This window comes from Triticum urartu, chromosome 7, assembly GCF_003073215.2.
Source record: "Triticum urartu cultivar G1812 chromosome 7, Tu2.1, whole genome shotgun sequence".
NCBI lineage: Eukaryota > Viridiplantae > Streptophyta > Magnoliopsida > Poales > Poaceae > Triticum > Triticum urartu.
In genome coordinates, this window is record NC_053028.1 from 87,185,583 (window position 1) to 87,257,671 (window position 72,089).

A 72,089-nucleotide genomic window follows, 5' to 3' on the forward strand; every position below is an offset into this window, starting at 1 on the left:
GGTGGTGGTCCGCTGGTCTTCAATAGTGTCCATGCTCGGCAGCTGCGGTGGGTGTTTGGGTCTTGGCCGGAGACAGTGGCGATGTATGAGTTTCCTTTAGGGGTGAGCTCGCCACGACTGTTGTCCTATCCTCGGCAACTGGTTGGCCTGTCCATTCGTGCTCGAGGGTGAGTTGCTCTGCCTGCCGACAGGACGGCGTCCTTCGATCCAGGACGAGAGTGCAGGGGTGCCCTCTTCGGAGGCAGCGACGGGACAACAAGTTTGACCTTGGGAGGAAGAGTGTGGCTTTCGTCCGGCGGTGAATAGCTCCCTTGTCGGAGCCGTTGATGACATGATCTGAGTCCGTCGTTGTTTCGTGAAGTTGTGTATCTCGTTGATTCATTTTCCGTTTCTTGTTGTATGGCTGGTTGTAATTTGTAGTTTTCTTTATATATAAAGCAAGGAGAAAGTCTTTCTCGGTATAGCACACACAGTCAACTATAACTTTATATATGCATACTAATATACTCCCCCCGTCTCAAAATAAGTGTCTTAAAATTAGCATAAAGTTGAGACACTTATTTTAAGACGGAGGGAGTATTATTAAATAGAGCTGCTATAACATATAAAGTAGTGATTTAAACGCTTTTATATTTCTTTACAGAAGCAATGAGATTTACGTACAACGATTAATGTCAAATATAGATTGATTCCCTGATTTGGGTCATATTTTTCGAGCTGATTTGGGTCCAACATTAGCCAATCGTACAAAGACCGTCCAATATTTCCCGCTTGATAACAAATTTTATGTACGTGGCCACGTCCTCCCATGTCTCACCCCCTTTTCCCTCTGATGAAACCTCCCACGCAGCTCCTTCTCTTTCCGCCATCCCCGCCAGTCTGCCACCACGCGCCAATCCCGTCGTCGCCCGTCGATTCGGCACGCAGTTCCACCCTCGTCTCTCTCCCTGGTCCAGCAACGTCACCCAGCCCCTTAGCTTTTCCTCCCGGCGCGAAAATGTCCTTTTGACTCCCGTCTCCGTCTTGTTGGCCCGCAGATCTGGCAGCCCTCGGCCACGACGCTGCGAGCTCTGGCCGGCTTGACCTCGTCGCCCCCATCCAATAGGTGCTCGACACCGCTCCTCGGGACCGCGGCGGTCTTCTTCATGGTCTCTCTCTCCCTTCACCTCCTACGCCATGTATCAGCCCCTTCCTGAAGCTCCTCCTCATCCGTGTGCCCCCCTGATGTCGCCGAGTGGACCACGCCCACTCCCGCCTCCGCCCGCCTGTACCAGGTCCGGTCGCCTCTTCCTTTGGGCTTTGCGCAATTCGTCGAGCAGGTCATATATGTGGCGTGTGTACGTGTGCTTTTGTAATGGATGGTGGGATTGTGTTCTGGTGGTTGGGGTGCAGGATTTGCTCCTGTTGTTCAAGTTGAATACCGGGGAGATGGAGGAGATGGTGCCATGAAGGGCTAGTGTGGTGGTGAGGTTCAAGTTCTATAACGAGGCCATGGTTGTTTGCATGTCTGTTTAGTTTTTTTTTCTTTTGTATGGTTGTTGAAAAACAAAGCCGAGCCTATTAGTTTGGAAAATAAAGTCAAGCCTATGTGTTGAAAAATAGTTTGATTAACTAGCAAGTGGCCATTTGCGCCGGTGAGTTGAGCTGGCTAGCTTGTGTTGATGCATGCATGTTTGGTCAAGGCTAGCTAGTTGCAGCAGTTGGGAATAGTACATAAGAGAAGAGACCCTATATCAGCGTGTGTAATCAGGACTGGCATGTATACTTGATACTACTGTATAGCTTAACTAGCAGTCCCTGTAAGCAAACCAACTAACATTGAAGAGGTCCTCCATTCATGTCATAGTACGTACATTCCTAGTTCTTTTTCCTTCAGTTTTGGTTCGTAGATGTAATTGTAAGTTTTGTAATCTCGCTTTTGCTTTTCTTATCAGTATTTTGTAGTTCTGTAACATTTAACTTGTATGCCTAAGGCTGAAGCAGTCACTGACATGTTAACATCATGTCCCGTGTGTTCTTTCTCAAAGATGTAGAGCAGGGGTTCTTACAGTTTGATAAATATAGGCCACATCAGATTCTGAAGGCGGCTTTGAAAGGGGTGAGATGATGCTCGTCAAGACTAACTGAAAAGGTTAGTCCATCATGTCTTACCCATTTAGTTATGCGCCAATTTAGTTCTGGACAACATGAGCATGCTGCGGATAACTTGCTTTGAGACATGCTCTTTTTATTTGAGCCTGATTTCTTAGATTACCTCATTGCCTACGTGGTACTGTTGTATTGTATATGATGTATGCACCTGCTTATGCCCTATTTTCCCAGATGTGGCTCATAACTGAGATATCTATCTATTAAATCCATCTTAATTAAGGTGCGATGGCACAATTTGGTTGAACTCATATAGGAAAAGATGTTGCTATAATCAATTACAGTAAAATCATTTGCACAGAGAAAAATATTTCAACATTAGACAATATGATCTGGCATGTTTGACCCTCATCAGGCGTCCTCCTTTCTAGCTTTTGTTTTTCCCTGTACTAGCTTTGCCTCTTTTGGTCCTCAGCTTTCCAGACCTTGATGCTTTTGAGAATGTCCAGCAAACTTGGTTTCATTTTAGTAATGGAACCAGGGGGCCGCCTCTCTGTTTATCTAAAAAAGTGGACAGTATTGAATTTTTTTGGAAGTGCATACAGAAATAATGGTAGCTTAACATGAAGAATGATTGTGACCTGTCATACGAAACATTAGAAGTTGCTTAATTTGCTATGCGCAATATAACCTAAACTATTGTTGGTGGAGATTAGTGTGCTACTGCTATTTAATTTGTTTGAATGAAAAATTATATTTATATCTTTCTTTACATGACATTCTTAATCTGTTTTTTGTATTTATTGTATGCCCAAACTAGCCAATAGTGTTATGCTAGTCTACTGCTTCTGTTGTGTCATCAGACTGCAAAATATAAGCGCTAGTATATATACTTCAGTGGGGTTGCAGATGTCTGTTGTACATTTGTACTTGGTTATCATTTTACAACTTCAACAAGCCAATGAATCGATTATCGATACGACATATGTGTCTTTCAGATAAGGTTTTTTTTACCTGTATCACCTGGCCATCTTGGTGTAACCATAGTACATGCGGGTTCTGGACATAGGATTGTTATAGTTAATTAAAAAATGTCATGTGCTTCGAATTATATTAATGTTACAAGTAATTTGAAAAGCATGATGTGTTCTGAACCGTTGCAAACTTATAATGAAATTGACATTAGTGCAGTTTATTGGTATATTCCTTTTGTACACAGAGCAACGTGTAGTACTCAGTCTATTACTTGGAGTTGCGTTCCTGCTGATTCATGTAAACCTGAAAATTGCATGTGAAGGACCAAAAGGTGAGTACGTAGTCATACTGTTAGATATCTAACCAGTCAATTAGAACATCTAAGTTCCTTTTTTGTATCATCAATTAAATTTCAACTACAGTATGTCATTTTCATCTCCCTTACATCTAGTCTAATCATTTCTTAGGAATGGGAGACAATACTGAAGAATCATGATCTATGGCAAGGGTGATGATGTCTATGGCGATGAGTGTTATGATCTATTTGGCGACGAGCATTATGATCCATATGGTGATGAAGGGTGACGAGTCTGGTGATCTTTCTTCAAGACGTTCAACAAAGTGAAATCATGGGGTTTTGGTCAATCTAGCTTATGAATAATGCTTGGACCATTATATCTTAGTTTTTTTTGCATTTTAAACTTTCTAGATTGTTCATCATGATCAATGTAATTCTGATGCAACTCTTCTGATATTTTGAAAGTTGTGCTATATACAATATATGTTACTTGGTCATGTGTGGGCTGTGCAATTCTGTATATATCTGAAATGAAAAGCAATCCTCTAAGGGTGACTATATATATAGGGTGTTCGTAGGCCTCTCAACTATAGGAATAAATGAAGGGGTGTATGCACAACCAGCGATTATACTAGCTGACAGTTTGGTTCTCCTCTTAGTTATAATGAACCCCAAGGGGCCAAATATGCCGTCACCTATTGCAAAAGCCGAGGGGAATTGATAACTGTCAGGAAATAAATTCCCGACGGGAAACCGTCAGATATGAGCATCGTCAAGTTTTGGGGAGCTGGCTCGCGACCAAAATATGACCGACGGCTCACCGTCAGCCAAATACCGTGGAAAAATGTATTACCCTACGGTCCCGTCGGCTATTATTGTAATGGCCGACCAAGCATAGCCGACGGGAGATTGCCGACGGTGTACCGTCGGTTATAAAGAAAGATGACGGTGAAGGAAAATATCCGACGGTAATTTGACCCTCGGTTATAATGAGAAATCTAGTAGTGTAAGTAATTTTTATTTGCTGTTCTTAGTTATTTTCTATCTTTAGTTATGGGTAGGAAACGCAAAATACCAAAAAAATTAGTTGTACCTACTGAACCAATGGTTGAAGAACCAATCAAAATCTATTACTCTGTTGAAGCTTATTACTTGGATCATCTTCGATCCCTTTGTGCTCGTGCTGAAACCCACTAGCTTAGTTGAGGGCAAATCCTTAGATGAGCATGATTGTTATGTGCGGCACCGTATATCTGAAAAAGGGAAACTATTATGGGGTCAAATTCAACGTTTGCAATGCTATGCTTGGAATTTATGCGAAATATATGATTTTACTTGTTGTACTGAAAACCCTAAGGAACACCTTCCCTACCAATGTGAGTTTATTGATAATGGAATCTTATCTTCTTATGCTAAATGTGTTTACAGTTACTATGATGTTCAACAAATTGAAGAATTTGTTGCTTTTGAGGGTGCTTATGAAATTGCTTCTTTGATTGAAAAGTATGATGCTACTTTTCACAAATCTGAAAATTTTGCTATACTTAAATATTGCTATGATAATTATGCTTCTAATACCTATGTTAAACAATATATTGAGGAATACTCCGCTGTCCAAGAAGAGACTAATATTTTGCAGGAGTCTATGGAAGAAGAAATTGATGACACTATGAGCTCATTGGATGAAAAAGATGAGGAGAGCGAAGAACAAAAGGAGTAAGAGCGGATTGATCACCCGTGCCCACCTTCTAATGAGAGTAACTCTTCAACTCATACATTGTTTAATTCCCCTTCGTGCTTACCGAAGGATGATTGCTATGATGACTGTTATGATCCCATTGATTCTCTTGAAATATCCCTTTTTGATGATGCTTGCTATGCTTGTGGCCAAGATGCCAATATGAATTATGCTTATGGAGATGAACTTGCTATAGTCCTTATATTAAACATGAAATTGTTGCTATTACACCCACGCATGATAGTCCTATTATCTTTTTGAATTCTCTTGATTATACTATATCGGAGAAGTTTGCACTTATTAAGGATTATATTGATGGGTTGCATTTTACCGTTGCACATGATGATTTTGATAAATATAATATGCATGTGCTTGCTGCTCCTACTTGCAATTATTATGAGAGAGGAACTATATCTCCACCTCTCTATTTTTCCAACATGATAAAATTGTAAGAAACTGTTTATACTATGTGTTGGCCTTTACTAGGTGTGCATGAATTGTTCTTTTACGACATGCCGATGCATAGGAAGAGAGTTAGACTTCGTCATTGATTGATATATGTTGCTTTGTGCTCACTACTAAATTACAAATCATTGTTAATTAAAATTGGCTTTGATATACCTTGGGATCCGGGTGGATTCACTACTTGGGCACTATATGCCTAGCTTAATGGCTTTAAAGAAAGCGTTGCCAGGGAGACAACCCGGAAGTTTTAGAGAGTCATTTATTTCTATTAAGTGCTTTCATATAGTTTAAAAACAACAAAAATAAAGAGGGGAACCCAAAACTTTTCAAAAAGGAAAGTGAAAGTGAGAAAGACAAGCACTGTTGAAGTGGGAGAGCTCCTTGAACTTTGTTCATGCTCACGACAACTTTGTGAATCTTGATTACAGAAAATTTTCAACAAAAATAATTATCCCCTTGTACAATTCCATTGTATTATAAAAATAATGTGCCAAGGCTTGCCTTTAGGATGTTTACATTTGCTTGATGGTTTGTACGGTGCAGCACAGAAACTTTGGCTGTAGTGCGTGATTTTACATTTTTAGCTGAAACATCAAATGGTTATGATTCTTTTTGCACTGTCTTCCTATACAAATTGTTTATTTTTCATAATTTTGGTAGAATTTATCAAATATCAGAAGTATCGTGAATGTTCAGATTGCTACAGACTGTTCTGTTTTAGACAGGTTCTGTTTTTGATGCATAGTTTGCTTGTTTTGATGAAACTATCAATTTATACTAGTGGATTAAGCCATGAAAAAGTTATGCTACAGTAGACACAATGCAAAAACAAAATATGAATTGGTTTGCAACAGTACTTATAGTGGTGATTTGCTTTATTATACTAACGGATCTTACCGAGTTTTCTGTTGAAGTTTTGTGTGGATGAAGTGTTCGATGATCGAGAAGGTCTCGATGTGAGAAGAAGGAAGAGAGGCAAGAGCTCAAGCTTGGGGATGCCTGAGGCACCCCAAGTAAATATTCAAGGAGACTCAAGCGTCTAAGCTTGGGGATGCTGGGGAGGCATCCCCTCTTTCTTCAACAAGTATCGGTATGTTTTCGGATTCGTTTCGTTCATGCGATATGTGCAATCTTGGAGCGTCTTTTGCATTTAGTTTTCATTTTTCTTTTATGAACCATGCTGGTATGAGATAGTCCTCGGTTGATTTATAGAATGCTCTATGCATTTCACTTATATCTTCTGAGTATGGCTTTATAGAATGCTTCATGTGCTTCACTCATATCATTTGAAGTTTGGATTGCCTGTTTCTCTTTACATAGAAAACCGCAATTTGTATAATGCTCTTTTTGCTTCACTTAGATTTGTTAGAGCACGGGCATATCTTTTGTAGAAAGAATTAAAATCTCTTGCTTCACTTATATCTATTTGGAGAGATGACAGGAACTGGTCATTCACATGGTTAGTCATAAAATCCTACATAAAACTTGTAGATCACTGAATATGATATGTTTGATTCCTTGCAATAGTTTTGCGATATAAAGATGGTGATATTAGAGTCATGCTAGTGGGTAGTTGTGGATTGTAGAAATACTTGTGTTGAGGTTTGTGATTCCCGTAGCATGCACGTATGGTGAACCGTTATGTAACGAAGTCGGAGCATGATTTATTTATTGATTGTCTTCCTTATGAGTGGCGGTCGGGGACGAGCGATGGTCTTTTCCTACCAATCTATCCCCCTAGGAGCATGCGCGTAGTACTTTGTTTCGATGACTAATAGATTTTTGCAATAATTATGTGAGTTCTTTATGATTAATGTTGAGTCCATGGATTATACACACTCTCACCCTTCCACCATTGCTAGCCTCTCTAGTACCGCGCAACTTTTGCCGGTACCATAAACCCACCATATACCTTCCTCAAAACAGCCACCATACCTACCTATCATGGCATTTCCATAGCCATTCCGAGATATATTGCCATGCAACTTCCATCATCATCATATACATGACTTGAGCATTCATTGTCATATTGCTTTGCATGATCGTAAGATAGCTAGCATGATGTTTTCATGGCTTGTCCGTTTTTTGATGTCATTGCTACGCTAGATCATTGCACATCTCGGTGCACCGCCGGAGGCATTCATATAGAGTCATATCTTTGTTCTAGTATCGAGTTGTAGTATTGAGTTGTAAGTAAATAAAAGTGTGATGATCATCATTATTAGAGCATTGCCCCAGTGAGGAAAGGATGATGGAGACTATAATTCCCCCATAAGTCGGGATGAAACTCCGGACTGTACAAAAAAATAAAAGAGGCCAAAGAAGGCCAAATAAAAAAAGAGGCCAAAGAAGCCCACAAAAAAAATAAAAATAAAAAAATAAAAAAAATGAGAGAAAAAGAGAGAAGGGGCAGTGCTACTATCCTTTTCCCACACTTGTGCTTCAAAGTAGCACCATGTTCTTCATATAGAGAGTCTCTTGAGTTATCACTTTCATATACTAGTGGGAATATTCATTATAGAACTTGGCTTGTATATTCCGATAATGGGCTTCCACAAAATGCCCGAGGTCTTCATGAGCAAGCAAGTTGGATGCACACCCACTTAGTTTCAGTTGGAGCTTTCATACACTTATAGCTCTAGTGCATCCGTTGCATGGCAATCCCTACTCACTCACATTGATATCTATTGATGGGCATCTCCATAGCCCGTTGATACGCCGAGTTGATGTGAGACTATCTTCTCCTTTTTGTCTTCTCCGCCATAATATTCTATTCCACCTATAGTGCTACGTCCATGCCTCACGCTCATATATTGCGTGAAAGTTGAAAAGATTTGAGAACGTCAAAAGTATGAAACAATTGCTTGGCTTGTCATCGGGGTTGTACATGATTTGAATATTTTGTGTGGTGAAGATGGAGCATAGCCAGACTATATGATTTTGTAGGGATAACTTTCTTTGCCCATGTTATTTTGAAAATACATGATTGCTTTATTAGTATGCTTGAAGTATTATTGTCTTAATGTCAAAGGATAGACTATTGCTTTGAATCACTCGTATCTTAATATTCATGCCATGATTAGACATATGATCAAGATTATGCTAGGTAGCATTCCACATCAAAAATTATCTTTTTTATTATTTACCTACTCGAGGACGAGCAGGAATTAAGCTTGGGGATGCTGATACGTCTCCGTCGTATCTATAATTTTTGATTGTTCCATGCCAATATTATTCAACTTTCATATACTTTTGGCAACTTTTTATACTATTTTTGGGACTAACATATTGATCCGGTGCCCAGTGCCAGTTCCTGTTTGTTGCATGTTTTTTGTTTCGCAGAATATCCATATCAAACGGAGTCCAAACGGAATAAAAACTGACAGAGATTTTTTTTGGAATATATATGATTTTTGGGAAGAAGAATCCACGCGAGACGATGCTCGAGGGGCCCACGAGATAGGGGGGCGCGCCCCAGGGTGTCAGGCGTGCCCTGACCCTCGTGGCCACCCCGTAAGGCGGTTGGAGCCCTTCTTTCGCCGCAAGAAATCTAATATCCGGATAGAGATCGTGTTAAAATTTCAGCCCAATCAAAGTTACGGATCTCCGGAAATATAAGAAACGGTGAAAGGGAAGAATTTGAGAACGCAGAAACAGAGAGAGACAGAGAGACAGATCCAATCTCGAAGGGCTCTCGTCCCTCCCTTGCCATGGAGGCCATGGACCAGAGGGGAAACCCTTCTCCCATCTAGGGAGGAGGTCAAGGAAGAAGAAGGAGGAGGAGGGCTCTCTCCCCCTCACTTCCGGTGGCACCAGAGTGCCACCGGGGGCCATCATCATCACCGCGATCTACACCAACACCTCCGCCATCTTCACCAACATCTCCATCTCCTTCCCCCCTCTATATACAGCGGTCCACTCTCCCGCAACATGCTGTACCCTCTACTTGAACATGGTGCTTTATGCTTCATATTATTATCCAATGATGTGTTGCCATCCTATGATGTCTGAGTAGATTTTTGTTGTCCTATCAGTGGTTGATGAATTGCTATGATTGATTTAATTTGCTTGTGGTTATGTTGTTGTACTTTGGTGCCCATCATATGAGCACGCATGTGGATCACACCATATGGTTAGTTGTATGTCGATAAGACTATGTATTGGAGGGCAAGAGTGACAGAAGCTTCAACCTAGCATAGAAATTGATGCATACGGGATTGAAGGGGGACCAATATATCTTAATGCTATGGTTGGGTTTTACCTTAATGAACATTAGTAGTTGCGGATGCTTGCTAATAGTTCCAATCATAAGTGCATAGAATTCCAAGTAAGGGATGACATGCTAGCAGTGGCCTCTCCCACATAATACCTGCTATCGGTCTAGTAAAGTAGTTAATTACTTAAGGGACAATTTCGCAACTCCTACCACCACTTTTCCACACTCGCTATATTTATTTTAGTTGCTTCTTTACCTTAACAGCCCCTAGTTTTATTTTCGTGCTCTTTACTTTATTGCAAACCTATCCAACAACACCTACAAAGTATGTAACACCCTCGATGTGACTATATCTCCCACGTGTCGAGGCATGACTTAGAGGCATAATCGCATTGAAGGCATATGTCGCAAGTTAGGCAATCTTCACAACATCCCATGTAATATAGATAATAAAAGGGGAGATAATATAGTTGGCTTACACTCGCCACGTCAATCAAGGTACATAATTAACATTACATCATTCAAACACTCATGGGCCGACTACGACGCCAAAATAAAAGATAACCCAACATGCGACACGGTCCCGATCACCCCCAACTGGGCACCACTACTGATCATCAGGAAAGGAAACATAGTATCGTTGAGAGTCCTCGTCGAACTCCCACTTGAGCTCGAGCGCGTCACCTGGAGCGGAATCATCAGGCCCTGCATCTGGTGTAATAGTAATCTGTGAGCCACAGGGACTCAGCAATCTCGCACCCTCGCGATCAAGACTATTTAAGCTTAATAGGTATGGCAAGGTAAATATGTGGAGCTGCAGCAAGCGACTAGCATATATGGTGGCTATCCTGTTCGCAAAAGAGAGCGAGAAGAGGAGGCAAGGCGCGAACGAATAACTAGAGAGCAACCTGCGCAAACATTACTCCAACACCGTGTTCACTTCCCGGACTCCACCGAGAAGAGACCATCACGGTAACTCACACTGTTGATTCATTTTAATTAAGTTAAGGTTCAAGTTACCTACAACCGGACATTAACAAATTCCCATATGCCCATAACCGTGGGCACGGCTTTCGAAAGTTCAAATCCCTGCAGGGGAGTCCCAACTTAGCCCATGGCAAGCTCTCACGGTCAACGAAGGAATAGACCTCCTCCCGAGACGTTCCGATCAGACTCGGTATCTCGGTTCTTCAAGACACTTCGACAGGTTAAAACAAATCCAGCAACACCGCCCGAATGTGCCGACAAATCCCGATAGGAGCTGCACATATCTCGTTCTCAGGGCACAATCGAATAAGCAATCCGTACAACTAAAACCAGCCCTCGAGTTTCCCCGAGGTGGCGCTGCAAGGGGCTCTAGGTTGGACCAACACTCAGAGGAGCACTGGCCCGGCGGGGTTTAAATAAGATGACCCTCGGGCTCCGGAAACCCAAGGGAAAAAGAGGCTAGGTGGCAAATGGTAAAACCAAGGTTGGGCATTGCTGGAAAAGATTTAATCAAGGCGAACTATCAAGGGGTTCCCATTATAACCCAACCGCGTAAGGAACGCAAAATCCGGGAACATAACACCGATATGACGGAAACTACGGCGGCAAGAGTGGAACAAAACACTAGGCGAGAGGCCGAGCCTTCCACCCTTTACCAAGTATATAGATGCATTAAGATAACAAGGCAATATAATGATATCCCAACAAGTAAATAATGTTCCAACAAGGAACGGATCTCCAATCTTCACCTACAACTAGCAACGCTATAAGAGGGGTTGAGCAAAGCGGTAACATAGCCAATCAACGGTTTGCTAGGATATGGTGGGTTAGAGGTTTGACATGACAATTTGGGAGGCTTGAAAGCAAGTGGTAGGCATCGTAGCATTGGCATAGCAAAAGAGCGAGCATCTAGCATAGCAAAGATAGTAGTGATTTCGAGGGTATGATCATCTTGCCTGCAAAGTTGTCAGAGTTGACTGGATCCTCGAAAGCAAACTCAACAGGCTCCTCGTTAGCGAACTCGTCTCCCGGCTCTACCCAAACAAGACAAACAAGCAACAAGGACACAATCAACCACGTGCAAGGATCAAACAATATGATGCAAACATGGTATGCTATGCGGGATGCGATGCGGGATGCATATGCAAGCTTGACAAGGGATGCATGAATCTGGCCTCAACTTGGAAATCCAAGTGTACCACTGGAAAGATGAGATGAAATCGCTTGAAAACGATATAAAGAACGCCGGAATCGGAGTTACGGTTTGGAAATGGCAAGCAATTCAAATATGACCACGTTCTGCGATTTACAGCAAGTAGCCATCTAAATGCAACAAGATGAACATGCTACAGCACTCAAACATGGCATACAAATACATGGCAGGGATGCATTCAAGATGTTTAACAAAAGTCTAGCACTGAGTTACGGCCAAATCATCCATTAACAGGTTCAAACAAGCATGGCAAAAATGCATATGTTAAACAGATCTCAGACTTAGTGAAATTAGCACTTGTCTGGAATTTCAGATCAGATAGCACTCTTCGGAGCAACAAAACTATATGCTACAGGACCTGAACATGGAAAACTAAAGCATGGCATGGAGCTACTCAAAGAGCTTAACAAAAGTCCCTTAGTGACCTTGAGCCAAAAGGGATCAGAAAATACAATTGCAAGCATGTGAACATGGCAAAAACATAATCAGTTCTCAGACTTAGTGAAAACTGGAGCATGCTGAAAACAGATATCAAGTAGGCATGTTTATGAGCTCGGTGCACTCACTACAGAGCAAGTCATGATAATCTAAGCATACACCCATCAAGAATACACAAAATGCAAGCTAGACATGGCAAGAACAATAACATAGCATGCACGGATCAACTACAACATCCTCGGCAAAATCGCTAACAAGTAGACAATCTGCCCAGATTCACGAAATAGAAAAAGTAGAGCTCGATTGACTCAAGCTAGGCTGCTCCATAATTGCAAACAAAGACATGGATGGATAGAGCACTACAAGATTAACAAAACATCCTTACTGATCATCCTCAAAAGAGGCACGGATCACTAGGAAACAACATGAACATATGGCAAGATGAGATAAACAGGTCAAGGACTTAGTGGAAATGCTAAGTCCCTGAAATCAGCATTACCAAGTGCCTCACTTTGCAAGCTTGTGCTAGTCACCACACACATCACAAAAATACATGGGTTGCACCTCTGGAAATATGGCAAAACCCTTAACAAAACATATGTAGAGCTCATGGGCATATCATGCACACAATAATCATGGCAAAAATGACAAATATCTAAATGGAGCAGCAGATCTGACAAATATCTCAAGTAGCACTCTTCTAACAGCATTTCGAGCATCAAGATGAACTCAAATGAAAATGATGCAATGGAATGAAATGATGTACCCTCTGAGTCGAACATTTTGATATGCTATATGCGCGAAACGGAGCTACGGATGCAAAGTTATAGCACGATGAACATGAGCATATGAACTAGGGTTTCGGAAGAAAGTCAACTGAGATTTCGGATCTCAGATCTGCACGCTTCCCGAGGTCGCCGGAACAGTGCACCGGAGCTTCGCCGGAGAGGGGCTTGGGGGCGCCGGAGGAGGAGGAAGGCGGCCGGGCTTGGCGGACCGGCCGGGGCTCTCGCCGGCGTCGACGGGAGCAGCTGCCGGAGTTGAGGAGGTGCCGGGCGGCGCCGAGGTGGCGGGGTCGTCTCCGGCGACGAGGCAGCGGGGCGGCGCCGGCACGGTGGAGGCGGAGGAAGGCGGTCGGCGACGAGGGAGGCCGGGCGGCGCGGCAAAGAAGACGACCCGGGCGGCGGCGCGCGAAGACCCGGGCCGCAGGGGCTCTCCTCGGGCCCGGCGGGCCGCGGGCGTCGATGGGATGCGGGAGGCCACGTGGCACGCAGCCACTGGTCGGGCGCGGCGGCGCGAAACGTCCGGTGGCGGCGGAGCGATTTTAGGGTTTCGGGGGAGAAGGGGATCCGGATTTCGGAGGGGGTCTTTATATAGGCATAGGAGGAGCTAGGAGAGTCCAAATGAGGTGCGGTTTTCGGCCACACGATCGTGATCGAACGCTCTAGATGATGGAGATGGTTTTGGTGGGTTTTGGGCCAAAAAGGATGGGTGTTGAGCTGCAACACACACGAGGCCTTTTCGGTCCCTCGGTTAACCGTTGGAGTATCAAACGAAGTCCAAATGGTACGAAACTTGACAGGCGGTCTACCGGTAGTAAACCAAGGCCGCTTGGCAAGTCTCGGTCCAATCCGGAAATGTTTAATCCCCACACACGAAAGAAAGGTAGAAATGACCACCAGAGGAGAACGAAGCGCCGGAATGCAAAACGGACAACGGGGAAAATGCTCGACTGCATGAGATGAACACGTATGGAAATGCAATGCACATGATGACATGATATGAGATGCATGACAACAACAACAACACACGGAGACAAAAACCCAAACCCGAGAAAATAAAATAACTTAAGGCCGGAAACGGCAAGAGTTGGAATACATATTGGGAAAGTCATATCTGGGGTGTTACAAAGTACTTCTAGTTTCATACTTGTTCTAGGTAAAGCGAATGTCAAGCGTGCTTAGAGTTGTATCGGTGGTCGATAGAACTTGAGGGAATATTTGTTCTACCTTTAGCTCCTCGTTGGGTTCGACACTCTTACTTATCGAAAACTATTGCGATCCCTATACTTGTGGGTTATCAACATGCCATGCAATTATTTGTGCAATGTCCGATTGCTAGTCGATTCCTAGCCGAGCGCGGGTGAAGCAAGGGAAATAAATGTGAAAGGATGGAATATCTCATCACTCGGCGTCCACCGTTGAGAGTCGATGTGAAGCTTATGGGCTCGGTCCAAGCCTGTATATTGTCGGTCGACGCCACCAACCAAAGGCAATATATATAGGGGGGGGGTGCTCGGAGATCCTTGTATATAGTAGTTATACGATTTGGTGTAGGTTAGTTGTTGTCCTTGTGCGTTCTTTATTTTTATGTTGTATCGGAGACCCGCTAGCAAGTAGCATCCGATGGTTGCCTTCCATCTCTTATGATTGTTCTCCTTGGAGGATGACAGCCACCGACGACGGATCCAAGAGAGATCTCCAAATAAGCCCGAGAGGCGGGTGGATCTGGTGAATATGGAGGATGCTCCCTCCCTAGTAGTTTTGTCGTGGTGGTGGGGGGAAGAGAGGCAACCATTGAGTCTATTCCCAGCTCATTTAGATTGACCTCGGGCCAGAGGCGGGTCTCCGGCATTGGAACCGGAGCAAGTGCAGCTCCTTTGATGCGATCTCATCCTCAATGAGGTGCCACGGTGAAGCTACGATGTTCTTTGAATCCTACCGGTTTTGGAAGTAGTCTTCCGGCTTCAGCCGCTTCATCGTTCTCCATTCTGCATGAAGGGCGACCCTCATGAGTTCCAACCACTTAATGATTCATGGTCTCCCTTTATTCCTCCTGGCTATGATGCCTGACGGGAGGTAGCTTGGAAACAACTCGACACTTTTTTCTCCTCTCTCTCCAGCAAGGGCTAGAAACAGAGTGATGCCTTAGTCTTCATCCCAAGCGATAGTGTCCCCAGCGATGGAGATTTCGGCTTGGCATTGAAGCCTAGAATAAGACGGACCCAATTGCTTTCCACAACTCGTGTCCATGTCTTTTTCGTAAAGTCTTAGGTTGAGTTGTAATTTTATGTTATTTGAAGATCCTTGGGTAAGCTGTTTTCACTTGAATAAAGTAGTTTCTGGGCCCTTTGGGACCCCTCTCTTGTTCAAAAAAGAAAAGAATGTGACATGTGCATAATGTTTCAAATATTTTGAATTTTACATCATTACGAATGATTTCAAGATATGTTTTGTGCAAATGAATATCTTTGAAGTATGATGGCATCGGTTATGAAAGTTATTAACGTAGATTCAAAAACTCGCTTCAGTAGATAACGTATTTTGCATGAGATAAATGTGTTCTACCATCTTTGATAAAAATGTTCATGTAAGTTGAATAAAATATAAATGTGTGCCAAGCACAACGTTCACACAAGTTTAAAAGTATTATTCACATACAAAAAATGTTTAGTAGATGACAATAACTTAATATATACTCTACTATTCTACTACACAGTCCATGAAGCATTTTACTGTGCTTAAGTGAGTGTTCATGACACTAGTTAAATTTTTTTCAAACAAAAATGATTAACTTTGTGTTAATTTTTTCGTCAAAGCAAAAAAAAAAGGAAAGGAAAAAACATGGACAAATATCCGGAAGGCCCATACATAGCCCATAAAACAAATTACGGTAGAGCAAGCCTAGCAGAATATCTACGTGGCTCAGTAAGGGGGCAAACCATTTTTTTTTCAATTTTCCTCATAAACAAACAGCGGGTTGATTCTACGAATTCTCATTTTTTTTTTGAAAAATTTCTGATGGATGGGCACAAGCAGTATTGTCTTTATTAGTAGATATAGCTAAGATATAAGATATATTTCAACAGATAAAAATGTTTTGCATGGAATTAATGTGTTTCAACATCTTTGAAAAAAGAGTTCATGATTGTTTAATAAAATATACATGCATGCCAAATAAAATGTTGACGCAATTTTCTTTAAAACAATTTATAGGAGAGATATTGTTATGTGTAACAAAATACGTCAAAATATATTATGCTATGCAAGTAATATGTTAATGTATTTAAAAAATGTTCACGTCACTTGTTAAAATATTTTCAATTTTACATGATTATGAATGATTTCAAGGTATGTTTTGTGCAAATAAATATCTTTGAAGTATGACAGCATCGGTTATGAAATTTATTCATGTATGTGAAGTAAAATGTTCATGTGTGTTCAACAGTTGCTCAAGTAAATTCAGAAAAATCGTTCCAGTAGATAAAGTGTTTTGCACGAGATAAATGTGTTCTACCATTTTTGAAAAAAGTGTTCATGTAAGTTGAATAAAATATAAATGTTTGCCAAGCAAAACGTTCACACAAGTTTAAAAATATTATTCACATAAGTTCATGTATAAGTTTTTTTTTCGGTCAACGAAAAAAAAAAGGAAGGGAGAAAACACACGGTCAAAAAGCAGCACCGAGGCAGCCAGATCGCCGGTGTTCGCAAGGACCAGGTCGAGAATCGGAATAAGTCGAGGACACGGATAGGGACTCGTACTCTCGCCGTCGCCGAGGAGGACGGCCGACTCTTGCCGGGACTCGGACCCCTCCAGCGTTTATATAAGAACAGAGGCACCCCATCGAGCCAACACCACACAACACGTCCGATCAAAGAAACACAAGCTCTCGAAACAGCTAGCGAAGCAAGTCAACAATGGCGAGCGGCAGGAGGGATCTCGCCGCGGCGACGATCTCGCTAGCCGTGCTGCTCCTGCTCTTCTTGCCTAGCACCGCCGCCGCCGCCAACGTCCCCAGCATCGACGCCACGCGGACGCGCCACCTGCCGCTGCCACGCGGACTGCTGCGCGGCCCGGAGAGCGTCGCCTTCGACGCCAAAGGCCACGGCCCGTACAGCGGCGTGTCAGACGGCCGCGTCCTGAAGTGGAACGGCCACAAGCTCGGCTGGTCGACGTACACCTACAACCCCGACTACAGCAGCGAGGCGTGCACGGCGTCTCTCCTTCGCCCGGAGACTGCCACCGAGGGCCGCTGCGGCCGGCCGCTCGGTCTGCGGTTCCACCTCAAGTCCGGGTACCTCTACATCGCCGACGCCTACAAGGGGCTCATGAGGGTCGCGCCAGGCGGCGGGGAGGCAACTGTGCTTGTCACGGAGGTTGACGGCGTACCTCTCCGCTTCACCAACGGGGTAGACATCGACCAGGTAACCGGAGAGGTCTACTTCACCGACAGCTCCAGGAACTACAATAGGTCGCAACATGAGATGGTCACAAGAACCGGAGACTCGACGGGTCGGCTACTGAGGTATGACCCACGGACAGGAAAGGCCGTCGTGCTCCAGGTCGACATCACTTACCCCAATGGCCTCGCCATTAGCGCTGATCGGACACATCTCGTCATCTCATCGACCGGACCGTGTAAGCTGCTACGATACTGGATCAAGGGCTCCAAGGCGGGCACCATGGAGCTATTCGCCGACCTCGCTGGCTATCCAGACAATGTGAGGCCCGACAAGAAAGGAGGATACTGGGTGGCACTACACCGTGAGAAGGCTGAGCTCCCATTTGGCGTTGATAGCCACCTGCTAGCATTGAGGATCGATGCCGATGGAAAAATAATCGAGGAGATGCGGGGACCAAAGGGTGTGAGGCCGACCGAGGTGGTGGAGAGGAAAGGCGGCAGACTATTCATGGGATCTGTCGAGCTTCACTATGTGTCCGTCGTCACGCGTAAATAGAGAAATCAATTAGTAGAGATGTATTGAGTTAGGATAGGTTTTCATGAAACACGCGCCTTTTAAAAAAAAAATTTGTTATGATTTTGTCTTGACTATTTTATTTGTAAGACTGTTAGTCTATTGTATTAATATATGATTTTACCAATTGACAGTGTTGTTTTATTTTTTTTCCAATATAATGTATGGAACAGTTTTCTCTGTAGAACTAGATAGTAGCAGATGTGTGAGCTTGAAAGACAGAAAAAAGCACTAGCATTGTTGTGAACGTCAAATATATAGTTAGCATAGGAGTGCAGGTTAATTCTCACATAAACGAGACTATGCAATCTTGGAAAAACAGAACGAATTTGTAAGAGAAATCAATTTGTTGACAAACTGGAAATCAGCCGAGTGATGGTTAGCAATATATATCTACGTCACGCTGCTTAGGTAACGAACCATATTATCACGAACCAATTTCATTGGTTTTCTTTATTTCTAACCATAACCCTGAATTAGCTAATTCATAAATCAAGGAAAAACTTGGCCTAAAACATTTGAGTTGTTACTGAAAATAAATAAGATACAGGGTTCGCTAAAGAATTGAAGCTGCACAGTCAGAACTTTCCCCTTTTTCAATTTATCTATCTCTTCTAATACATAATTGCGGTGTTTAAGTGCAGTGCACAAACACTCCAATATTTCACTTAATTCATGATCCTTACCAAAAATAAGTAAGATACAGGTTCACTAATGATTTGAAACTTAATAGCAGTCACAACTTTCCCTTTTCCAATTTGTATGATCTTTTTTTTCGCGAATACGCAAAGCTTGCGTATCATTGCATTGATAGAAAGAAGTAGAATGAGTACAAAAGGGGTACAACACATAACACGAACGCAGGAAGGCGTGTACATGGTGCCCAGAGGAGAGAGAGACAGGGGACGAGAGGATACAACACAGCTAAATCAGCCAGACCCTAGCCAAGAATGGTAATGCCAAACCAACAAGAATTCCACCATCGTCCGAGCCGAAAACGGGGACACCTCGAGTGAGCAAGATAGTGCCTTCAAGAAGGAAGATGATGCCAGGACATCGCCACTATCCGGTCCGGGGGACCCGGACCTAGGGTTTCCCCTGAGCTCGAAGAGGGGCTAAGCTGAAGGCCTTCGCAGCGCCTCAAAGAAGGACACGACACCCGCGGGCGCCATCGCTGCCAGCACCGGCAAGCCGAGCAGGCATCTCTCCCTGGCCTAAAGCTGAGCAATCCCATAGCCGCCAAATCCGGAAACGTAGTTGGGGAGGCCAACGCTAGTCGAAACCACCATGTCCGGAAGGGGTAGGCGGGCTGCACCTGCCGCCGGAGGATGGCACCTCCTCCGAATCCACGAGCGTAGGATCAGGCAAAAGGGGGAAGCTTTGAGGCGTACTGGGTAGGGCGGGCGACGAGGCGAACCACGCGGGGGTACCGGGGCGACGGCGTCCAGCAACGATAGCAAGCGAGGACTGGAGGATGCAGATCCAAACTGCTGTGGCCTTAGCCATCGGGACATCGGCAAGCAAGGTGAGCTGGAAGGGACGCAGCTACCTAGCCGCCAAGGCCGGAGCTGCCCGGTAGCGGACGCCGGCAGCGAGGAACACCGGAGAGACGCGGGCCTGAGGCTGCCGGGCCGGACCAGCACCGACAAGGACCGCCGCGGGAAGCCTAGTGCCAGCCACAACCACAGATGCGTCGCCGCCTCCACACGAGAGCCGCCACCGCGGCTCGGGAGGGGAGGAAGGCCGCCGGAGACAAGGGGGCCGCCTGCATAGGAGGCAGACCGTGAACGCACCCGAAACCGGCCGCAGGCCTAAGACCCAACCACGGCCGGCCGAAACGAGGCCATGGGAGGGATGAGGAGCTGCAGGGGGGTGGCGCCCATGGCAGTGGCCAGGAGCGTCGGGTCGCCGCCGGCCGGCAGGCTCGTGCAGCAGCTGGGGTAAGGGCGTCCGAGAATCGCCGGGGAGGATCCTGGGGTCGCGGGCCAAGGGGGGTGGAGGCGCGAGCGGTGCGGGGGTCTGCGGCGGTCGAGGACGACGAGGGTGGCGCGGCCAGCCGGAGACGCGCAGGGGCCAGGCCGCGGGGACCGGATCCGCGGCCGTCGGACTGGCGGGGGAAGGGGGCGGCGCCGCCGCGGCAGGGGGCGATGCTTGGGGGTGGTCGTGGGGCGTGGGGGGCACGGATCCGCCCTGCCGCCACCTTCCTGGGGCCCGGCGCGGCTTCGCCGGCCGGCCCTCCGGCGGCGGCGATGCGGGAGAGGGTGGCGGGGGAGGTTGCTAGCGACGGCGGCTAGGGTTCCCCCCGTGTTGCCAGAGGAGGGCGAGGGGGGGGGGCGGGGGGGGGGGGGGGGGGGCAATTTGTATGATCTATCTGTTCTAATACATAAATGTAGCGTTTAAATGAAACACTGCAATAATATTTCACATAATTCATGATCTTTACCGAGCTATGACTTGGAACAAATATAAAATAGTACCGACTAAATAACACTCAACCTTGTAGTTGGACAATGTTCTGTGTGAGTCATATTTGGACCCCAGCAATTAGCATCACAATGGACAAACTAGCTTCCCACCATATTTGCAATCATACATGTTTGGATGGTGGCCTTATGTCGTTTTAGACGATTAGCTGATAATTCTTCTGGAGTTGCTTAGTCGATAATATATATCCAACTATTCATATCCTTTCCACATGTTGGATTACACATTGAACCAAACCTAGGCTACAAACTATGACTTTGTACCATCAATCAATTTTCTTCAGGTTGCCTAGAAAAAAACCCGGGGTAATTTTGTCTCTCTTACGTCATGAAACGTATCGGTAGCTTCAAACTATGCAACATGATGTACTCAGTCAGTCTAATATAAATTTATCTCTTTTACGTCATGAAACGTATCGGTAGCTTCAAACTATTTCCCGGTGTTGTTCTTTTGTAAAGGGTACTGATGCATCTCGAAGTACTCAGGCAGTCTGATAAACTATAATTTTGTCTCTTTTTCGTCATCAAACCTAAAGAATTGAAGCTGCACAGTCAGAACTTTCCCCTTTTTCAATTTATCTATCTCCTCTAATACATAATTGCGGTGTTTAAGTGCAGTGCACAAACACTCCAATATTTCACTTAATTCATGATCCTTACCAAAAATAAGTAAGATACAGGTTCACTAATGATTTGAAACTTAATAGCAGAGTCACAGCTTTCCCTTTTCCAATTTGTATGATCTATCTGTTCTAATACATAAATGTGGCGTTTAAATGAAACACTGCAATAATATTTCACACAATTCATGATCTTTACCGAGCTATGACTTGGAACAAATATAAAATAGTACCGACTAAATAACATTCAACCTTGTAGTTGGACAATGTTCTGTGTGAGTCATATTTGGATCCCAGCAATTAGCATCACAATGGACAAACTAGCTTCCCACCATATTTGAAACATACATGTTTGGATGGTTATCAGCGCACTGTGGTTATCAGCGCATCATTTCCTCAAAGAGTGAAAGAGATATCCCCCCTCCCCCCCACCTCCCCCCCCCCCCCCCGGGGGGGGCGCCCCCCCCCCCCCGGCTCCCCCCCCCCCCCCCCCCCCCCCCCCCCCCCCGTGCGGCGGCGCCACACCGCACCGGGGCCTCCCCGCCGGGCCCCCTCTCCTCCCCGCCGAGCCTCCCTCTCCTCCCGCCGCCGCCGCCGAGGGCATCGCAGGCTAAGCCCGCGGGCCGCAGCGGCGGCGGTGGCAATCTTCCTCGGCCGGCGATCGGATCTGGGTGGCGGCGACCCACTCCGGCCGACCCAAGGGCGATGGCGCAGGCCGGTGGCGACCAGGGTTGTCGTGCTGGTGGCGGCGACGAAGAGATCACGTCGGCGGCTAGGGTGTCCGATCTGGATCCCATTCGGATCTGGATGGTGGTTCCTCGAGCCGTCGTGCGCATCCTTCGTTCCGGCGCGGCAAGCGGCCTCTGGACTAGGCACGCGACATGAGGACGTCGGGGGCTCCGGCCCTTGGCGTGGAGGTGGTGGCCATCTTCTTCGCCAGAGGTGGTCGGCTAGATGGTTGTGTATTCTCGCATCCAGTTCCAACGTACAGTGGGGAGACGGGGCTGCCGGTGAAAACTGTGCTATGACTCGGGTCATGGCGGGCGATGGCGGCGTTTTTGCGTCGTTATCTTGTTGTAGGCAGCGCCTCTGCAGCTTTTGTCGACTTGCTTGCGCTGCTCTGGGTGAAAACCTTGATCCGGAGTTTTCGGAGCGGACGATGGCGGTGCTTTTGGGGCGTCGTTTTCCCTCATGGGGGCATCGTTTTTTGAGCAGCAGATGGATGCAGGATCAGAGGACGGATTCTTTGGTGGAGCGGTGCGGCATCTCACTCATTGATGCCGGCGGGTCTCGGCGGCATGACGCTGTGGTGACTCTGCGTCCGATACGCGGAGATGGACTCGCGCAGGAGGGTGACGCGGTCTGGCGTCGTGGTGGCGTCGACGGCAGCTAGACCGAGCAACGTAGATGCAGCAGTACAGCTCTGAAGATGGATTGGTGGCTGGTGGCTGCGGCGGCCTCAGACCCGGCAGGCGTCCTGGTTGAGGAGTGCGCCGGACTAGTAGATGACCCATACCCGGCAGGCGTCCTGGATGGGACCTTAGGTCTTAGATGTTAGGTTTGGCTGCAAGGTCTGTGTGGTACTAGGCCAGACTATCAGCATCCCTTCATCTCTTGGATAGGAGTAGCGACACTTTTGTTGCCTAGATGGTTGCTTCAGTCTTATTATTATATGACTTTGTAAAGTCTTGTGTGAATAATTAATAAAGTGGCTGCATGCCGGGGGTCCTTCTCCATTTCAAAAAAAAAACATGTTTGGATGGTGGCCTTATGTTGTTTTAGACGATTAGCTGATAATTCTTCTGGAGTTGCTTAGTCGATAATATATATCCAACTATTCATATCCTTTCCACATGTTGGATTACACATTGAACCACACCTAGGCTACAAACTATGACTTTGTACCATCAATCAATTTTCTTTAGGTTGCCTAGAAAAAAACCCGGGGTAATTTTGTCTCTCTTACGTCATGAAACGTAACGGTAGCTTCAAACTATGCAACATGATGTACTCAGTCAGTCTAATATAAATTTATCTCTTTTACGTCATCAAACGTATCGGTAGCTTCAAACTATGCAACATGATATACTCAGTCAGTCTAATATAAATTTATCTCTTTTACGTCATGAAACGTATCGGTAGCTTCAAACTATTTCCCGGTGTTGTTCTTTTGTAAAGGGTACTGATGCATCTCGAAGTACTCAGGCAGTCTGATAAACTATAATTTCGTCTCTTTTTCGTCATCAAACCTATCGGTTAATCTTACAATGTTGATATGCTCCTCACTTCAGGCGCATACTCCATGCCTATCGATTTGCATTTGTGATCAGCCAACACACTGGAAAACTTAGAAACTTGTGCTTCATCGTCTCCAAGAAGTAGAAACTAATGAACTATTAGAAAGTGAACGTGAAGGTGATTTTGTGCAATAGTTATTTAGTTGGGCAACAACCTTGAAAAAGATAGCGAAAGCAAGGCCAAGGGGTCGTGCCAGTTCTTACGAAGCTTCTCCACATCAGAACTGTATATGGAATTTTATGTGCCACCGCTGCTTGGTAAGGAAACGTCTGTATGTTCCTGAAGACTAAAAATACTGATTTGTCAATTCTGTTCACAAGCTTCTGATTTGTGTGGTCGTAATGTTGGCATGCTCATGAGTGGTGATGAATTCATGTTGTGGTAACGAAGTTATGTGATTATCTTTTTGAATTTAACCAACTAAATCCATTCTTAATTTTTTATTATTTCAATGAGATAAATTTTGGAAAAATTTCAGAATTTCAATATTTTTTCTTATTCTTTTTATTTATTCTTTCAGAAAGAGATAAGAGAGTATGTCAATGGTATTGAGACTGTCTTTCTAGGATGTGTGTTTATCTCTGTAATCTATATAAAATTATGGGGGTTCTAATTAATTTGCTAAAATAGTAGATGCTTACCCTGATTTCTAACGACGCCGAGAGCATTTGTTAGGCAGGGTGCATTGCTTTTTAGTAGTTCACAATGGTGATGTCTGCTATGAATTTCTGTTAATGTAATGGTATCTCGGACTGGAAGTTCACTCTTTTGATATCTTTTGCTGAAATGTGTGTAAAGGTATAGCTCTTTCATGATTTGAACCTTGCACCGGTAGAGTTTCGACAACACTATGTATGAACTAAACAATGGATGGAGATATTTATTGGAGCATTGTTTCAACAAATATATTTTTGTCGAAAGATATTTCTGCTATTTTAGTTTGTGTGATATATTTTACATAGTATTGCTTCAATATTTTGCGCTGGATTGTTATTGCGGTTACCAAAATATTTAAAATTGTAGTGAAAATGTACAATAGCCAATAATACAATGGTTATTAACATTTAATGTCAAGACGTGTGTTGCACGTGCACGCTTACTAGTGCTTAATGGCAAACGCTTTCTACCAGACATCTGGCGGGATCAATTCATAAGGCCTATCAAGCTCCATCGATTCTTTTTCAACCCACGGCATGGGTTGCTTTCCCAAATCCATTGTTATCTGCACAAATCTTCTGATTTCTTTTTTTACAAAACCCCTCCCGACTTTCTTGTTAGGTCCACCCATAAACCCTCCCAAACGGAATGTAACTGTCCCAAATTCCTTCATTGTCCTGTCTCCATCGCCAACCTATCCAATCCCCTCGCTGCCCCGAATCTCTCCTGCATGAATTGACCTTGCGCCCCTTGCGGCCCTAAGACGCACCGCGATGGCGTGTCGTACGTCACATCCATTGGCTGTTCTCAACCCCATCGCTGCCCTGGTCACCTACTTCATTGTCTCTCGTTCAGTGCCTGCCCACCATTATCCATGATGGTCACAGGCTCACCCACTAGCTCATCATCGTCTCGGTCATCTCCACTAGGTTTGGGCCCCACGGCCTTCATTCCATCGCTTGGACGCGCTGTCTCGGTTCAAATATGATGGCAACCATCGAAGATTGCAGGATTCGTCCCACCCCACAGGCACCATCCTCATCTGACCTAGATATAGTCTCTTATCCTTGTATAGTGCTAGTTGATTTCCAAACATATACATGTTCTCTAGTATTATTTGATTTTCTCTATGTGCATATAATGCTTTCCATTTTTCGGAGGCTGATTTTGCTCTGTACATTATGTGGTGAATCACTAAATCATCAATGAATATATGTGCATTTGGTATTTATAGAAAATATATGTTTTCCCATGTTGGCCGCATTTTTTGTTTTGTATTGCCTTTTAAATATCCATGCTTCTAAGTAATAGTTCTTATATACCCGGGGCACTGTTTTCATGCTTCTTCTCCATTGTGCTTCTACATTGTTAGATATATGCTTCTTCGGGCTATAGTGTATGCTTCAATTGGTGATCGGAAACTTAAATACATGTCTGGATACACAAAGATGGTTAAGGTTTCCTAACCATAGGCATGTGTTGTCACTTGATAACGGGATCACATCATTAAGAGAATGATCTGTTAGCTTAGCATATGATCATTCAGTTTATTGCTATAGCTTTCTTAATGTCAAATACATATTCCTTCGATTATGAGAACATGCAACTCCCGGATACCGGAGGAATACCTTATGTGCTATCAAACATCACAATGTAACTGGGTGATCATAAAGATGCTCTACAGGTATCTTAGAAGGTGTCGGTTGAGTTGGCATGGATCGACATTACGATTTGTCCCTCCGTGTATCGGAGAGGTATCACTGGGCCCTCTTGGTAATATACATCACAAGAATCTTGCAAGCAAAGTGACTAAGGAGTTAGTTGCGAGTTGATGTATCACAGAACGAGTAAAGAGACTTGCCGGTAACGAGATTGAACAAGGTATGAAGATACCGACGATCGAATCTCGGGCAAGTAACATACCGACAGACAAAGGGAATTACATATGTTGTCATAAAGGTTCGACCGATAAAGATCTTCGTAGAATATGTAGGAACCAATATGGGCATCTAGGTTCCGCTATAGGTTATTGACCGCAGAGGCGTCTCGGTCATGTCCACATAGTTATCGAACCCGTACGGTCCGCACGCTTAACGTTCGTTGACGATATAGTATTATATGAGTTATGTGATTTGGTGACCGGATGTTGTTTGGAGTTCCGGATGAGATCACGGACATGAAAAAGAGCTCCGGAATGGTCCGGAGGTAAAGATTGATATATAGGACGATGCTATTTGGACACCGGAAAGGTTTCGGAGTGTATCGGGTAGTCATCGGATCACCAGAAGGGGTTCTGGGAAGCCACGGGAGGTTAATGGGCCTTATGTTCCCTTGGTCGCCGGCCCTAGGGATGGAAAGGGGGGAGGGCTTGCCCCTCTTTCCTTCCCTCCACCTAGGAGGAAGGAAAAGGGGCCGGGGGGGAGGCGCCACCTCCTCCTGCCTTCCCCCCGCAGGCATACAAGGAAAAGGGGACGCTAGAGGGCAGGAGCCCAAGGGGGCCAGCCGGCCACCCTTGGGGCGCCTCTTGGCTACCTCCCCCCCCCCCACTATATATATGAGGGAGGGGGTGCCACACAAGACCACGGCAATCTCTTAGCCGTGTGCGGCGCCCCTCTCCACAGTTTAGTCCTCCGTCCAGTTTCTCCATAGTGCTCGGCAAAGCCCTTCGGGAATGAGTTCACCATCACCGTCACCATGCCGTCATGCCACTGGAACTCATCTACTACTTCGCCCGTCTTGCTGGATCAAGAAGGCGAGGACGTCATCGACTTGAATGTGTGCTGAACACGGAGGTGTCGTACGTTCGGACTTGATCGGTTGGATCACGAAGAAGTTCGACTACATCAACCGCGTTAATAAACGCTTCCGCTAAACGGTCTACGAGGGTATGTAGACATATTCTCCCCTCTCGTTGCTATGCATCTCCAGGGATAGATCTTGCGTGTGCATAGAATGTTTTTTGTTTTCCATGCAACATTCCCCAACAGTGGCATCTGAGCCAGGTCTATGCGTAGATGATATGCATGGGTAGAACACAAAGTAGTTGTGGCGGTGATGGTCATACTACTTACGACCAACGTCTTATTTTGATTCGGAGGTATTGTGGGATGAAGCGGCCCGGACCAACCTTACATGTCCACGCACATGAAACCGGTTCCACTGACTGACATGCAACTTGTTTTGCATAAAGGTGTCTGGCAGGTGTATGTTTATCCTACTTTAGTTGAATCGAATTTGACTACGGCCGGTCCTTTAAGAAGGTTAAAACAACAAACTTGATAAATCACCGTTGTGGTTTTTGCTTAGTTAAGAATGGTTCTGGCTAGAAGCCTGTAGCAGCCACGTAAAATTTGCAACAACAAAGTAGAGGACGTCTAACTTGTTTTTGCAGGGCATGATTGTGATGTGATATGGTCAAGACGTGATGTGATATAAGTTGTTGTATGAGATGATCCTTTTTTGTAACATCGACAACCGGCAGGAGCCTTAGGGTTGTCTCTTAATTATTGTATGAAATGCAAGCCCATGTAGTTTCTTTACTTTATCGCTATGTGTTAGCAATAGTTGTAGAAGCAATAGTTGGCGAGATGACCTCGACGCAACGATGGAGATCAAGGTGTCGAGCCGGTAACGACGAAGATCATGAGGATGCTTTGGAGATGGAGATCAAAAGCATAAGATGATGATGGCCATATCATGTCACATATTTTAATTGTATGTGATGTTTATCCTTCATGCATCTTATTTTGCTTAGAACGACGGTAGCATTATAAGATGATCCCTTCACTAAATTTCAAGATAAAAGTGTTCTCCCCGAGTATGCACCGCTGCCAAAGTTCGTCGTTTCGAAGCACCTCATGATGATCGGGTGTGATAGATTCTACGTTCACATACAATGGGCGTAAGAAAGTTTTGCACATGCAGAATACTTGGATTAAACTTGACGAGCCTAGCATGTACAGACCTGGTCTCAAAACACTGGAGACCAAAAGGGTGAATGTGAGTCATATAGTAGATATGATCAACATAGAGATGTTCACCATTGATGACTACCCCATCTCATGTGATGATCGGACATGGGTTAGTTGATTTGGATCATGTATCACTTAGATAACTTGAGGGATGTTAATTTAAGTGGGAGTTCATTAGTAATTTGATTAATTGAACTTAATTTATCATGAACTTAGTTTTAATAGTTTTTTTCATATCTATGTTGTAGATCATGGCTCGTGCTACCGTTCCCCTGAATTTTAATGCATTCATAAAGAAAGCTAAGTTGAAATATGATTGTAGCAACTACACGGACTGGGTCTGTAACTTGAGGATCATCCTCATTGCTGCACAGAAGAATTATGTCCTAGATGCACCGCTAGATGACAGACCTACTACAGGAGCTACTGCAGATGTTATGAACGTCTGGCAGACTCAATCTGATGACTACTCAATAGTTCAGTGTGCCATGCTTTACGGCTTAGAACCGAGACTTCAAAGATGTTTTGAATGGCATAGAGCATATGAGATGTTCCAAGAGCTGAAGTTGATATTTCAAGCTAATGCCTGGGTTGAGAGATATGAAGTCTCCAACAAGTTCTATAGCTGCAAGATGGAGGTGAACAGTTCTGTCAGTGAACACATACTAAAAATGTCTGGGTATCATAACCACTTTACTCAGCTGGGAATTGATCTTCCAATTGAGAGGGTTATTGACAGAGTTCTTCAGTCACTGCCACCAAGTTAAAAAGGCTTCGTGATGAACTATAATATGCAAGGGATGACGAAAATGATTCCTGAGCTCTTTGCAATGCTTAAGGCCGCGGAGGTAGAAATCAAAAAGGAGCATCAAGTGTTGATCGTTAACAAGACCACTAGTTTCAAGAAAAATGGCAAGGGAAAGAAAGGGAACTTCAAAAAGAATGGCAAGCAAGTTGCCGCTCCCGTGACCAAAGCTGGACCCAAGCCTGAAACTAAGTGTTTCTACTGGAAGCGGAACTGCCCCAAATACTTGGCGGATAAAATGGATGGCAAAGTGAAAAAAGGTATATTTGATATACATGTTATTGATGTGTACCTTACTAATGCTCGTAGTAGCACCTAGGTATGTGATACTGGTTCCGTTGCTCATATTTGTAAGTCGAAACAGGACCTACGGAATAAACGAAAATTAGCTAAGGACGAGGTGACGATGCGTCGGGATTGGTTCTGTTGGGTAACGTAGTAATTTCAAAAAAAATCCTACGCACACGCAAGATCATGGTGATGCATAGCAACGAGAGGGGAGAGTGTGATCTATGTACCCTTGTAGACCGACAGCGGAAGCGTTAGAACAACACGGTTGACGTAGTCGTACATCTTCACGGCCCGACCGATCAAGCACCGAAACTACGGCACCTCCGAGTTCTAGCACACGTTCAGCTCGATGACGATCCCCGGACTCCGATCCAGCAAAGTGTCGGGGAAGAGTTCCGTCAGCACGACGGCGTGGTGACGATCTTGATGTACTACCGTCGCAGGGCTTCGCCTAAGCACCGCTACAATATTATCGAGGACTATGGTGGAAGGGGGCACCGCACACGGCTAAGAATATGATCACATGGATCAACTTGTGTGTCTAGGGGTGCCCCCTGCCCCCGTATATAAAGGATCAAGGGGGGGTGCGGCCGGCCATGAGGAGGGCGCGCCAGGAAGAGTCCTACTCCCACCGGGAGTAGGATTCCCCCCCCCTTTCCTAGTTGGAATAGGATTCGGGAGGGGGAAAGAGGAGAGAGAGAGAAGGAAGGGGGGCGCCGCCCTCCTCTCCTTGTCCTATTCGGACTAGGGGGGAGGGGCACGCGGCCCAGCCCTGGCCACCTCTCCTCTCTTCCACTAAAGCCCACTAAGGCCCATATACCTCCCGGGGGGTTCCGGTAACCTCCCGGTACTCCGGTAAAATCCCGATTTCACCCGGAACACTTCCGATATCCAAATATAGGCTTCCAATATATCAATCTTTATGTCTCGACCATTTCGAGACTCCTCGTCATGTCCGTGATCACATCTGGGACTCCGAACAAACTTCGGTACATCAAAATGCATAAACTCATAATATAACTGTCATCGAAACCTTAAGCGTGCGGACCCTACGGGTTCGAGAAAAATGTAGACATGACCGAGACACGTCTCCAGTCAATAACCAATAGCGGAACCTGGATCTTCATATTGGATCTTACATATTCTACGAAGATCTTTTATCGGTCAGACCGCATAACAACATACGTTGTTCCCTTTGTCATCGGTATGTTACTTGCCCGAGATTCGATCGTCGGTATCTCAATACCTAGTTCAATATCGTTATTGGCAAGTCTCTTTACTCGTTCCGTAATACATCATCTCACAACTAACTCATTAGTTGCAATGCTTGCAAGGCTTATGTGATGTGCATTACCGAGAGGGCCCAGAGATACCTCTCCGACAATCGGAGTGACAAATCCTAATCTCGAAATACGCCAACCCAACATGTACCTTTGGAGACACCTGTAGAGCACCTTTATAATCACCTAGTTACGTTGTGACGTTTGGTAGCACACAAAGTGTTCCTCCGGCAAACGGGAGTTGCATAATCTCATAGTCATAGGAACATGTATAAGTCATGAAGAAAGCAATAGCAACATACTAAACAATCGGGTGCTAAGCTAATTGAATGGGTCATGTCAATCAGATCATTCACCTAATGATGTGATCCCATTAATCAAATAACAACTCTTTGTCCATGGTTAGGAAACATAACCATCTTTGATTAACGAGCTAGTCAAGTAGAGGCATATTAGTGACACTCTGTTTGTCTATGTATTCACACATGTATTATGTTTCCGGTTAATACAATTCTAGCATGAATAATAAACATTTATCAAGATATAAGGAAATAAATAATAACTTTATTATTGCCTCTAGGGCATATTTCCTTCAGTCTCCCACTTGCACTAGGTCAATAATCTAGATTACAGAGTAATGATTCTAACACCCATGGAGCCTTGGTGCTGATCATGTTTTGCTCGTGAAAGAGGCTTAGTCAACGGGTCTGCTACATTCAGATCCGTATGTATCTTGCAAATCTCTATGTCTCCCACCTGGACTAGATCCCGGATGGAATTGAAGCGTCTCTTGATGTGCTTGGTTCTCTTGTGAAATCTGGATTCCTTTGCCAAGGCAATTGCACCAGTATTGTCACAAAAGATTTTCATTGGACTCGATGCACTAGGTATGACACCTAGATCGGATATGAACTCCTTCATCCAGACTCCTTCATTTGCTGCTTCCGAAGCAGCTATGTATTCCGCTTCACACGTAGATCCCGCCACGACGCTTTGTTTAGAACTGCACCAACTGACAGCTCCACCGTTTAATGTAAACATGTATCCGGTTTGCGATTTAGAATCGTCTGGATCAGTGTCAAAGCTCGCATCAACGTAACCATTTACGATGAGATCTCTATCACCTCCATAAACGAGAAACATATCCTTAGTCCTTTTCAGGTATTTCAGGATGTTCTTGACCACTGTCCAGTGATCCACTCCTGGATTACTTTGGTACCTCCCTGCTAGACTTATAGCAAGGCACACATCAGGTCTGGTACACAGCATTGCATACATGATAGAGCCTATGGCTGAAGCATAGGGAACATCTTTCATTTTCTCTCTATCTTCTGCAGTGGTCGGGCATTGAGTCTTACTCAACTTCACACCTTGTAACACAGGCAAGAACCCTTTCTTTGCTTGATCCATTTTGAACTTCTTCAAAACTTTGTCAAGGTATGTGCTTTGTGAAAGTCCAATTAAGCGTCTTGATCTATCTCTATAGATCTTAATGCCTAATATGTAAGCAGCTTCACCGAGGTCTTTCATTGAAAAACTCTTATTCAAGTATCCCTTTATGCTATCCAGAAATTCTATATCATTTCCAATTAGTAATATGTCATCCACATATAATATCAGAAATGCTACAGAGCTCCCACTCACTTTCTTGTAAATACGGGCTTCTCCAAAAGTCTGTATAAAACCAAATTCTTTGATCACACTATCAAAGCGTTTATTCCAACTCCGAGAGGCTTGCACCAGTCCATAAATGGATCGCTGGAGCTTGCACACTTTGTTATCTCCCTTTGGATCGACAAAACCTTCTGGTTGCATCATATACAACTCTTCTTCCAGAAATCCATTCAGGAATGCAGTTTTGACATCCATCTGCCAAATTTCATAATCATAAAATGCGGCAATTGCTAACATGATTTGGACAGACTTAAGCATCGCTACGGGTGAGAAGGTCTCATCGTAGTCAATCCCTTGAACTTGCCGAAAACCTTTTGCGACAAGTCGAGCTTTGTAGACAGTAATATTACCGTCAGCGTCAGTCTTCTTCTTGAAGATCCATTTATTCTCAATTGCTTGCCGATCATTGGGCAAGTCAACCAAAGTCCATACTTTGTTCTCATACATGGATCCCATCTCAGATTTCATGGCTTCAGGCCATTTTGCGGAATCTGGGCTCACCATCGCTTCTTCATAGTTCGTAGGTTCATCATGATCTAGTAGCATGACTTCCAGAACAGGATTACCGTACCACTCTAGCGTGCATCTCACTCTGGTTGATCTACGAGGTTCAGTAGTATCTTGTTCTGAAGTTTCATGATCATTATCATTAGCTTCCTCACTAATTGGTGTAGGTGTCACAGAAACAGGTTTCTGTGATGTACTACTTTCCAATAAGGGAGTAGGTATAGTTACCTCGTCAAGTTCTACTTTCCTCCCACTCACTTCTTTCGAGAGAAATTCCTTCTCCAGAAAGTTTCCGAATTTAGCAACAAAAGTCTTGCCTTCGGATCTGTGATAGAAGGTGTATCCAATAGTTTCCTTTGGATATCCTATGAAGACACATTTCTCCGATTTGGGTTCGAGCTTATCAGGTTGAAGCTTTTTCACATAAGCATCACAGCCCCAAACTTTCAGAAACGACAACTTTGGTTTCTTGCCAAACCACAGTTCATAAGGCGTCGTCTCAACGGATTTTGATGGTGCCCTATTTAACGTGAATGCGGCCGTCTCTAGAGCGTATCCCCAAAACGATAGCGTAAATCAGTAAGAGACATCATAGATCGCACCATATCTAGTAAAGTACGATTACGACGTTCGGACACACCATTACGCTGTGGTGTTCCGGGTGGCGTGAGTTGCGAAACTATTCCACATTGTTTCAAATGTACACCAAACTCGTAACTCAAATATTCTCCTCCACGATCAGATCGTAGGAATTTTATTTTCTTGTTATGATGATTTTCAACTTCACTCTGAAATTCTTTGAATTTTTCAAACGTTTCAGACTTGTGTTTCATTAAGTAGATATACCCATATCTGCTTAAGTCATCTGTGAAGGTGAGAAAATAACGATATCCGCCACGAGCCTAAACATTCATCGGACCACATACATCTGTATGTATAATTTCCAACAAATCTGTTGCTCTCTCCATAGTACCGGAGAACGGTGTTTTTGTCATCTTACCCATAAGGCACGGTTCGCAAGTACCAAGTGATTCATAATCAAGTGGTTCCAAAAGCCCATCAGTATGGAGTTTCTTCATGCGCTTTATACCGATATGACCCAAACGACAGTGCCACAAATAAGTTGCACTATCATTATCAACTCTGCATCTTTTGGCTTCAACACTATGAATATGTGTGTCACTACTATCGAGATTTAATAAGAATAGACCACTCTTTAAGGGTGCATGACCATAAAAGATATTACTCATGTAAATAGAACAACCATTATTCTCTGATTTAAATGAATAACCATCTCGCATCAAACAAGATCCAGATATAATGTTCATGCTTAACGCTGGCACCAAATAACAATTATTTAGGTCTAATACTAATCTCAAAGGTAGATGTAGAGGTAGCGTGCCGACTGCGATCACATCGACTTTGGAACCATTTCCCACGCGCATCGTCACCTCGTCCTTAGCCAATCTTCGCTTAATCCATAGTCCCTGTTTCGAGTTGCAAATATTAGCAATAGAACCAGTATCAAATACCCAGGTGCTACTGCGAGCATTAGTAAGGTACACATCAATAACATGTATATCACATATACCTTTGTTCACCTTGCCATCCTTCTTATCCGCCAAATACTTGGGGCAGTTCCGCTTTCAGTGACCAGTCTGCTTGCAGTAGAAGCACTCAGTTTCAGGCTTAGGTCCAGGTTTGGGTTTCTTCTCTTGAGTAGCAACTTGCTTGCTGTTCTTTTTGAAGTTCCCCTTCTTCTTCCCTTTGCCCTTTTTCTTGAAACTAGTGGTCTTGTTGACCATCAACACTTGATGCTCCTTCTTGATTTCTACCTCCGCAGCTTTCAGCATTGCGAAGAGCTTGGGAATAGTCTTATTCATCCCTTGCATATTATAGTTCATCACGAAGCTCTTGTAGCTTGGTGGCAGCGATTGGAGAATTCTGTCAATGACGCAATCATTTGGAAGATTAACTCCTAATTGAATTAAGTGATTATTATACCCAGACATTTTGAGTATATGCTCACTGACAGAACTGTTCTCCTCCATCTTGCAGCTATAGAACTTATTGGAGACTTCATGTCTCTCAATCCGGGCATTTGCTTGAAATATTAACTTCAACTCCTGGAACATCTCATATGCTCCATGACGTTCAAAACGTCGTTGAAGTCCCGATTCTAAGCCGTAAAGCATGGCACACTGAAGATCGAGTAGTCATTTGCTCTGCCAGACGTTCATAACATCTGGTGTTGCTCCAGCAGCAGGCCTGGCACCCAGCGGTGCTTCCAGGACATAATTCTTCTGTGCAGCAATGAGGATAATCCTCAAGTTATGGACCCAGTCCGTGTAATTGCTACCATCATCTTTCAACTTTGCTTTCTCAAGGAACGCATTAAAATTCAACGGAACAACAGCACGGGCCATCTATCTACAATCAAACATAAATAAGCAAGATACTATCAGGTACTAAGTTCATGATAAATTTAGGTTCAATTAATCATATTACTTAAAGAACTCCCACTTAGATAGACATCCCTCTAATCCTCTAAGTGATTACGTGATCCAAATCAACTAAACTATGTCCGATCATCATGTGAGATGGAGTAGTTTCATTGGTGAACATCACTATGTTGATCATATCTACTATATGATTCACGCTCGACCTTTCGGTCTCCGTGTTCCGAGGCCATATCTGTATATGCTTGGCTCGTCAAGTATAACCTGAGTATTCCGCGTGTGCAACTGTTTTGCACCCGTTGTATTTGAACGTAGAGCCTATCACACCCGATCATCACATGGTGTCTCAGCACGAAGAACTTTCGCAACGGTGCATACTCAGGGAGAACACTTCTTGATAATTAGTGAGAGATCATCTTATAATGCTACCGTCAATCAAAGCAAGATAAGATGCATAAAAGATAAACATCACATGCAATCAATATAAGTGATATGATATGGCCATCATCATCTTGTGTTTGTGATCTCCATCTTCGAAGCACCATCGTGATCACCATCATCACCGGCGCGACACCTTGATCTCCATTGTAGCATCGTTGTCGTCTCGCCAATCTTATGCTTCCACGACTATCGCTACCGCTTAGTGATAAAGTAAAGCATTACAGCACGATTGCATTGCATACAATAAAGCGACAACCATATGGCTCCTGCCAGTTGCCGATAACTCGGTTACAAAACATGATCATCTCATACAATAAAATTTAGCATCATGTCTTGACCATATCACATCACAACATGCCCTGCAAAAACAAGTTAGACGTCCTCTACTTTGTTGTTGCAAGTTTTACGTGGCTGCTACGGGCTTAAGCAAGAACCAATCTTACCTACGCATCAAAACCACAACAATAGTTTGTCAAGTTGGTGTTGTTTTAACCTTCGCAAGGACCGGGCGTAGCCACACTCGGTTCAACTAAAGTTGGAGAAACTGTCACCCGCTAGCCACCTTTGTGCAAAGCACGTCGGGAGAACCGGTCTCGCGTAAGCGTACGCGTAATGTCGGTCCGGGCCGCTTCGTCCAACAATACCGCCGAACCAAAGTATGACATGCTGGTAAGCAGTATGACTTATATCGCCCACAACTCACTTGTGTTCTACTCGTGCATATAATCATCAACACATAAAACCTAGGCTCGGATGCCACTGTTGGGTAACGTAGTAATTTCAAAAAAATTCCTACGCACACGCAAGATCATGGTGATGCATAGCAACAAGAGGGGAGAGTGTGATCTACGTACCCTTGTAGACCGACAGCAGAAGCGTTAGCACAACGCGGTTGATGTAGTCATACGTCTTCACGGCCCGACCGATAAAGCACAGAAACTACGGCACCTCCGAGTTCTAGGACACGTTCAGCTCGATGACGATCCCCGGACTCCGATCCAGCAAAGTGTTGGGGAAGAGTTCCGTCAGCACACGGCGTGGTGACGATCTTGATGTACTACCGTCGCAGGGCTTCGCCTAAGCACCGCTACAATATTATCGAGGACAATGGTGGAAGGGGGCACCGCACACGGCTAAGAATATGATCACGTGGATCAACTTGTGTGTCTAGGGGTGCCCCCTGCCCCCGTATATAAAGGATCAAGGGGGGTGCGGCCGGCCATGAGGAGGATTCCCCCCCCCCCCTTTCCTAGTTGGAATAGGATTCGGGAGGGGGAAAGAGGAGAGAGAGAAGGAAGGGGGGCGCCGCCCCCCTCTCCTTGTCCTATTCGGACTAGGGGGGAGGGGCGCGCGGCCCAGCCCTGGCCACCTCTCCTCTCTTCCACTAAAGCCCACTAAGGCCCATATACCTCCCGGGGGGTTCCGGTAACCTCCCGGTACTCCGGTAAAATCCCGATTTCACCTGGAACACTTCCGATATCCAAATATAGGCTTCCAATATATCAATCTTTATGTCTCGCCATTTCGAGACTCCTCGTCATGTCCGTGATCACATCCGGGACTCCGAACAAACTTCGGTACATCAAAATGCATAAACTCATAATATAATTGTCATCGAAACCTTAAGCGTGCGGACCCTACGGGTTCGAGAACAATGTACCCGGCAAGTCGGTATCTCAATACCTAGTTCAATCTCGTTACCGGCAAGTCTCTTTACTCGTTCTGTAATACATCATCTCACAACTAACTCATTAGTTGCAATGCTTGCAAGGCTTATGTGATGTGCATTACCGAGAGGGTCCAGAGATACCTCTCCGACAATCGGAGTGACAAATCCTAATCTCGAAATACGCCAACCCAACATGTACCTTTGGAGACACCTGTAGAGCACCTTTATAATCACCCAGTTACGTTGTGACGTTTGGTAGCGCACAAAGTGTTCCTCCTGCAAACGGGAGTTGCATAATCTCATAGTCATAGGAACATGTATAAGTCATGAAGAAAGCAATAGCAACATACTAAACGATCGGGTGCTAAGCTAATGGAATGGGTCATGTCAATCAGATCATTCACCTAATGATGTGATCCCGTTAATCAAATAACAACTCTGTGTCCATGTTTAGGAAACATAACCATCTTTGATTAACGAGCTAGTCAAGTAGAGGCATACTAGTGACACTCTGTTTGTCTATGTATTCACACATGTATTAGGTTTCCGGTTAATACAATTCTAGCATGAATAATAAACATTTATCATGATATAAGGAAATAAATAATAACTTTATTATTGCCTCTAGGGCATATTTCCTTCAGGTTCCAAGGTCGATGTCATTGTCGTCGGCACACTACCTCTAAATATACCTTCGAGATTAGTTTTAGACCTTAATAATTGTTATTTGGTGCCAGCGTTGAGTATGAACATTATATCTGGATCTTGTTTATTGCGAAACAGTTATTCATTGAAATCAGAGAATAATAGTTGTTCTATTTATATGAGTAATATCTTTTATGGTCATGCACCCTTGACGAATGGTCTATTCTTGTTGAATCTCGATCGTAGTGATACACATATTCATAATATTGACGCCAAAGATGCAAAGTTGATAATGATAGTGCAACATACTTGTGGCACTGCCATTTAGGTCATATTGGTGTAAAGCGCATGAAGAAACTCCATGCAGATGGACTTTTGGAATCACTTGATTATGAATCATTTGATACTTGCAAACCATGCCTCATGGGTAAGATGACTAAAACTCCGTTCTCCAGAACAATGGAGCAAGTTAATGACTTATTGGAAATAATACAGACCGATGTATGCGGCCCGATGAGTGTTGAGGCACGCGACGGGTATCATTATTTTCTGACCTTCATAGATGATTTGAGTAGGTGTGGATATATCTACTTGATGAAACACAAGTCTGAAACATTTGAAAAGTTCAAGGAATTTCAAAGTGAAGTAGAGAATCATCGTAACAAGAAAATAAAGTTTCTACAATTTGATCATGGAGGCGAATATTTGAGTTACGAGTTTGGCCTTCATTTAAAACAATGTGGAATTGTTTCACAACTCACGCCACCTCAAACACCACAGCGTAATGGTGTGTCCGAACATTGTAACCGTACTTTATTAGATATGGTGCGTTCTATGATGTCTCTTACCGGTTTTGCCACTATCATTTTGGGGTTATGCATTCGAGACAGCCGCATTCATGTTAAATAGGGCACTCTCTAAATCCGTTGAGATGACACTGTATGAACTATTGTTTGGCAAGAAACCTAAGTTGTCGTTTCTTAAAGTTTGGGGATGCGACACTTATGTCAAAAGGCTTCAGCCTGATAAGCTTGAAGCCAAATCGGAGAAGTGCGTCTTCATAGGATACCCTAAGGAAACAATTGGGTACACCTTCTATCACAGATCCGAAGGCAAGATCTTTGTTGCCAAGAATGGATCCTTTCTAGAGAAGGAGTTTCTCTCGAAAGAAGTGAGTGGGAGGAAAGTAGTACTTGATGAGGTAATTGTACCTTCTCTCGAATTGGAAAGTAGCACATCAGAGAAAACCGTTCTCGTGATGCCTACACCAACTGGGGAGCACAGCAGCATGGACGCACACAAAAACACAGTAGAGGCGGAGGACTCGGTAGGGGGAGGTCGTGCGCCTGCCCTACCTTGATTTTGCGCAAAAGCTTTTATACCGGTATGCTACATCGCTGCTTAAGGATGCATCTAGTCGTATAGATGGCTAGGATTGAAAAGAAAAGGCAAAGTTTGGTCATAACCCAAAATATAAAAAAACCCAAGCACTAAGGCATCCATCGATCCACCAGCGCACGACCTAACTCATGTCCTCTGCATGCACGCACCAGGTGCTCCAGGCCTCTAACGTGTCGCCGCCGGTCCCAGCCGTCGTGCTATAGCTAGTGCCGCCGTTGACGGCCGCGCCATTCCCTGCCAGGTTTCCTCGTTGCTTGCAGTAGTACACGGGTACGCATACACACACGCGCAACATCGCACAAACGCGCACACAAACATACCACATGAGGGCAAAAGGGTCTTTTCAGGTGTCATTTAGGCTAGATATGGACAAAAGTGTTATAAAAGGCATAAAATTTAGACTCGTTGTTAGATAGGGAAAAAATTATTTGTCAATGTCAAATAGGGCATAAAATTTAGACACAGTGTTAAATAAGGAAATCTCTCTATGGTTTTATACAGACTTACAGTGAAGCCTGTATTTACAAAAAAGTTAGTGGCAGCTCTGTAGCATTTCTGATATTATATGTGGATGACATATTGTTGATTGAAAATGATATAGAATTTCTGGATAGCATAAAAGGATACTTGAATAAGAATTTTTCAATGAAAGACCTCGATGAAGCTGCTTATATATTGGGCATCAAGATCTATAGGGGTAGATCGAGATGCTTAATAGGACTTTCACAAAGCACATACCTTGACAAAAGTTTTGAAGAAGTTCAAAATGGACCAGTCAAAGAAAGGTTTCTTGCATGTGTTACAAGGTGTGAAATTGAGTCAGACTCAAAGCCCGACCACTGCAGAAAATAGAGAAAAAATGAAAGTCATTCTCTATGCCTCAGCCATAGGTTCTATCATGTATGATATGCTGTGTACCAGACCTGATGTGTGCCCTGCCATAAGTTTGGCAGGGAGGTACCAAAGTGATCCAGGAGTGGATCACTGCACAGTGGTCAAGAACATCCTAAAGTACCTGAAAAGGACCAAGGATATGTTTCTCGTTTATGGAGGTGACGAAAGAGCTCGTCATAAATGGTTACGTCGATGCTAGTTTCGACACCGATCCGGATGACTCTAAGTCACAAACCGGATACATATTTATATTGAATGGTGGAGCTATCAGTTGGTGCAGTTCCAAGCAGAGCGCCGTGGCGGGATCTACGTGTGAAGCGAAGTACATAGCTGCTTTAGAAGCAGCACATGAAGGAGTCTGGATGAAGGAGTTTATAACCGATTTGGGTGTAATACCCAGTGCATCGGGTCCAATGAAAATCTTTTGTGTCAACATGAGAGCAGTTGCCTTAGCGAAGGAATCCACGTTTCACAAGATAAAGAAACACATCAAGAGACACTTCAACTCCATTCATGAAAAGGTCAAGGATGAAGACATAGAGATTTGCAAAATACATACGGATCTGAATATAGCAGACCCGTTGACTAAGCCTCTTCCGCGAGAAAAACATGATCAATACCAAGACTCCATGGGTGTTAGATTCATTACAATGTGATCTTGATTATTGACTCTAGTGCAAGTGGGAGACTGATGGAAATATGCCCTAGAGGCAATAATAAAGTTGTTATTATTATATTTCCTTATTCATGATAAAGGTTTATTATTCATGCTAGAATTGCATTGATCAGGAACTTAAATAAATGTGTGGATACATAAAAAATACCGTGTCCCTAGTAAGCCTCTACAAGACTAGCTCGGTGATAAAAAATGGTTAAGGTTTCCTAACCATGGACATGTGTTGTCACTTGATAACGGGATCACATCATTAGGAGAATGATGAGATGGACAAGACCCATCCGTTAGCTTAGCATATGATCGTTCAGTTTAGTGCTATTGCTTTCTTAATGTCAAATACATATTCCTTCGACAATGAGATCATGCAACTCCAAGATACCGGTGGAATACCTTGTGTGCTATCAAATGTCATAATATAATTGGGTGATCATAAAGATGCTCTACAGGTATCTCTGAAGGTGTCTATTGAGTTGGCATGGATCGAGAGTAGGATTTGTCACTCCGTGTATCGGAGAGGTATCTCTAGGCCCTCTCGGTAATACTCATCACAAGAAGCTTGCAAGCAAAGTGACTAAGGAGTTAGTTACAAGATGATGTATTACGAAACGAGTAAAGAGACTTGACGGTATCGAGATTGAACTAGGTATGAAGATACCGACGATCGAATCTCAGACAAGTAACATACCGACAGACAAAGGGAATTATGTATGTTGTCATAAAGGTTCGACCGATAAAGATCTTCGTAGAATATATAGGAACCAATATGGGAATCCAGGTTCCGCTATTGGTTATTGATCGGAGAGGCATCTCGGACTCTCGGTCATGTCTACATAGTTCTTGAACCCGTACGGTCCGCACGCTTAACGTTCGTTGACGATATAGTATTATATCTGTTATGTGATTTGGTGACCGAATGTTGTTCGAAGTCCCGAATGAGATCACGGACATGACGAGGAGCTTCGGAATGGTCCAAAGGTAAAGATTGATATATAAGACGATGTTGTTTGGACACTGGAAAGGTTTCAGAGTGTATCGGGTAGTCATCGGGTCACCGGAAGGGGTTCCGGGAAGCCCCGGGAGGTTAATGGGCCTTATGGGCCAAGAGAGAGGAACACACCAGCCCACAAGGGGCTGGCGTGCCCCTTCCCTTGGCCGTCGGCCCTAGGGATGGAAAGGGGGAGGGCTAGCCCCTCTTTCCTTCCCTCCGTCACAAGTTGACAAACCCGGCCACAATCGCCAAGGAATAGAGAGAAACTATAGCTCGGGCAGCCTGATAAGTACATAATCCTTATGTATGTAGCTATAGCATGGGCATCCTAATAACTTTAGCATGAGCAGTTTGATAACTATGACATGAGCAGCCTGTTAACTATAGCATGAGCAGTTTGCTAACTTTAGTATGACAAGTCTGATAACTATAAACCAGCAACCTGATAACTATAGCAAGAACAACCCAATAACTACATAATAACCAAATTGGTAACTATACCATGAACAACTTCATAACTTTACCATGTGCTATTGGGTAACTACATAATTACCTCGACTACTGTATCTCGCGAGAATTGTTGAAATCAACCTTGTCCTCGGGTAGTCTCTCCATTACCGACATCATCTATGGTTACAAAATGTGATGCATTGATGGACTAGAGAAACCCAATAAAAAACAACCTTTTTTGATATGGTAGTAAAGATAAGGGTTTGAATACCTTGTTTACGTATAGTGGGTAACAACCAAAGATGGTTGAGTTGATTATTGGGGTCAGTAGCAACTCAACAGACCCGAGTTCAAATCCCGGTCCATGCAATGTCTTTGTCCCCCCCCCCCCATCCCCCGTAGCAAGCAAAATCGAGAAACCGGTAACCAGGTGAGTGGAAAAAAGTTCAGTGAGGCGGTGTGGGAATAAAAGTCCCCATGCAAAAAAAGAGACTTGAAAACCGAGTGAGTGAAGAAAAACACTTGGTGAAACGGGGTGTACTGATAATACCCACACGAAAAAAGAATTGGGAGACCAAAAATCAAATAAGTGAAAAAAAACCGGGCAGTGAACCGGTGTGAAAATAAGAATGGGTGAACCAATTCACTCCCCTACGCTGCCCAAACCTTGGCAAAGTTTTCTTCATACAAATAAGATTGTAGTTCAAATATACTCCCTCCGTCCGGGTTTATTAGGCCCCTCGGAGGAGGGAGCGCGTCCGTTTTTATTAGGCCTCTCTGCCTCGATCAGGTTGCCAAGAGAGAAAACGGTTGGTTCCTTCCCCGGTCTATTCAGCTTTTTGATTCATCTTCTGAGAGCAAGTATAATAGCGCCTAGTCAGCTGGCTACAAGCCATTCCACCTCAGATAAAGTCTAGCTGGAGGGAAGAGAATACAGGAGAGAGAAGGGAGCGGGCGCTCCGTGAGTCGCCGGCTGCAGCGCAAGGCTCGAGACAAAGAAACTGCATGCAAGGGCTTAAAGCTAGCGCGGCTTCCTCCTCTCCAATCAATTGCATTTTTCTCTCTGCCATGCATGTAGACATTAATTACTATAGCTAATGCCTACAGTCAGTTTTATTATACGAGAGTTCTTTCTTGGTGGCTACAAGTGACCTGGCATTCGTATAGAGTCCGTTGCCGGCTCTTCTATTAATCATGCTCTGAAGCGCAATGATTTCCAGCCGTAGGCCAAGAGCTCGTGAGCTGTTAACTAGGCATACTAGTACCCCCTAGCAATAACGCCAGGCTACCCATCCAGTGCATGGGCTGCTAATTCTCCTTTGATTGGACATGCATGCACCATGCAGGGGCGTGTGGCTGCATGGGATTATTTTGGCTAGTAAATCATGCATTGGAAACGAAAGAGCACTTAGTCCAGGGAATTACTGCCCATTACTCAATGTGCCTTGGTACCTGAGTTTTGATTGGGGGCCTAATAAATCCGGACGGAGAAAGTACCAACTAGGTGGCAGTCTTGTTGGCTAGTATGGCTATTAGTACTCATCACGTTGGTTTTGAGTTCGATGCCAAGCTTTGGTATCTATTTTTTGGTCTAAAATACTGGACGTAGAGCGCACTCTGGGCCAACCATATGATCAAATTGTCCTAGGTTCATACATATCACGGCCGTGTGAATGTGATCGGATGGCTTGCAGCTACTCCCTTCATTCAGAATTACTTGTCTCGGATATGGATGTATTTAGAACTAAAATATATCTAAATACATTCATTTCTGCGATAAGTAATTCCGGACAGAGGAAGTAGTATCCGACTGCAAAGTGCTCTTTTTATTTCATACTCATACTAGCAAGTTACTACTACTATCCGACTAACTAACTGAATCCACCACCAAATGGAAATGGAAGGCCAAACCCAAAGCAAAGGTGTGCTGTTTACACTGTCTCATGGTCAACAACCAAGAAAGGCTCACTTAATCAATCAATGGCGGTCACTAATACCTTTACTTTTTTGAGAAAACACAAACCCCGACAAAAACAAATCTAGCAAATATGTTGACTCACCTTGTCGACACAAACGTTGTATCACTAAAAGCATAGCGCCTGAAAGCCTAAAATAAAATCTAGCAAACATGCGACCGCTCCATGTTAACTCCAGAACTTGAATCCAGACCAACCGGTTTCACCAGGAGAAGAAACATAACCATCTTTCGTTCTTTCTTTCTATCTTACTTTCTTGTTAAAAAACTAGTCTTTGGGTCTGTTTCAGCTCGAATCTGTATACCGAAAAGGGATTCCTTCCGTTTTGTATACAAAGCAACCAACCGAGACAACGAACGATAGGTGCTGAGGCGGAAACAACAGTCACACCCAATAGAAATAAAAGAGAAAATACAAGAGAAACAAATGCCGACAACGGCGGATCGACAAAAAATGAAGAAGCCTCGTAACCGCTGCATCCACCGGAGATCGCCCACCAAGCTCCGAGCCTCCGAAGTGCCGGTACCAATCAACACCTTCAAGAAGGGGCGCGGCGGCGACGACGCTGCTGCCAAGGGTTTCCCCCGGTACGCGGTGAGGAGAGAGGAGGGTAGCCCCGACGCCCTCCAGAAGGTCCGGCGGCACCCTCATGCGCCACCGCTCGGTGTCAGCCAAGCCAACTGGGATTTCTCCCAATCCCAACCTCCACCTCAGGCACTCTGGAGCTCGTCACCAAACCGAGCACCACCCTGCGCCAACCCGGTCAAGAAGTTTCCCACGATGTCTCACCACGACAACGCGAAGCATGGCCTGCACAATGAAGAAGAGGAGCCGGGACTAGGGCAACAGCATCGTCGGCACGCGTGTGGGCCCCACCTCCACCATCAACAACGGTAGCTGGCCAGAGGCAATAGCAGGAACATACCTTCGCACTGCATCGCTGTTGGGGAACGTAGCATAAATTCAAAATTTTCCTACGTGTCACCAAGATCTATCTATGGAGTCACCTAGCAACGAGGGAGGATTTGATCTACATACCCTTGTAGATCGCGCGCGGAAGCGTTCAAGAGAACGGGGTTGATGGAGTCGTACTCGTCGTGATTCAAATCACCGATGATCCTAGCGCCGAACGGACGGCACCTCCGCGTTCAACACACGTACGGAACGGAGACGTCTCCCACGCCTTGATCCAGCAAGGAGGAGGGAGAGGTTGATGGAGATCCAGCAGCACGACGGCATGGTGGAAGTAGCGGGATTCCAACAGGGCTTCGCTAAGCGCTGCGGGATGAGGGAGATGTGTCACGGGAGGGAGAGGGAGGCGCCAGGCCTTAGATTGGTTTGCTCCTCCTTTTCCCCACTATATATAGGGCCAAGGGAGAGGGGGAGGCGCAGCCCTTGCCCCTTCCTCCAAGGAAGGGTGCGGCCAAGGGTGGGGAGGAGTCCATCCTCCCCAAGGCACCTCGGAGGTGCCTTCCCCTTGTAGGACTCTCCCCTTTTTTTCTCTCTTGGCGCATGGGCCTCTTGGGGCTGGTGTCCTTGGCCAATATAGGCCAAGGCACACCCCCTACAGCCCATGGGGCCCCCCGGGGCAGGTGGCCCCACCCGGTGGGCCCCCGGGACCCTTCCGGTGGTCCCGGTACAATACCGATGACCCCGAAACTTGTCCCGATGGCCGAAATAGCACTTCCTATATATAATTCTTTACCTCCGGACCATTCCGGAACTCCTCGTGACGTCCGGGATCTCATCCGGGACTCCGAACAACTTTCGGGTTACCGCATACTAATATCTCTATAACCCTAGCGTCACCGAACCTTAAGTGTGTAGACCCTACGGGTTCGGGAGACATGCAGACATGACCGAGACGTTCTCCGGTCAATAACCAACAGCGGGATCTGGATACCCATGTTGGCTCCCACATGTTCCACGATGATCTCATCGGATGAACCACGATGTCAAGGACTTAATCAATCCCGTATACAATTCCCTTTGTCTATCGGTATGTTACTTGCCTGAGATTCGATCGTCGGTATACCGATACCTTGTTCAATCTCGTTACCGGCAATTCTCTTTACTCGTTACATAACACATCATCCCGTGATCAACTCCTTGGTCACATTGCGCATATGATGATGTCCTACCGAGTGGGCCCAGAGATACCTCTCCGCTTACACGGAGTGACAAATCCCAGTCTCGATTCGTGCCAACCCAACAGACACTTTCAGAGATACCTGTAATGCACCTTTATAGTCACCCAGTTACGTTGTGACGTTTGATACACCCAAAGCACTCCTACGGTATCCGGGAGTTGTACAATCTCATGGTCTAAGGAAATGATACTTGACATTAGAAAAGCTTTAGCATACGAACTACACGATCTTTGTGCTAGGCTTAGGATTGGGTCTTGTCCATCACATCATTCTCCTAATGATGTGATCCCGTTATCAATGACATCCAATGTCCATGGTTAGGAAACCGTAACCATCTATTGATCAACGAGCTAGTCAACTAGAGGCTTACTAGGGACATGGTGTTGTCTATGTATCCACACATGTATCTGAGTTTCCTATCAATACAATTATAGCATGGATAATAAACGATTATCATGAACAAGGAAATATAATAATAACCAATTTATTATTGCCTCTAGGGCATATTTCCAACAATCGCCGCCCCTGTCCAAGCCGCTCCCCTGCCTCTCGGCACAGAGAGCGTCAAGGCCGAGCCGTAGCCGGCCCGCTAGGACCCAGATGAGGCCCTACGGGCCCAGATCTGGGCCGGGGTCGCGACACCGGCCACCCAGCACCACCGGACCGCCCCGCCGCCAAGTGGAGGCACGAGAAACTCTCTTTCACTGCCATAGAAACTCTCTTTCAGCTCGGATCTGTATACAAGAGCAAGGAAGGAAACAGTCTTCTTTTTCACTGCCACAGAAACTCTTTTTCTTTCTCTCTTGCTCAATTAATTTTACTCCAACTGCACTATATACTTGTATATGTGGACTACTACGTGTATGTCTGTTTTAACAACTCAAATCGTTGCTGGCAGGGTCTGTTTTGGTCAACTCAAATAATACAGTATGTTCTATCTTCTCTTTTGTTTCCTCTCTTTCTCAGGCAATCAAGTCAAATCAGTGCCATTAGCTGCTGCATTAAACATATGGGCCTGATGTGTGTTAGTGCATATTTTACTATCCATGAAATAAGTTAATGTATTTTGAAAAGTGTTCATGTCAGTTGCGAAAATGCTTTATAAAAAAGATGACAAACTTAGTTATATTAAATTTTAATTTATTTTTAATAGGAAAAAGTTATAATATAAAAAACAAGCATTGTACTATGTGTAGATCGGTGAAAATTGCTTGACCATTTTCTTTAATGGATTCATAATAATAAATCTAATTATGAAATCCAAAAGGCACTGCAAAAAATTATGATAAAGAATAAAAATATATTATATATAATAAAAAGACAAAAGGAACAAAAAAACTAAAAGGGATAGAAAATAGGGTCGACGAACACCCGCTAATCTCGGCCCAAGTAGGGGTGTGGCCCAAATAGGAGAAGTGGCAGGGGAGTTGAGGACCATATCACAAGCACAAAGAGTTCTTTCTCTCTCAAAAAAAACCAAGCACAAAGAGTTCCTCCCGCGTTCAGGAAAAAGAAACTACTCGGCGGGGACAAGAATACAGGTTGATTCTACGAATACTCATCGTTTTTTGCAAAATTTCCGATGGACGGGTACAAGCAGTTTTGTCTTTATTAGTAGATATAGATAAGATATAAGATATATTTCAATGGATGAAAACGTTTTGCATGGATTAATGTCAAATATAATGTTTTGCAACATCTATGAGAAAAGAGTTCATGAATGTTTCATAAAATATACATGCATGTCAAATATAATGTTGACGCAATTTTTTTTAAACAATTTAGAGAAGAGAAATTGTTAGTGTGTAACAAAATACCTCAAAATATATTCTGCTATGCATGTAATATGTTAATGTATCCCAAAAAAACACGGACAAAAAGCAGCACCGAGGCAGGCAGATCGCCGGTGCTCGCAAGGACCAGGTGGAATCGGAATAAGTCGAGGACACGGATAAGGACTCGTACTCTCGCCGTCGCCGAGGAGGACGGCCGACTCTTGCCGGGACTCGGACCCCTCCATCGTCAATTCGTCATATATAAGAACAGAGGCACCCCTATTCTCTCCACCAAACGAAACAAACAACCAAATCCATCGAGCCAACACCACACAACACGTCCGATCAATCCACCACAAGAAAGAAACACAAGCTCTCGAAAGTCGAAACAGCTAGCGAAGCAAGTCAACAATGGAGAGAGGCACGAGGGGTGTCGCCGCGGCGACGATCTCGCTCGCCGTCCTGCTCCTAATCTTTTGCTTCTCGCCCAGCACTGCCCCGGCCGCCGCCGTCCCCAGCATCGATGCCACGCGGACGCGCCACCTGCCGCTGCCACGCGGACTGCTGCGCGCCCGGAGAGTGTCGCCTTCGACGCCAAAGGCCACGGCCCGTACAGCATCGTGTCCGACGGCCGCGTGCTGAAGTGGAATGGCGACGCATGCGTCTGGTCCACGTACACCCACAACCCCGACCCAAGGGATAATATCTGGTACTCCCACCCCTAGGGTGCTCCCAATGCTCTCTAGAGATGGGAGTCAATTAGTAGAGATGTGTGAATTAGGATTTTACTAGGACATGCGCCTTTTAAATTTTTTGTTATGATTTTGTTTTGACTGATTTTATTTGTAAGACTATATTAGTCTATTATATTAAGATATGTCTTCTTTTTTACTACGTTCATGTATTCAATATAATGTACGCAACGGTTGTTTCCGTAGGACTACATAATAGCAGATGTATGAGTTTCAAAGACAGAAATAAAGCACTAGCATTGTAGTTAGCATAGGAGTATACAGGTTAATACTCACAAAAATGAGACAATCCAATCTTGCAAAAAGAATCATTTGTTAAGCACTATATCTATCACAGTTGTGAGTCTCGAAAGAAACAAAAAAAACTAGTAATGTAGTGCACATCGAAAACTGTTAGTATAGGGGTACAAGTTGATGCCCGTGAAAACAAAATCAATCCAATGTTGCAACAAGAGAACTATTTTGTAAGTGAAACCAATTGTTCACGAATTGGAATCAACTAAGTGACCGCTAGCAAATCCACAAATGAATTCGTTCGTAATTGAATCTAGAAAAGAAAACAGTGGTTCGCGGAGCAACAAGAGGCAAAACATATGTTGCACAAGAACATCACCGTTCTTCCATTACACTACAAAGAATCGTCACATTATTGTTCATCATCGCACCAAACATCCATGAATAATCCAATCCCCCGACGTATATATATCCCCCAGACTCACCTGCACATACGAAAAACGCCATATACAAAATACACAAGCGCCTACACGGACCGATCCGAATCCGACGAACCAGCTACACTCCTTTGCTCCCGATCAACGGCTGTGTCACTCCCCCCTTCCTACCTGAGCTACAACGCCGTCACAATGGCAGCCAAGAAAAAAGAACATGGGCAGAAGAAAGTTTTCATCTGTGAACCACCGGCTAGATCAGCCCGGTGTACGCATTGCCCTGGACGGCGTGGAGGGGCATCATCCCGGTGCCAGCGCCGCCATAAGGGTGTTGGGCGCCGGCGGGCGCAAACGGGTTCGCGCCGAATGGGTTCGCTGGGGCCGCCTGTGCCTGGTGGTATTGTTGTGCCTGAGGGTGGTGGCTGGCCATCATCATCTGCTGCTGAAGCATGAAAGCCTGCTGCTGCTGGGCCATGGCGGCCATCTGCACCGCATGGGGCGCCGCATACCCGTTTGAGCCGTAGAACGGGTCCTGCATTGCTGCTGGCTGTTGCATCATCGGGGCCGGGGCGGCACCGGTGGTCTCCCAGGGGTTGTAGCTCGCGGGCTGGCTCGCTCGTCGGTTCGCGTCTTCGTATAGGCTGTCAAGGGTGAGCAAGTCCAGTCCACCAGCCTGCAAAAGGTGTCAAGTTTAGTATGACCAAAGGATGATCAGCAAGACAGGGTATAATTGTTGCATCTATAGGAAAATGTATCGTACCAATTTTTTGCCTGAAGCGACGGCAGTTTCATTTGAACTGGGTGCAGTGACTAGGGCCAGTTCCCAGCCTGTGACTCCATTTTCAAAAGCAGGAGCGGCCTGGGGCACGTCATCTGCAGTGATCAAAAATAAATTAAGGGCTGTGCATTGACCAGATTCCAAGCGATGAAAAAAACACCTGTTTCAGTTCACAGGAGAGAAATAAATGTGTACCTATTGGAACAATTGCCAGCGCTAGAGCGTTCCTCTCGTCTATCTCGGCCACAGCAGGGTGTGTTTCATTCAGACCCTGACAAGCAAAGGAAGTGTTAGCAGAATCTATGTATGGGTAGTGACCTCTTTGTGACTGTGAGTAGCAGTGTAGCACAGGATGTTACCAGCAAGTCTGTTGGTTCAGCAGCAGGTGCTTCCTCTTTTACTGGCTCTGGTTCTGGTTCAGGCTCTGGCTCTTGTTCCACTTCGGGCTCTGAAACCGGAGGCGGTGAAGTTGGCTTGACTTCCTCCTCTGGCTCTTTGTTGTATTCTATAGCCAGTATGGCCTGAAAACAAATCAAATGGGCTCAGAGCAAACTCAACAAGAAACACATAGGAAAATCATGAAAAGGAAATGATCGAAATAGTTGCAGGGCCAAGTAACTCCTAGCAATTTGCATTACATGAGAAGTTCCAAATTATGTGCAATTACACACATACCTGATCATGCTAATCATTTACTAGGATGAACATGCAACTTCCTTTTCTTTTTTGCTTAAGGCTCGTTCGGAAACCAGCATACAGAACATTAATTTAGCTGCACTTCTCTAATATATTTACTCGGCTCTAACAGACACTATTACTAGAAAGCTAACTGAAACGAAGTATAGAGAACTGGCTAGCAACCCAGATAACAAAGTACACAACCAATGCTAGTTAGTTTGTTAGAAACTAGTTCTGAGCTAAATTCATTGTCCTCCTGATAGTGGAGATTCTGATATCTAAATGATGATGTCTTACTTGATATCCACACACCCCTATCTATAACAAAGTTCTGGTTTTAAACAGTTTCCGAACCTTATCTTTCATCGCGGGAGCATCTCTCACATATTCCTCCATAGTTTGCATGAATGATGCCGGAGGCTGTAGAAGTTATAAACGGAACGCTGTCAGCTGCTTGCTAACATGGAAAACAGATACCAAAGACTTGCAAATCAAGTATGCAACGAACCTGTTCAATTTTCAAGAACTTCTCACCACGTGCTACGTGTATTGTTTTACACACTTCATAAAATTCTGACAATCTCTCAGACTGCGAAAGAAAAAAGAAAAGGAGAGGATGAAAAATCCAACAATATCAGTTAGATTACATATTCTTATTCAACACAGTTCACAAGGATTAAATCAGTGGCTCAGAATTTCAGTTTTAAAAATCAATCAGCATCAGTAGAGCTGATGAGGTTGAAGGGGGAAAACATGCTTTTATGATGGGTTTTATTTCCATACATAGGTATCTAAAACCAAATTAAACAGAAGTTGTTGAATCCCCATGGTCAACACTTGCTTGAGAATGCATATAACTAATCCTCATTAAAGTGAGATATCATATAGAGCAGCAATAGCTCGAATGGGCTTACATGGCTGCCCTAAGATTTTTTTTCTTTACAGTTTTCATCAATCAAGCACTGAAGCAATGGTCTGTCCACAATAATTAGTGGGTTATCCCATTGTCTTCCTATTGTCTCCTAAGTGCTGACAGATAACCAAGTTCACTTTATACGTCCAAGGATTTTGAGTTATGTTCATACAATAAAAGGAATTTTAGTTGTGTTGCTATAAACAGGGGAGGAAATCCAATGAACAATGTAATAGCGGATGAGCAACAGAGAAGGGATACGAATTTTACCTGGTTAGTTGCTCTTTTGTATATATCAAGGGCCCTAACAGCGTCATTTCTTTGCATTTCAAAGAACTGCAACAGGTAATGAGGTGTAAACTGGATGGGCAAAATAATAAAAATAGCTAGCGATTTAAGAAGTTTCACAAACTTATCCTAAGTGACAGCACAGAAAGTTCACCTTGTCAACAAGATTTATTGTCCCATCACTAATGGCAGTGTAGATCTTGACACTCTCCAGAGCAACCTTTCAGTAATGCATGAAACAAAGTCATTGAATGCCAAACCACTCATATACAATGCCTAAAAAAGAAACACGTGTGACATCTCAAAATAAGAAACAGAGGAAGCGAGCATATCCTACTTACCATTGAAAGCGCATGCTGGATTATAACATTATAAGATGATGCCCCTTGTGGCTGCAAAATTCAGTAATTCGTAACATGTCAAGAACATCACATGAAGAAAGGATTTGGTGAAACTAAAGAACTTGTGGTCGGCAAATAGCCCGTTACCTGGCAAGCAAGAAGCCGGAAAAGAAGTTGCTGCAGTGGTGGCAGGTGATCTAGCACACCAACAGTATCAAGATCCCGAGTCCTCTGCAGATATCAGAATTTTCCATAGAAACTTAGATGTGAAACTGAACTATTGTAACACAAACATTTTATGTTGACGTATATTTCAAATAGGATAAACTAACTAGTGTAAGTTTGGCTTCGGCGTACTATCTATTATGCATTGAAAATTTTGATCTAGTTATTCTTTAAGCACATGAAGCATGCTCCACATAATTATATCAACAATTAAAGAAAGTCTCATAGATGCAGTTAAGAGGAATAAGTAGGACTAGCATTGTATTTATGGTTATTTTGCTGTTGAGGGAAACTAGTATGATATACATACCGGAGGATCCGACTCCACATCATACTTCAGCACTCGGAAACATTCAAGTCTCTCTTCCAAATATGAAGCATAAGTGCGTACCCATGCAGAATAATCCCAAGCTGAACCAACAAGTAGAGAGCAAACAATCATGAAAAGTTCTCAAAACAGTATATGTATATAAATGACAGTACTAGTATGAATGTCATTTCGGCACCGGTGATAACACAACTACAAGCAATTAGTACCTCCTGAACTAGAATCATCCTTAAAGTAGGCCATGTTTAGCATATGTGATCTAGATCTGCCATAATTAATAAGCTCTTCACGAAACGTGGGATCAACTTCGCGAAGGGCACGATGTATGACAATTAATGTCTTCAGCGCAACCTGAGGAATAAATAACCAAGCAAAGAATGTTTATAAGTTCTTTATTGCATCACACATGAAAAGCATTATAAATAAAAAAAGGAAACCATCCACCATTCAAATAAAGTTTTTTCTTGTAGGAAAATAAATAAAGAATCGACAAGTTGATTTACTAAAGTTCAAACAATATATTATGGCTCTCAGAAGTTAGAATATAACATGTCATTCAGAATTAAGCACCATGAGGGAGGAGATATGATAGTTTAACAGGAAAATTTCAGATCTGAACCTGAATTTGAAATTAAATATGGAATGTGTACAGAGAATCATTTTGCATAATTAAGTACAATAGAAATCTCCAGCTCACAAGCATGCCTTGACAAACCATCCATCCCATCCCAAGTACTCCCTCCGTCCCATAATACAAGAGCGTTTTCAATACTAGTGTAGTGTAAAAAACGCTCTTATATTATGGGACGGAGGGAGTACATATCAGTACAAAATTTGAAGTTTACACATTTCAGGTTTTATAAAAAGTAAGACCATACATGTTACCATGTCCTTATGAACATCACAAAGTTTACAAAGATTGCACCGAGATAGAATATGTAAAAAAGGGTTTTTGATACAAAAAGAGAACTAGTACATTCTAACAGAACAACAATCATAAGAAAACAAAGACAATGGCATTGTATTTGACCATCATAAATGGAAGAAATAAATCCATACCGCCCAGTTTCGTGTCTTCGAAAGACGCCTCGCTAGAGCATGAATGCAGTAAGCTACATCGGCCCTTGGCCTTGCAGCAGAAATGGAGAGGAAAATCTCTGCAAACCAATAAACATGTGGGTGATGGCAGTTGTAAAAGGTATCTACTCGCAATCAGAGAGAAAATTAGCGCGTCCGCAATACAAATACCAGGACAAATGCATGTAACCGTAAGCGAATGAAACTTCAAGCAGAACAGTGTTTTTCGTTGAAACAGTTTGTTCTGGCATATATTCAGTTGGATTTGCGCACATGCTCAACTTTTTACAAAATTGTAGATGGTTCAAAACTTCAGATGATGAAACGCTCAGTTCGCCGTAGTGGTTCAACTAAGAGATGCGGTAAACCATTACCTCTTATGTACTTCTCCCTCGATGGACGCTCGCTATGGTTGGTGGCCTTCACAATTGCAATGTCCAGCTCCTGTTGTCCCGGAGAAATGGTGAGCCAGCAGTGAGTGAAGCACGACGGAAGCAGAGGTTCAAATATGGAAAGCTTCAAAGACAATTCAACATCCAACGGAATCATGAAAGTGGCCCGACCTTGTAATCGCTGTTCACTTTGGCCAGGCTCACAGTTGTGGTGTCCTTGAGGGCGCCGAGGTACTTCCTGAGGCTCTGCTGAGTGCCACCACCCGCCATTATCCCCAGCTCACGTGTGATGTCCTAGCTGGCCTGATTGCGAAGCAAAGCAGTGTAAATGAGATGTGCGCCAAACGCAAGCCAAATAAATGCTGTTTTCTCAGAATGAACCAGACAATGCAACAGCTAGATGACGGGTGCATGGGGCCTGGAACGGTTCCAGCTTTGGTTCAGCAAGAACTACTTCTCACCAAACTAGAAGCATTTACTACAAATCTACAAGCATAAGATATTAAGATGGAAGCAATTACTAGATAATTTTAGCAAGAACACGCAAGATCAATCAGTACAGCAACGGATCCAGAAGAAGATCGCCAAGAAAGCGGATCCAAATGAGCTGCAAACAGAAGAGGGCGAAGCAGGGGAACCAACGGCACCAAAATCTCTGACGCACCCAAGGGATATATTCCGCGAGATAAAGAGGAACGGGATGCCAAAGTGAACTCCACCGAATACTTGTGCAGAACAATTGAGCTAGATTGGTGGGAGAGAAAGTGGTCAGGACCACGGATCCTATCTATCAAGGCCCATCTCCGGCAGGACTCTCCAGCAAGCCACCACTCACCTACAGAGCAGAAGCGCAAGAACACCGACAGAAGCGGAAGGCTGCTGAGACAAATGGCCGAACAGAGGCTGCACCGATGATACTGCTGCTCAGCGTAATAACCATGCGAATGAACGAAATGAAACAGAGGAGCCGAGCTGATGTTTCCTCCAAACCGAGCGGGACAAGGCAGGCAGGAATCCCGTCCGGATTCTCCGGGGAAAGCAGCGCAAACTTCTATGCCCGACAAAGAACAAGGGGACAAGTATAAATTCAAACTTCAATTCAACGCAATGGACAATTCAACTCAGAATACTGACGCCGACGAAGGCAAGAGTCCACCTGACGTGCTCCGGCAAGCAATCCCCGGGAGGCCGGTCGCTGGATCCAGCCGCGCGGCCGCAAAACCAGGGATCCAACTGAGCAACGGTAGACCGGAAACAGCGAGAGGAGGGGGGATTTCAACTTTCAAACCGGAGCTCTGGCAAGCGAACAAGAAAGAAAGCAAATAGACAATCATTCGGCCGCACGGCGCCCCAGGAAAACAAACGGCTTTAATCAGGGCTCGAGCCCTGCGCTGCCACGCCACGGCCCCCAGAATCGCCCAAAAAGCTGGCACCGCCACGCGCAGCGCCGCAATCGAGAAGCATACGGCCAATTAGCCACACAAAACTACTCTAAGCAGCAGAGAAATTAAGCAGCTTATTAGCTCACCTCAGGGAGGATCCGGGCGGACGGGGAGGGGGGCGAGCTGCACGGGGTGGGGGCGGCAGGGGGGAGAAGAGAGGGGGGGTGCGGGGTGGGTTCTTGGCGACGGGGGGAGGAAGAGGAGGAGGAGGGGAGGTCGCTTTCGCGGCTCGGCCAACCCGGACGCGAACCACCACCCGGTGGCCGGACAGGGACGCGGCACCGGAGATTAAACAATGGAGACGACGCACACAGCGCAGCCGCAGCCACAGCCACAGCCAGAACTTTACTATACTCCAGATTAGCGTACGGGCTCGGCTCAGCTCAGCTGGGTTAGCTAGTTAATTAATCAATTGTCAAGACCAGGTAGTACTATTAGTTACTTAAGTGCGTGATTAAGCCTGGCTTTCCGTTTGTTTGTTTGTTTAAGAAGTGCGTGGTTGATTGGCTTGCGGCTCCTTTTCCTTTCCATTTTTCTTTGCGCCGTCCGCCTTTTCTAAATTCCTCGCCTCCTCGTCGGTGGAGGGGAATGGGATGGGATGGGATGCGTTTTTTGGTTGTGGAATTTTAGTTTGATTTTTTTAGTGTTTTCTGGAAGGAGAAGGGGGGGTGGGGAGGTGACTGTGACTTCGTTTTAGTCCACATCATGGTCCCTAGTACTTTTCTCCTCCGCTACTGAAAAGGTTGAAATGCATAGGAGGCGCCGTTATTATTTTGATTTTGAAGAGGAGAAGTGCACGGATGAACTCACGGACATATGAACCCACTTTGTAAAACTCAACTTATTTCTAAAAGTGCCAAAAAAATCTGAAAAAAAAATCTCACTCTTACATCGTGTTCTACGTGTGCACGGAGAGTTTCGAGGAAAAGCAACTCTTTCTTTGGCCTATGCGAAAAAGACAACAAAAAAATGTGTCATGGAACGCTATTTAGAAGCACTGAAATTTCTCTTTTTTGCGGAGGCAAAACCGAAGGAGGATTTTTTTTTCACAAAACTTTGCGCCACGCACACATGTTGCGAAGATGTATGCGTGAAGTTTTCTTTTGAATTTTTTGACATTTTAAAATGTGATGGATATGAATTTTTTGAAAGTGGGTTCATATGCCCATGGGCTCAACACGTACACACTCTTGAAGATGCCTAAGTTTGGTCCCAATTTTAAGCCAGTGTGTACAATAAATCAAGTTTTTCGTAAGCATTGATGCTTAATGATGCGGGAGAGATGCATAATCAAACTTTTATTCTCTAAAAATAAGCACCGATGCAGGCCGAGGTAATTCCGTTTTCAAAACAAAAAAACAAGCACCGATGCTTAAAGAAAAATAGAGTTATTTCTCTAGGCACCTTGCATTATCCAAGGACTAGATGTTTGAGTGATTCATTATCGTCCTTTCTGGCCCAGCTCGTTTCTCACCACGATCATTTTCTTTGCATCATCCTCTTTTCTTAATTCCATTGGTCCTCGTCGGTGGAGAGGAATATGATGTTTTTTTGTTGGAGTTTAGTTCGCTTTCTTCAAGAGTTTTGTGGTAGGAGTTGTAAGGGATGACTGTGACTTTGTTTTGGTAGTCAACATCATAGTGCCTACTTTTCCTTTCAAAAGACGAAAATGCATTGGAGGCATCATTATTATTTTGTTATTTTAAGTTGGCTAGTCCTGATTTCAAGTGAGTGTGTGTCAGATCCTACAATAGTTAAGTGATTCATCACGGTCCTATCTACCGCAACTCGTCTCTTATAACAACCACCATGTCGAAATAGGGAGGCACAACATGACATTCTCCATTGGCGGCAATTGGGCAATTCTACGTTCTTCCACTGCTTGGGTTTCTTCTTCTTTCATCCATGCCACCCCCTAATCTCTCCATGCTAAGTTGTCGGCAGAGACATGAGGCAAGAAAGAGAAAGGGGCGCTACCGCTGGTGATATGGTTGCCATTGGCTTGGTGTTTCCACTGTCGGACAATCATGTGTCATATCTCCAAACTAATGTTGAATCCCAACCGGGTGTCATACAAGTGCCCTAATCCCCGTATGAATTAACATTGTCGGATTAGTTTTGCTTAGGTTTCGTTATACAAATCCTCATTTGCCAATACATTTATGGTCCTTTCTGAGCTTGGGATTTTAACTAAGGGGTCATGATGGTTTCAAACTCTACTATTCGAAAATGAACAAGATAACTATGTTGGTTATTTTGCATTGGTCAAGGATGAGGGCAAGGGATTTGAGGTTATGCCCACGCATAACCAGTTCTGCGACATCAACGGTGAGATGACCGAGGTGATGAAGAAGATAGAGGAGCTCATAGCATTGTGAAGGATGATCTTCTATGTGTTTGGGACGTTTGGGGCATACCAAAAGTTTCTTCAAATTGCCATGTGCTAGATATGATCCGTGGTGAATCGGCTAAAATACGTATAAGACTCATGTACAATCTTTTGAAATATTAGGATCAACTTGGCACCTTCGGAATATTGTTGGGACTTTATATGCACTTTTCACTCTTCTCCCAAGGGTGAAATGACATTGTTTTTTTTCTCTTTTCAACTTAGTCTTCACCTACTTGTTTTTCAAATTATAAGCTCAATCATGTCATACTATTATAAACTTTACCCATTCTGATATTTGTAAGAAGAGAAAGTTACATTGATGCACCTCAACTCAGAATATATATTTTCACATTACCGCCTAATGCTGAAATTATATCAGAGAGAAACATAAAATAATGAGAGACGATTGAAAGAAAATCATAAAAATATTTATCAAAAATAGCTTGAAATTTCGCACGGACAGAGATCAAACCAGCCCATCCTATCATTTTTATATCATAAGATCTAATGCACTGTGATAAAATCATTTAAATCATGTTTTCACATATGTTCGAACAAATGCCCGGTCCGCTGCCACTAATCTACCTCTGTGCCTCTTACCTTATGAGCAGAACAGGAGGGCGTGACAGATGAAACGATCCTTTATCTTGTAAGGAAGATGAAGCAACGTGTTGGCCAATCTGTGGTTGCATGAAAGCAACCAGAAAAGATAAACATAAGAGTGCGTGGATTAGCACTCCAGGGTTGAATTTTATACGCTTGGATGACTCAAAACGGTGGGTAGATAAACAAGCCACTATTATAGCATCCCCAAGTGTACGTGTGTTACTCCTAGTGAGTTAATTGGTTTACACACTGGCTGGCAGGGTGTCGCGGGTTAGTTTAAGCGGCATGATTAGAGCGAGTGACCGGTGACGCACGAGGGACAACCAGCACCGAAGTGGCAGGGCCGGGGTTAGATCAGCTACACAATCAATCAGTGCTAATCTTTTATTCCAGGGTGATTATAATACTGTATGTATACTAAAGTGGTCTGTGGTATTTTATGGGCAGTCCAGCGTAGCCGCTGGTGCGTCGAAGGGGGGAGTGGGATAATAATTGGGGCGCACGCACAATCAAACGTGGGTGGTGCTGAGTAGGACTTTCATTTGAGCCTTTTTCTCGCCATTGCCCGCCCTTCTTTTTTTGCCCTTGCACCCAGGTGCGCAGCTCCACGTTTCGCCGCTTCGGTACGTGCGTGTGTACGTACGGTCTCTTCTCGCTTCTATGCTCGACTCTTGGTCACATGGCCAAGTTGCACGTACACCCTCCGCACATGTCACTTGTGCAAGAAATTAACTTTTGTAGGAGTCCACCCTCCCCCCGCCCCAAAAAAAAACCTCTGCCAAAAGTCTAAATAAATGACACCCTGAATTATGAAACCTATTTTACACCCTCGGGCATCTAAGCGAGCTGCGAGGAATGACCCTGTTTCGCAAGTGTGCAAGCCTTGTGCAACGGGCGAGCGGTTCTTATGGGTGGTTCGACAAACCGGTAGAGGAGACAAGAGCAATTGTTGGAATTAGGCGGCAGTGAAGCAAAGCTAGACCTGATAGTGTGAGAGCCGTGGAGTCGGAGGCAAGGAAGAAGATAAGGTGCGACGATGAAGGATTTAGGGTCAACCAAGGTGAGTGGAGGACTGGGGAGTGAGAGATTTGCCGAACAGTCGTTGCCGCCCAAAGCAATACAACAATGTGGAAAGAGATGGTGGTGGTAGGACGATGAGAGAGAGAGAGAGAGAGAGAGAGAGAGAGTTACACACACAAATAGCCAAATGTGCATTTCCTTCTTTTTTTAGGAAGGGTATGGAAAGCAGATTCATACCTACCTAGGTAAAATTATGCAAAGTCCAACCGTGACCAAGACATAAAGCTATGCAAAAGGCCACATGACATGGTTCCTTAGTATGAAACGATCCTTAACCAGCCAAACCATTTAACTTAACAGGAAGGGAGGAATAAATACATTTGTCAAATTTGTGGCAACTCCCCTCATTTACAATTCGGCGTTGTGCATCCAGGCTGCTCTCCACCCCAAACCCAAGTAGGATGACAATATTTCACGGATGCGGGAGAAAATTTACGGGTCGCCGGACCCCTTAGAATTATAAGTTGAGGAAGCGGAGCCAGGCCCGACAGTGGGAGGCCCGCCGAGTCGGAGACAAGGACGAAAACAAGAGTGGTGGCGCATCGACGAAGGATTACATGCAACCAGTGTGAGTACGGGGTGGGTGAGCGAGAGATTTATCGGAGGGTTGTTGCCTTTGCCGGCAAAAGCAGTACAACAATGTGGTGGGCCGATCTAAGAGACGGAGATAGATATGGAGAGAGGGAGGGTGATGTGTGTTACAACATACTACTAGTGAAGTGCAAAACGTGCATTTTCTTCTTTTTTTTGGGAGGGAGGAGGGGTATGATATTATGGAAAGCAGATTCATACCTACCTAGGTAAAATTATGCAAAGTCCGTCAGTGAAGAAGACATAAAGCTATGCAAAAGGCCACATGACATGGTTCCCAATATGAAACGATCCTTAACTAGCCGAACCATTTAACTTGAACAGGAAGGAAGGAATACATTTGTCATCTGTGGCAACTCCCCCCATTTTACAATTCGGCGTCGTGCATCCAGACAGCTAGCTCTCCACCCCCAAACCGAACCAGGATGACAGCATTTCACCGATGCAACGGGACGCACGTGGATCAAACCTACTTCTTCCGTCTCACCAAGTACTAGAGTTGAGACACTTATTTTGAGACTGAGGAAGTATTTGTAAACCACCGAAACATGTATTGTTAACGTTTAACCCAAAAAAATCGATCATCTTCTGAAGAAGAAAGCAAACCCAATCGATGGATCGTTTTCCAGGGTCTGCAACGCGAAAGCGGCGCCTTCACCTACCACTCCAAATCGGCCCAGTTGTCCCTAGCTTTGCTAGCTTGCTAGCTCCTGGCCGTATGTATGATTTCGCGGGCGGGGACGGCATGTGAGTCGTTGGCGACCGACCGAGATGATTAGCCACCGAATAAACAAGACCTGCAGAGATGGGATCATTGGGGTTGAGTAGAATGTGGGGGAGGAAGCTGCATGCATGAAGCGCGGAGACGAATAGACTAGAAAAGGGAGAAACGAGACACAAAAGTCAGAATTGGGTAAAGCATCTAATCCTGCTGGCTGGCTGGCAGGCTAGATCGGCGCCATCATCACCAGACAGACAGAGCGGAGGGCACCAGCTAGCAGCTGCTGCTATCCTAGCGCCGACATTCCCTGCCGCACGGTGATCGATCGATCTATTCTCCCGGTTTCACATTCTCTACTACTTCAGTGCTGGTAGTTAATGGCGCCACTAGTTAATTAGTACTCCCCCCGTCCCAAAATTTTAGCTGTGTGTGTGTGGTGGGAGCGAGATCATCATCTTTTTTTTTTAAAGGAAGCAAGATCGTGGTAAATGGGGTTGGTGGATCGTGTACCCTTTGCCTTCGCTTTCTTTCTCAGAATCAAGCGTAGCCCTTTACTAGACGATAGCAGTGTTTTGTTGGGTTAACTGAACTTAACGCGGGTGATGGTTAGGTTTCTTCTGATGCGGCCAGCCCATCAGGGTTCAAATCCTAGACTTGGCACTGGTGCTCGCATTTTTCCGACGATGTTCATTCAGTGAAAGGAGACGTTCCAGTGTATATGAGCATATGCTTTGTACTATGTTAAAAAGAGCGGTGTTTTGTTGGACGGGTTCCTTGATCACTCGACAGTCTAGCGCCGACATTCCCTGATCGATCAATCGATCGATAGCCCCGATTTCACATTCTCTCCTTCACTCCTGGTAGTTAATGGTACTGTCAATTGTTAACTAGTATACTGATAATTGAGGTGTCTGTGGTGGCAGCGAGATCATTCTTTCGTTTAGAAAGGAGGCAAGATCATGGTACATGGGGTAGGTCGATTATGTACCCTTTCCTTTTTTTTTCGAGGATCAACATACTTACGATGAGTATGTTAATGGGTAGCCTGTCGGCATCGACGGCCCAGTCCAGGCTCTTTTCTTCAGTACCAAGCCCTGAAAATCCACGGCTACATCGCTCCCTTCGTTTTCCCGCAAAGGCTATATCTCGCTTGTTGCGAGTCTTCCTTCGGTCTCGCCTGAATCGTCGACAGTTGCGGGCCAGCCCATTTGCGCATACCAAAAAGAAATTAGATTGAAGAAAAAGGGGCGTGCAGGATTCGTGTTAAATTAGTAGGTCGCGACCTTGTTAAAGAAAAAAGAGACGGTTTCTAGACGATAGCGGTGTTTTGTTGGGCGAACTAAACTTACCTCGTATGATGGTTAGGTTTCTTCTGATGGAACCAGCCACCAGGGCTCAAATCCTAAACTTCGCACTGGTGGTTGTATTTTTCTCATGATGTTTATTTAGTGGGAGGAGACGTTTCAGTGTATGTGGGCATATGCTTTGTACTATGTTAAAAAAGAGCAGTGTTTTGTTGGACGGGTTCCTTGATCACTCACCCATCTAGCGCCGAAATTCCCTGATCGATCGATCGATAGCCCCGATTTCACATTCTCTCCTTCACTGCGGGTAGTTAATGGCAGTGTCAATAGTTAACTAGTATACTAATAATTGAGGTGTGTGTGTGGCGGGAGCGAGATCATTCTTTCGTTTAGAAAGGAGCCAAGATCATGATACATGGGGGTAAGTGTTGGGGAACGTTGTAGAAAACAAAAAAATTTCTACGGTTTCACCAAGATCCATCTATAAGTTCATCTAGCAACGAGTGATCGGATTGCATCTACATATCTTTGTAGATCACGCGCGGAAGCGTTCAAAGAACGGGGATGAGGAAGTCGTACTCGACGTGATCCAAATCACCGGAGATCCTAGCGCCGAACGGACGGCACCTCCGTGTTCAACACACGTACGGTCAGCGTGACGTCTCCTCCTTCTTGATCCAGCAAGGGGGAAGGAGAGGTTGATGAAGATCCAGCAGCACGACGGCGTGGTGGTGGATGCAGGGGTCACCGCAGCAGGGCTTCGCCGTTCTACTACGAGAGGGAGAGGTGTTGCAGGGGAGAGGGAGGCGCCAAGACTCAAGGGTGTGGCTACCCCCTCCCTCCCCCCTTTATATAGGCCCCTAGGGGGTGCGCCGGCCCTAGGAGATGGGATCTCCTAGGGGGGCGGCGGCCAAGGGGTGGAGTGCCCCCCAAGCCAGGTGGGGCGCCCCCCCACCCTAGGGTTCCCAACCCTAGGCGCATGGGGTGGGCCAAGGGGGCGCACCAGCCCACTATGGGCTGGTTCCCCTCCCCACTTTGGCCCATGGGGCCCTCCGGGATGGGTGGCCCCACCCGGTGGACCCCCGGGACCCTTCCGATGGTCCCGGTACAATACCGGTGACCCCCGAAACACTCCTGATGGCCGAAACTGCACTTCCTATATATAATTCTTCACCTCCGGATCATTCCGGAACTCCTCGTTACGTCCAGGATCTCATCCGGGACTCCGAACAACTTTCTGGTTACTGCATATTCATATCTCTACAACCCTAGCGTCACCGAACCTTAAGTGTGTAGACCCTACGGGTTCGGGAGACATGTAGACATGACCGAGATGGCTCTCCGGTCAATAACCAACAGCGGGATTTGGATACCCATGTTGGCTCCCACATGCTCCTCGATGATCTCATCGGATGAACCATGATGTCGAGGATTCAAGCAACCCCGTATACAATTCCCTTTGTCCAATCGGTACGTTACTTGCCCGAGATTCGATCGTCGGTATCCCAATACCTCGTTCAATCTCGTTACCGGCAAGTCACTTTACTCGTACCGTAATGCATGATCCCGTGACCAGACACTTGGTCACTTTGAGCTCATTGTGATGATGCATTACCGAGTGGGCCCAGAGATACCTCTCCGTCATACGGAGTGACAAATCCCAGTCTTGATCCGTGTCAATCCAACAGACACTTTCGGAGATACCCGCAGTATACCTTTATAGTCACCCAGTTACGTTGTGACGTTTGGTACACCCAAAGCACTCCTACGGTATCCGGGAGTTACGAGATCTCATGGTCTAAGGAAAAGATACTTGACATTGGAAAAACTCTAGCAAACGAACTATACGATCTTGTGTTATGTTTAGGATTGGGTCTTGTCCATCACATCATTCTCCTAATGATGTGATCCCGTTATCAATGACATCCCCATGTCCATAGCCAGGAAACCATGACTATCTGTTGATCAATGAGCTAGTCAACTAGAGGCTCACTAGGGACACATTGTGGTCTATGTATTCACACATGTATTACGATTTCCGGATAATAAAATTATAGCATGAATAATAGACAATTATCATGAACAAGGAAATATAATAATAATCCTTTTATTATTGCCTCTAGGGCATATTTCCAACAGTCTCCCACTTGCACTAGAGTCAATAATCTAGTTACATTGTGATGAATCGAACACCCATGAAATTCTGGAACACTTTCACGAATGGAGTTGAAGCGACGCTTGATATGCCTGGTCTTCCTGTGAAACCTGGGCTCCTTGGCAAGGGCAATAGCTCCAGTGTTGTCACAGAAGAGAGTCATCGGGCCCGACGCATTGGGTATGACTCCTAGGTCGGTAATGAACTCCTTCACCCAGACTGCTTCGTGTGCTGCCTCCGAGGCTGCCATGTACTCCGCTTCACATGTAGATCCCGCCACAACGCTTTGCTTGCAACTGCACCAGCTTACTGCCCCACCATTCAAAATATACACGTATCCGGTTTGTGACTTAGAGTCATCCAGATCTATGTCGAAGCTAGCGTCGACGTAACCCTTTACGACGAGCTCTTCGTCACCTCCATAAACGTGAAACATTTCCTTAGTCCTTTTCAGGTACCTCAGGATATTCTTGACCGTTGTCCAGTGTTCCTTGCCGGGATTACTTTGGTACCTACCTACCAAACTTACGGCAAGGTTTACATCAGGTCTGGTACACAGCATGGCATACATAATAGAACCTATGGCTGAGGCATAGGGGATGACACTCATCTCTTCTATATCTTCTGCCGTGGTCGGACATTGAGCTGAGCTCAATTTCACACCTTGCAACACAGGCAAGAACCCCTTCTTAGACTAATCCATATTGAACTTCTTCAATATCTTATCAAGGTATGTGCTTTGTGAAAGACCTATGAGGCGTCTTGATCTATCTCTATAGATCTTGATGCCTAATATATAAGCAGCTTCTCCAAGGTCCTTCATTGAAAAACTCTTATTCAAGTAGGCCTTAATGTTGTCCAAAAGTTCTATATCATTTCCCATCAAAAGTATGTCATCTACATATAATATGAGAAATGCTACAGAGCTCCCACTCACTTTCTTGTAAACGCAGGCTTCTCCATAAGTCTGCATAAACCCAAATGCTTTGATCATCTCATCAAGGCGAATGTTCCAACTCCGAGATGCTTGCACCAACCCATAGATTCAGCGTTGGAGCTTACACACCTTGTTAGCATTCTTAGGATTGACAAAACCTTCCGGCTGCATCATATACAATTCTTCCTTAAGAAAGCCGTTAAGGAATGCCGTTTTGACGTCCATTTGCCATATCTCATAATCATAGAATGCGGCAATTGCTAACATTATTCAGACGGACTTCAGCTTCGCTACGGGTGAGAAAGTCTCATCGTAGTCAACCCCTTAAACTTGTCGATAACCCTTAGCGACAAGTCGAGCCTTATAGATGGTCACATTACCATCCGCGTCTGTCTTCTTCTTAAAGATCCATTTATTTTCTATGGCTCGCCGATCTTCGGGCAAGTCAGTCAAAGTCCATACTTTGTTTTCATACATGGATTCTATCTCAGATTTCATGGCTTCTAGCCATTTGTCGGAATCTGGGCCCGCCATCGCTTCTTCATAGTTTGAAGGTTCACCGTTGTCCAACAACATGATTTCCAAGACAGGGTTGCCGTACCACTCTGGTGCGAAACGTGTCCTTGTGGACCTACGAAGTTCAGTAGGAGCTTGATCTGAAGTATCTTGATCATCATCATTAACTTCCTCTCTAATCGGTGCAGGCATCACAGGAACATTTTCCTGAGCTGCGCCACTTACCAGTTCAAGAGGTAATACTTCATCAAGTTCTACATTCCTCCCACTTATTTCTTTCGAGAGAAACTCTTTCTCTAGAAAGGACCCATTCTTGGCAACAAAGATCTTGCCTTCGGATCTGAGGTAGAAGGTATACCCAACAGTTTCTTTAGGGTATCCTATGAAGACGCATTTTTCCGACTTGGGTTCGAGCTTTTCAGGTTGAAGTTTCTTGACATAAGCATCGCATCCCCAAACTTTTAGAAACGACAGCTTAGGTTTCTTCCCAAACCATAATTCATACGGTGTCGTCTCAACGGATTTCGACGGAGCCCTATTTAAAGTGAATGCGGCAGTCTTTAAAGCATAGCCCCAAAATGATAGCAGTAAATCGGTAAGAGACATCATAGATCGCACCGTATCTAATAGAGTGCGATTACAACATTCAGACACACCATTATGCTGAGGTGTTCCAGGCGGCGTTAGTTGTGAAACTATTCCACATTTTCTTAAGTGTGTGCCAAATTCGTGACTCAAGTATTCTCCCCCACGATCTGATCGCAAGAACTTGATTTTCCTGTCACGTTGATTCTCAACCTCACTCTGAAATTCCTTGAACTTTTCAAAGGTTTCAGACTTGTGTTTCATTAAGTAGACATACCCATATCTACTCAAGTCATCAGTGAGGGTGAGAACATAACGATAGCCACCACGAGCCTCAACACTCATTGGACCGCACACATCAGTATGTATGATTTTCAATAGGTTGGTTGCTCGCTCCATTGTTCCTGAGAACGGAGTCTTGGTCATCTTACCCATGAGGCATGGTTCGCACGTGTCAAATGATTCGTAATCAAGAGACTCTAAAAGTCCATCTGCATGGAGCTTCTTCATGCGTTTGACACCTATGTGACCAAGGCGGCAGTGCCACAAGTATGTGGGACTATCATTATCAACCTTACATCTTTTGGTATTCACACTATGAATATGTGTAGCATTACGCTCGAGATTCATTAAGAATAAACCATTCACCATAGGAGCGTGACCATAAAACATATCTCTCATATAAATAGAACAACCATTATTCTCGGATTTAAATGAGTAGTCATCTCGAATTAAACGAGATCCTGATACAATGTTCATGCTCAAAGCTGGTACTAAATAACAATTATTGAGGTTTAAAACTAATCCCGTGGGTAAATGTAGAGGTAGCGTGCCGACGGTGATCACATCGACCTTGGAACCATTCCCGACGCGCATCGTCACCTCGTTCTTCGCCAGTCTCCGTTTATTCCGCAGCTCTTGCTTTGAGTTACAAATGTGAGCAACCGCACCGGTATCAAATACCCAGCAGCTACTACGAATACTGGTAAGGTACACATCAATTACATGTATATCACATATACCTTTTGTGTTGCTGGCCTTCTTGTTCGCTAAGTATTTGGGGCAGTTCTGCTTCCAGTGACCACTTCCCTTGCAATAAAAGCACTCAGTCTCGGGCTTGGATCCATTCTTTGGCTTCTTCCCGGCAGCTTGCTTACCGGGCGCGGCAACTCCCTTGCCGTCCTTCTTGAAATTCTTTTTACCCTTGCCTTTCTTGAACTTGGTGGTTTTATTGACCATCAACACTTGATGTTCCTTTTTGACTTCTACCTCTGCTGATTTCAGCATTGAAAATACCTCAGGAATGGTCTTTTCCATCCCCTGCATATTGAAGTTCATCACAAAGCTCTTGTAGCTCGGTGGAAGCGACTGAAGGATTCTGTCAATGACCGCGTCATCCGGGAGATTAACTCCCAGCTGAGTCAAGCGGTTATGTAATCCAGACATAGTGAGTATGCGTTCACTGACAGAACTATTTTTCTCCATCTTACAGCTGAAGAACTTGTCGGAGACTTCATATCTCTCGACCCGGGCATGAGCTTGAAAAACCATTTTCAGCTCTTCGAACATCTCATATGCTCCGTGTCTCTCAAAACGCTTTTGGAGCCTCGGTTCTAAGCTGTAAAGCATGCCGCACTGAACGAGGGAGTAGTCATCAGCACGTGTCTGCCAAGCGTTCATAACGTCTTGGTTCTGTGGGATGGGTGCGTCACCTAGCAGTGCTTCTAAGACATAATCTTTCTTGGCAGCTATGAGGATGATCCTCAGGTTCCGGACCAAGTCCGTATAATTGCTGCCATCGTCTTTCAGCTTGGTTTTCTCTAGGAACGCGTTGAAGTTGAGGACAACGTCGGCCATTTGATCTACAAGATATATTGTAAAGATTTTAGACTAAGTTCATGATAATTAAGTTCATCTAATCAAATTATATAATGAACTCCTACTCAGATAGACATCCCTCCCGTCATCTAAGTATAACATGATCCGAGTTAACTAGGCCGTGTCCGATCATCACGTGAGACGGACTAGTCAACATCGGTGAACATCTTCATGTTGATCGTATCTTCTATACGACTCATGCTCGACCTTTCGGTCTTCTGTGTTCCGAGGCCATGTCTGTACATGCTAGGCTCGTCAAGTCAACCTAAGTGTTTGCATGTGTAAATCTGTCTTACACCCGTTGTATGTGAACGTTGAAATCTATCACACCCGATCATCACGTGGTGCTTCGAAACAACGAACTGTCGCAACGGTGCACAGTTAGGGGAAACACTTTCTTGAAATTATTATGAGGGATCATCTTATTTACTACCGTCGTTCTAAGTAAACAAGATGCAAAAACATGATAAACATCACATGCAATCAAATAATAATAGTGACATGATATGGCCAATATCACATAGCTCCTTTGATCTCCATCTTGGGGTTCCATGATCATCTTGTCACCGGCATGACACCATGATCTCCATCATCGTGTCTCCATGAAGTTGCTCGCCAACTATTACTTCTACTACTATGGCTAACACGTTTAGCAATAAAGTAAAGTAATTTACATGGCGTTTCTCAATGACACGCAGGTCATACAAAAAATAAAGACAACTCCTATGGCTCCTGCCGGTTGTCATACTCATCGACATGCAAGTCGTGATTCCTATTACAAGAACATGATCTCATACATCACATATATATATATATATATCATTCATCATTCATCACAACTTTGGCCATATCACATCACAAAGCACTTGCTGCAAAAACAAGTTAGACGTCCTCTAATTGTTGTTGCAAGTTTTACGTGGCTGCAAAAGGGTTCTAGCAAGAACGTTTTCTTACCTACGTGAAAGCCACAACGTGATTTGTCAACTTCTATTTACCCTTCATAAGAACCCTTTTCATCGAATCCGCTCCAACTAAAGTGGGAGAGACAGACACCCGCTAGCCACCTTATGCAACTAGTGCATGTCAGTCGGTGGAACCAGTCTCACGTAAGCGTACGTGTAAGGTCGGTCCGGGCCGCTTCATCCCACAATACCGCTGAAGCAAAATAAGACTAGTAGCGGCAAGAAAGTTGACAACATCTACGCCCACAAAAAATTGTGTTCTACTCGTGCAAAGAGAACTACGCATAGACCTAGCTCATGATGCCACTTTTGGGAAACGTTGCAGAAAACAAAAAAATTCTACGGTTTCACCAAGATCCATCTATGAGTTCATCTAGCAACGAGTGATCGGATTGCATCTACATACCTTTGTAGATCACGCGCGGAAGCGTTCAAAGAACGGGGATGAGGAAGTCGTACTCGACGTGATCCAAATCACCGGAGATCCTAGCGCCGAACGGACGGCACCTCCGTGTTCAACACACGTACGGTCAGCGTTACGTCTCCTTCTTCTTGATCCAGCAAGGGGGAAGGAGAGGTTGATGAAGATCCAGCAGCACGACGGCGTGGTGGTGGATGCAGGGGTCACCGCAGCAGGGCTTCGCCGTTCTACTACGAGAGGGAGAGGTGTTGCAGGGGAGAGGGAGGCGCCAAGACTCAAGGGTGTGGCTGCCCCCTCCCTCCCCCCTTTATATAGGCCCCTAGGGGGTGCGCCGGCCCTAGGAGATGGGATCTCCTAGGGGGGCGGCGGCCAAGGGGTGGAGTGCCCCCCAAGCCAGGTGGGGCGCCCCCCCACCCTAGGGTTCCCAACCCTAGGCACATGGGGTGGGCCAAGGGGCGCGCACCAGCCCACTATGGGCTGGTTCCCCTCCCCACTTTGGCCCATGGGGCCCTCCGGGATGGGTGGCCCCACCCGGTGGACCCCCGGGACCCTTCCGGTGGTCCCGGTACAATACCGGTGACCCCCGAAACTCTCCCGATGGCCGAAACTGCACTTCCTATATATAATTCTTCACCTCCGGACCATTCCGGAACTCCTCGTGACGTCCAGGATCTCATCCGGGACTCCGAACAACTTTCTGGTTACTGCATATTCATATCTCTACAACCCTAGCGTCACCGAACCTTAAGTGTGTAGACCCTACGGGTTCGGGAGACATGTAGACATGACCGAGATGGCTCTCCGGTCAATAACCAACAGCGGGATCTGGATACCCATGTTGGCTCCCACATGCTCCTCGATGATCTCATCGGATGAACCACGATGTCGAGGATTCAAGCAACCCCGTATACAATTCCCTTTGTCAATCGGTACGTTACTTGCCCGAGATTCGATCGTCGGTATCCCAATACCTCGTTCAATCTCGTTACCGGCAAGTCACTTTACTCGTACCGTAATGCATGATCCCTTGACCAGACACTTGGTCACTTTGAGCTCATTGTGATGATGCATTACCGAGTGGGCCCAGAGATACCTCTCCGTCATACGGAGTGACAAATCCCAGTTTTGATCCGTGTCAACCCAACAGACACTTTCGGAGATACCCGCATTATACCTTTATAGTCACCCAGTTACGTTGTGACGTTTGGTACACCCAAAGCACTCCTACGGTATCCGGGAGTTACACGATCTCATGGTCTAAGGAAAAGATACTTGACATTGGAAAAACTCTAGCAAACGAACTATACGATCTTGTGCTATGTTTAGGATTGGGTTTTGTCCATCACATCATTCTCCTAATGATGTGATCCCGTTATCAATGACATCCCCATGTCCATAGCCAGGAAACCATGACTATCTGTTGATCAACGAGATAGTCAACTAGAGGCTCACTAGGGACACATTGTGGTCTATGTATTCACACATGTATTACGATTTCCGGATAATAAAATTATAGCATGAATAATAGACAATTATCATGAACAAGGAAATATAATAATAATCCTTTTATTATTGCCTCTAGGACATATTTCCAACAGTAAGTAGATTGTGTACCCTTTCCTTTTTTCCGAGGATCAACATCTTTACAAGTAGTATGTTAATGGGTAGTCCGTCGGGGTCGACGGCCCAACCCAGGCTCTTTTCTTTAGTACCAAGCCCTGAAAATCCACGGCTACATCGCTCCCTTCGTTTTCCCGCAAAGGCTATATCTC

At 44.8% G+C, this 72,089-nt stretch overlaps 2 protein-coding genes and 1 long non-coding RNA gene across 6 annotated transcripts; 2 read left to right on the top strand and 1 right to left on the bottom strand.

The window, feature by feature from the left end:
• The first annotated feature begins 782 nt into the window (after window positions 1-782).
• On the top strand, window positions 783-3,858 carry LOC125525055. 3 transcript variants are annotated; one of them, XR_007291130.1, is made up of 3 exons: window positions 840-2,131; window positions 3,308-3,394; window positions 3,531-3,858. It is a non-coding gene; the product is annotated as an uncharacterized LOC125525055 (long non-coding RNA). The 3 variants fall into 3 exon arrangements; XR_007291129.1 differs by having other exon boundaries at window positions 783-3,394; XR_007291131.1 differs by lacking the exon at window positions 3,308-3,394 and having other exon boundaries at window positions 783-2,131.
• A 13,038-nt stretch (window positions 3,859-16,896) lies between these two features.
• Window positions 16,897-18,203, top strand: LOC125525158 (protein STRICTOSIDINE SYNTHASE-LIKE 10-like). The gene has a single exon (XM_048690177.1). The coding sequence runs from the start codon at window positions 17,119-17,121 to the stop codon at window positions 18,157-18,159; it is 1,041 nt and encodes a 346-aa protein (XP_048546134.1). The 5' UTR covers window positions 16,897-17,118; the 3' UTR covers window positions 18,160-18,203.
• Window positions 18,204-49,633: 31,430 nt separating this feature from the next.
• Window positions 49,634-56,358, bottom strand: LOC125518256 (putative clathrin assembly protein At5g35200). 2 transcript variants are annotated; one of them, XM_048683157.1, is made up of 16 exons: window positions 56,256-56,358; window positions 54,899-55,030; window positions 54,710-54,779; window positions 54,318-54,415; window positions 53,468-53,609; window positions 53,241-53,341; window positions 52,853-52,936; window positions 52,706-52,756; window positions 52,519-52,584; window positions 52,347-52,412; window positions 51,672-51,752; window positions 51,518-51,583; window positions 50,845-51,006; window positions 50,681-50,756; window positions 50,468-50,580; window positions 49,634-50,380 (listed from the first exon to the last, which is right to left on the bottom strand). In XM_048683157.1, exons 2-16 carry the CDS (start codon window positions 54,995-54,997, stop codon window positions 49,961-49,963), a joined length of 1,695 nt encoding a protein of 564 aa, XP_048539114.1. In that variant the 5' UTR covers window positions 54,998-55,030; window positions 56,256-56,358; the 3' UTR covers window positions 49,634-49,960. The 2 variants fall into 2 exon arrangements, with proteins under 2 accessions (XP_048539114.1, XP_048539115.1); XM_048683158.1 differs by lacking the exon at window positions 56,256-56,358 and adding an exon at window positions 55,884-56,168.
• Between the last annotated feature and the right edge of the window lie 15,731 nt (window positions 56,359-72,089).

Coding starts and splice junctions, on each gene's coding strand:
- LOC125525158 (XM_048690177.1), top strand. CDS start 17,119: ATGGCGAGCGGCAGGAGGGATCTCGCCGCGGCGACGATCTCGCTAGCC.
- LOC125518256 (XM_048683157.1), bottom strand. CDS start 54,997: ATGGCGGGTGGTGGCACTCAGCAGAGCCTCAGGAAGTACCTCGGCGCC. Junction 52,937..53,240: donor ATGTGGAGTCGGATCCTCCG/GTATGTATATCA, acceptor TGATATCTGCAG/AGGACTCGGGATCTTGATAC. Junction 51,007..51,517: donor CTCCCGCGATGAAAGATAAG/GTTCGGAAACTG, acceptor ATTTGTTTTCAG/GCCATACTGGCTATAGAATA.